Source organism: Molossus molossus, unplaced genomic scaffold (genome assembly GCF_014108415.1).
Source record: "Molossus molossus isolate mMolMol1 unplaced genomic scaffold, mMolMol1.p scaffold_m16_p_17, whole genome shotgun sequence".
NCBI lineage: Eukaryota > Metazoa > Chordata > Mammalia > Chiroptera > Molossidae > Molossus > Molossus molossus.
In genome coordinates, this window is record NW_023425352.1 from 39958147 (window position 1) to 40030235 (window position 72089).

Genomic DNA, 72089 nt, shown 5'->3' on the forward strand with positions numbered 1-72089 from the left:
CATCCTAGAAATGTCTTCCTCAAGGACTTAGGAGCCATCCTTTGATATGTGGGAGGGTAAAAACTAAAACTTTGATAAGCACCAATTAGCAAACATAGATAGTATAATTACATTGACTAACCTCCACCTTAATATTGTCCAGTACTTTTTACTTGCTCTCCACGTGCTTAGAAACTTTCCCAACTTTTGTTTCATTGGAGTCAAATTTAATCTCTCTCTCCTACTGCAATAATCTTGAAAACAAATCTCCCTTGCTTGTTCAGCTCTGTCCAGTACAATTTTTCTTTAAGAGTCAACATAAATCAGAGCTTTCCAACCATGTGGCGAGGCTTGGAGGATGCAATAACTTGAGTCAGAGATAGATTTGCTAAAATATTTATTTATACCCTAGCATTCAGGACAGCTAGAGGGAGCCAATGCACTAACAGCCCCAAGGTAGAAATCTCTGGGTGCAAGGAGCTGATTTCATTTACTTTCAGTCAGTTACATCTGTATCCTTCTCTATGTGAGCTCTTCCAGAGAGAGATCAGATATAATTGACGTGGATGTTAAAAAGCATCAAATTCCTTATTAATTATATATTTATAGAATATTTATTATGCACCAATATTGCATTTAAAGATGTTTTGAAAAAGCAGGGGAGGAGTAGCAAAACTAACATGCCCATAAGGAACTTGAACTATAACATTGAGTAGAAAAATACCAAATGGGGACACTTCAAAGAACATGATAATAAATTACATGACAGTACAAACAAAGATTTTTATTCAAAACCTGAATAAATTTCATCTTCTTAACTTTCTGTCCTATTAATATCCACCAGAAGAGGAGCCGTGGCGTCTTTATAGGACTTGCTTCCTCATCCGTGAAGGGTTGGTCCTGTCTGTAGAAGTGGGTGTCTGGCATGTGACCCTTTTGACTTGCCTGTTCCTGAAAGCTTTCTCTGACATAATTTCCTCCTGCTCTGCTCTGTGGTCTGCTGGTTGAGCTCCTCTAAACATTTCCTCTGTCTCAGCTTGTGAGAAATTGGGGTTAACCTTCTGACCATTGTTATTCATCTCCTAGCTTGAATTCTGAAGATCTCAATGACAGTTTCTAGATGATAAATGAAATCTGCCACTTGCCCTCAACTTCTGGCCACACATCACAATTCCAGTTGCTTTGTGACCGAATACCTCTCCTGGACCCTTGTTCTACAATCATGCTGATTCTTTGAATCTGGGGGCCTCACAAAACAACAAGACCTGAGCGATGATCTTACACAACCAGCCCTTCTGGAGCCCTGACTCTCTCTTGTTTATTCATTCTGCAATTGAGCCCCTGCTGTTAACTAAGACCAAAGCTCAGCCCAGGGTATAGTTATGTATACACTTATTTTCTTAGAGTTGAAAATCAATTGCAGAGACCAAAAATACACAAGAAAGTGAGGAGAAACACAGGCTGCTGTGGAAAGGAGAAGGTGGCCAAACCTGATCTGAAGGATCAGAAAGGCTTCTCAAAAGAAGAGCCAGGTTAGTGGATAAGACTTGAAGGATGAGCAGGAATTAGCCAGGTGACTGTTTTCTCACCCCCAAGGGTCAAGTCCCTGCATATCCCAGGCTCCAAAGGGCCTCCTTACTTTGGTGCCTCACCCTGGATTTCCTTTCCCAGGAAATACTGCATTTCCCCTACTCAGTCCAAGCCCACACCCCACACTGAAATAGTGAGTCCCTGTTTTCCATTGTCTGGGACCTCTGCAAATAGCACTCATACTCACACAATCTGAGATCAACTGCACCACTAACAAATCCTGTGAGCAATGAAAATCACATTTTCTTTTGTGAGATTCATCTTTCTCAACTATAAATGGAATAATGCATGACTGACAGCTTCACAGAGAGAAAGTAAATAAAATAGTACTCCGATTATTGTTACATTTTAAAGGAGAACAAAAGAAAAATATTATCAATTTCTGTTAGTAATGTGCTTTCGAAATACTCATCCCCTCCCATGTTTGCACTTAATGATAATTTTCATCACTGTCACCACCATCATCAAAGCTAGCATATTGCTAACATAGTGAACACAGGTAGAGACACTGTAGAAATACTTATTACAATAATTTAACATTCCCTACAATCTATGATATTAGTATTATTATATTCCAATTTTACAAATAAAGAAATTAGGCAGAAAGAGCTTAAACACCTTGACAAAGTCAAGAGTAGTTGTGCCTGTTAGTATATCATGACTGACCTCCTTTTATTTTCCAATTACTTACTACCTGCTTCTAGGTCCCTCCCTTCATTGTGCCCCTGGTCTCGATTCATGTGGTCCTTAAGATCCAGAAGGAGCCTGTCCTGTCCTTATCTTTCTGGCAACAGAGCAGAGCTGCCGTTTACATGCTGCGATCACAGAAAATTTCAAGGTACTTTTTTAACAGGCAGACGCACAGTGTTACAGAATGTGACAGTGTTCCACACAACACTCACCACTGGGAAATGTATTTCACTGAGTGGTAGCGAAGAAGTAGGTGAAATGAAAACCTCCTGCCAAAAGTGTCAGCTGCTTTTTAAAACAACAACATCGACCTCTATTTGCAGAGAACAGCATGTGCGTCCATCAGGACACCTGACTCATTGCCTCTATTCCAGGATCCGGATTAGTCAGAGAAGTAACTGAAGGGAATATGATGCTTTCAGAGAATCCTGAGTCTTTGTTACCCTGGGGTGCTCTGGCTACTGATTATCACCATTGATGCTCAGGATAATAATGAGATAGTTGTTCATTTTTCTCAGTTGAAATTCATAGGAGACTTTCTTTGGAGCAGTCAGGAAATTGGTAGTCCTAGGTAGTATGTGCTCAAAGCAATCTACTGTAGAACATTTAAAAAAATAAATCTGAATCTGTTACTTTGGGAGAGATACCTAAGGATATTCTACATACAGAGAGGTAATAGAAAAAAAATAAGACTATGAAAGAATCAAAAACATATCAAATAATCAGGAAGCTATATACTTACTAAGAAAAAGTCAAATCATTTATTTGCTGAATGATCCTAGCATTCACCCATTATGTTGTCCAGGAATGAGTTAGCTCAAAAGGAAGATGCTGGATGAGCTGAAGGGCTATGAAGTTACTAGCCCATCTATTTGATGCTAGTAGAGAAACTCTCTAAGTTATTTATATCTGGACTTTGAATAATCAATTTTCCCCAAAGGATTATTTCTCACAAACAGAAAGCTTCTATTGCCACAACTTAGCCAGATGTTTTTCACTCCTTCTGTATTCTCAATAAATGTTCAAGTGGCATCAAAGTGAGGTGCCTCTCTAGGAGAACATTCCGTGGTCCACCTATTTATGCCTAAGCATCTATCTTTATTGGACAGTAAGAGCCCTAGGAGTACTCGGTATCCAAGGGCAGATATAGTTTTCTGTATAGGAAATAAGGATGTAGCAGTGAGTTCAGTTTAGCAGTGAGTTGAATGAATGGGTACATTTTGCTGATTCTTTGCTTTAAAATCTTCTCTAATAAACCTTAATATATGCTTAGCCATTGACTTAACCCTTTGTTGGCATGCCTTATTGATTTGACATGCCCAAGGCAATTTACAAATTTCTCAGATATAAATTGGAATAATAATGCCTTTTGTGTAAGTTCCTACAAGAATTAAATAAGAAAATTTATATAAAGTACTTAGCACCATGACTGGGCCACATCATGAACTCAACTAATATTGGTAGTTGTATATGTAGAGTTTGACAAAAGACTTCGTGCATAGTAGTTACTTAAATAAAAGTTGTTCTCAGTCATTTTCACAACTACCACCCCACAACCTTTAACCTCTTTCATTAATTAGCAGACCCAACCCTGGCTACTTGCAAAAATTACATCAAGTTTCACAGAGCAAAATGTATCAGTTAAAAGTTAAAAGTATAGTCCTGGTCGGTTTGGCTCAGTGGTAGAGCGTTGGCCTGCGGTCCAGGGAGGCCCGGGTTCGGTTCCCGCTAAGGGCATGTACATCGGTTGCAGTTTGGCCCTGGCCCTGGTTGGGTTGTGCGGGTGGCAACCACTCGATATGTCCCTTTCACATCGATGTCTCTCTCTCTCTCTCCCTCCCCACTCTATCTGAACAAAAAATTGAAAAATGTCCTTGGGTGAGGATTAAAAAAAAGTTAAAAGTATAATATCAAAATGGCACTGACACTGAAGACAATTATAAATAATAGCTCTCAAAATGTACTGAGCAGTGGAAGCCTTATTTATTGAGAAAAATGTGAAGACAAGAGGCATTGTGCTGTATGGGTTCTGGCTTGTTTGGATTAAATTAATAAAATATCAGATAATAGTCAATTGTGTCTGGTACTTTAATTCTGCAAACGTGTTAAGTTGCTGTCATCAGAATACAGTGCTGGGTTCTATAAGAAGCACAAGTTAATCAGATTGACTCATACACATACAAATCCACGGGGTTGCTATAAAAATTTAAATAAAAAATATATGTTACAATTTTTGTGACTATCTAAATGAATAAAGTAATGATTATTTGGAAATTTTCTAGCTGCAATGACAAATCCACTAGCTTAAACATGGGAGAGGGGGTAGAATAGGAAAATACACAATGCTTAAAGGACTTGAAGTCAAGGAGTATTTAATTTCAGCCCTGGCTAGATCCAGATCCAGAGGTTTATGTGAAGGTATAGACAGTTTCTCTTTATGTACTAACTCTGCTTTAGCTGGGTTTCCTCTGTGTTGACCTCATTCGCATTGTGATCCCCACTTGCTGTGCTATTCACTGTTAGCAAGGTCCAGATTCACATTCTCACAGTTGAGCAATTATGAAGGAAAGAGAGCATTTTTTTTCCCAAAAGGTTTTACAAAATATCCAGTAATCTGAACCATTGTTCTTATTTAGAGTTTGTAACCATCCATGAAGTTATCACTCAGGCTGGAAGGATGGAATGCTCTGATTGATCAGGCCAGATCGTGTACGCCTACTAGAATATAAAGGCTACATTCAGCCTTACATAAAACCTTTAGATTAATAATAGTGTAATTAGAGTAGAAAAGAAACTGTATGCTGAGCAATTAAAAACAACAACTATAGCATGCATTAGTTAGGATTATGTTAGAAAGTGGTAGCATAATAACTCAAAATAACAGTGCTTTACACACATACAAGTTTGTTGTATTTTTTTTGTTTTTTGTTGTTGTTTTTTTTACCGTCAAATCTCAGAAGTAGTCAGCACTTAACTGATAAGCAAACCATAGTATAGGAAATCTAGGCTCATGTCTTTTGTTGCTCCAACATGGGCTTTATTTCCAAGAGTATAATATGGTCCAAGATAGTTGGTAGAGCTGCAGACATTACATCACATTCTATCTAACAGGTAGTAGGTTGTATGAATTTGCAGAAGCTCTCCTCTTTTAAGGAATGTCTTGAAAGTTGCACATATGACTTCTAGTTGAATCCTATTGGCCATAACTGAGTCTCATGGCCACATCTAACTGTAAAATAGGCTGAGATATGTAGTCTTTATTTGGCCCAGCTAAAACTTGGGATATATATGTTTGGGAAAAAGTGAAGAGTGGGATTTGGTGGTAATAAGAAGTCTTCACCAAACACATGGAAATAAATATAATGCATGCTGAAGGCTATACAGCTATAAAAAGAAAATAATGAGTTTAGATTTTGTCTTTCTGGAAAGCTATGAAACTCTCAAATCAAACCAGCATCTTGAGAACACTGCCAAATTTGGGTAACTCTGATGCTTCTATACACTGAGATAATGCTTACTAATAATAAAAATGAAATTGCGGCAGCTCGATGCTTCAGGCACATCCAAACAGATCTTTGAAGATCCATCAGAGGCAATCTTCTGAGAATGTAATGCTATAATTTCTTAGCCTTGGGATATCATCCTTTTAGATCCTTCAATCATGTAACAAATAGTAACAAGCAGTTAACATAACAATTGAAGAATGAAATGAAGGAAATGATGTCCCTTTTCTATCATCAAGAAATCAAAGTCAAGAGGTCAAGATGATTTAGTCCTGGTAATAGTGAAAACAGAACCCAAACCAAGAAACTGGTCTTTGATGATTTAAGTCTAATACAAGGGCAGCAACTCTTTTCTGTAAAGATCCAGATAGTAACTATTTAGTCTTTAAGGAACATACACAGTCTCTGTTGCATCTATTCACTTCTGCTGTTGTAGCGTGAAAGCAACCAGACACAACATGTAAACAAATGTGGTTCTACTCCAATAAATCTTTATTTATGGATACTGAAATTTTAATTTCATATAAATTTCATGTCACAAAATTTTATTTTTAATATTTTTTCTATATTAATCACTGACACTTTTAATGAACAGTGTGTATGGATTTGAAATTATTTTTTTCTATTGATTATTTGCTTATACTCTTTATTAACATATATCATATATCTGTTTAATCTATCTTTAAAACAGGCTTGTATTTTGTGTATCTTTTTTCTTTCTTCTAGTAATCTATATTTACTGTACTTTTAAAAAGTCCAGAAGAATTTGAAGAAAAATTTTCTTTTAGAAATCCAGTCTAGACTTTCTAATTATTTCTCTATCCTTGGCCTTGAGGAAGGATGGTAATCAGTCTCTGCAATTACCCCCAATGATTTCTATCTCCTGATATCCATACCCTTGTTCTCCACTTTAGTATGGGTTGGATTTACTGATTCTCTTCTAATTAACAGGACATAGCAGAAGGAGCAAACAATCTTGTGAGTCAGCTTGGAAGGAGGTCCTCCCCCAGGTAGATTGTTGAGATGACTGCAGATCTGGGGTGACCTTGACTGTAGGCTTATGAGAGACCCTGAGCCAGAGGCACTCAACTAAATGGCCATTGGGATCTTGACACACAGAAACTTGGAGATAATAAAGGTTTGTTGTTCTAAGTAGCTAACTTTTGGAGGCGATTTGTTCAGCAGTAGATAGAACAGATATAGGGAGTCTAACTAAACGTTACGAGAAGCAAATGCATTAAATGTGTTATAAACTTAGTCAGGATGCAAAATCCGGCAACAGTGAAAAGATTTTTTGCTCTTTATACATGCTGCCTTACTACTCAAGGAAAGATGAGGGTAGAGAGAGCAGAGAGCATTGAAGGGCTCTGGAAAAAGCATCAACAGTATAGATCACATTCAATATTTCTTTAAATAAATGGGTTTCATGAAAGAATGCAAAGACGTCAAAGACTAGAACAGCTGCCTTTGTTTTCTGCCTACAGTGTGCCACCTTGCTGGGGTAAATAACAGTGTCATGCCACACTGGATCCTATGGCAAACAGAAAATCAATAATACCGATTAAGTATTTGTATACACTTTTGGTATTTTGTTTATCATGCTTTTCTGCATTAATTTTGACTGTTTAATGATGCGTTAAAATATTCTTAATCTTGATTACCTCTTTTGGCCTTTATTGTTTGTGCCTGAGGCAGGTGCCCTGCACACCTCACCCTCCTCCTGGCCCTGCACAGTCTATCTTCAGGTTATCTCCTGGGAGGTGTCCTATCTGCCTTCCACACAACTCAACAGCAAGAGCAACGAAGGTTGATGCCTGCGAGTGACTGCCCCTGAAGGCCTCCCAGCCTCCTCAAATATGCACCTCTTTTCTCCATTAAGGGTGTGGGTGCATGCCTCAGAATCCAGGTGCAGCACGGATCACTGGACCCAGGTGGAGACATAGAAGCACTCACGCCTTCAGTGGGAACACAACCTCCAGGGAAAGCACAAGGTGGAAACTCACTTCCTGCCAAAAGACTCAGGGTTCAAGGTGGGCTCAGGAGGTGGGTCTGTGATCAGGTCATCAGGATTAATAGGGTCATTGCAATCATTTGGGCATCGGAGGAAAGCAACATCTTAGCCCCAAGGAGTCTGATCCTTATGAGCCCCAAAAGGGAATCCCATTAGCTGCCTTGGCAGTTGGGCGGAGAAGGCTCCCTTGGTTGAGTGGACCCTGCGCTCACCTGCACATCCAGCCTCCAGGTGAAACTTGTCTACACTGATTCCTTGGGTGATTTTCTAGCCTGCAATATAGGATGGGCCAAAAATAGGCTTACCTTTGTTCGTATGGAAAATAATTCAATAGTTCATAAAAAAAGAGTGCAAGAATAAACTGTTCCGAGTACTCATAACTTCAAACCCACTTTTGCTCCACGTTGTAGTGTCCCCACACCCACCGCACTGCGGTGGCTGACCCCAAACAGCGCAGACGGGCCTCTCCCTCTGCTGTCACTACAAGGGGTCAGGGGGACGGCCCAGCGAGCGCCCACAGCTGCCCTGGGAAGGAGCCCTGGCACCCCAGCCTCTGCGCGCCCGGTGCCCGCAGGGCCTTGGTCACCGTCTCCCTCCCGGGCAGAGACACGCGTGGCCGGAGCCAGCAGCCGGCGGGACCGGGGCTGCGGTCTTGGCGCCCGGAAACAAATACTCACAGCTACTCGGGCGGACTGAACGAGCTGGCGCCCGGCGACCCCAGCCTTCCTTCCCCAAAGGAATGAGCCCAGCGATCCGCCCAAAGGGGCGGCCAGGAGCGGGGCGAGGGCGACCCCCACGTTGCCGGGTGCGCGGAGAACTGCAGCCCCCGCTCCTGCTCAACCTGGTAGCCGCTTTCCCCGGCTTGGGTTGGGTCTGTGGCTCACCCTTGCGCCTCGCCTAGGTGAAGCAAACCTTCCTCTTCTATCTTAAATTTATATGAATTAATCCTTAGGAAGAGTGATGAGGTCTGTTATTGTTACTGCCTTATAGGAGAGCAAGAAGGGTGGTGGAGGGAGAGGGAGGAAGAAAGAGGGAAGCTTGGTATACAAAAAAATGAAAATGTTAATGCTGTCATAGAGTATAAAACAACTTCCTTAGTCCTTCAACAATTAATGACTAGACCACTGTGCCAACTTTGGAATAAGTTAGAGACTGAAGGAAGTTCTAAATAATGTGCTTTTACTCTTCTTAAAAATGTCTCACAATTTTAAAAAATCAACTCAGATATATTAATAGCTTAATTGCAATTAATTGTATTAGAAGATAAACTCAGTATTGGCTTTTGCATTTAAATATATTTTTATTTTGTCACCATGACAAGCCACTTTGGTTATATTTTATGAACTTCTTTTTATGTGACTTTAATTCCCTCAATAGGTCAGCAAAACTGATATATTAGGATTTGACTCTTCTTAGAGCTTATTCATTAAGACTTAATTAGTTCAGTGTTTGCCACTGGAAAAACTATCTCATAATTATTTTATATGTCACAGATACTCAATAAGTATGCAGGAAAGGGAATTATTTCAAGTTGCTATTCATTTCATTTCTGTAGACTTAAATACAGTTCAAGCAAAGGTAGAACTAATGCTGGAAACAGGAACTGAAGATCCCTGTGTGGTTAGGTACAAACTAAGTCTAGGTATCAACTGGTTTCCCTCCTTCTGCTCCATCTGAGGAGTTCCCCATCGTGCATTTTATAGTATAGGAATACAGCCTGAATTATATTATTATTTTTAATCCTCACCTGAGGACATGTTTATTGATTTTTGAAAGAGAGGAAGGTGAGAGAGAGAAACATCTTTGTGAGAAGCATCTATGTGTTGTTTCCGGTCAGCACCTGACCAGTGATTCACTCTCAATATAGATATGTACCTTAACCTTGAATTAAACCTGCAACGCTCCAAACAGCAGGACTGAATTTTTTTTACTTTTAAATATTTCTTCTTTTTCAGGGCCCAATTCAAGTCACTTTAAGAAAAATAAATTTCCCAGTTATTTCAAACTGCACACATCTACATCTATATCTTCTTAAATTGAATAGTTCTAGTCTAAAGACCAACAATTCAAGATGCGGAATGCTGTACTGCCTTCATGTGTTCATTTATGCTTTTCTTAACTAACATTTGTTGAATACTAACCAGTATTCTTAAAATGAGAAACTTATCTCATGAGGAATTCAGAAATGGATAATTCAATGAGAGAGTTGATTCATAAAGTTTAAAGTCTGAGTGAGCCTCCTATGATAGTTTGCTAATCCTGATAAAATATGAACTCGATAGCCAAATATCAGTCACAAATATCTACTATGTAGCTAACAGTGTATTTAATATGAATGATTAAAAAATAAGTTATTGCCCTGCAGGTGTGGTTCAGTAGTTGAGCATTGACCCATGCACCAAGAGGTTGCCGGTTGATTCCCAGTCAGGGCACATGCCCAGGTTATGGGCTAAATCCCCAGTAGGGGGCATGCAGGAGGTAGCCAATCAATGTTTTCTCTCATCAAGGTTTTTCTCTCTCTCCGTCTTCATTCCTCTCTCTCTAAAATCAATAAGAAAAAAAAAGTTATCTACTTGTGAATATTTAGATGATCTTGGTATGAAAAAAAATTAAAATTAATAGAATAAAAATTATATAAGGAATAAGTTCAGGATGTAAACTTTTTTCCCTTTGGCTTTTTTCCCAAGCCAAAACTTTGAGACTTTTTAATTAATCCTCTGTGAAACATCAATATGGCAAGAGATGACAAAACAGAAAATTCAGTAGAAGAGTCAGTTGATGTGTTTTAGAGGTTAGATGGGTCTTTGAAGATTAGATTGCTACTTCTGATAAAAGGTGAACTCTAGAAAGAATTAATACTTTAAAAGCCAGAAAGACCAGGAACTTGATCCTTAGTAGTGATTCAACTACAATAAAATTCATAATGAAAAAAGTTAAGGTAACATGTCCCTGGGTAAAATATTTGAAAGTCACTCAGTGGTAGTATGTATCTCCAGATGCCTGGCTGTTAATTCAAAAGGCTTATTTCTGAAATACACAACTCTGGTGACTTTTCAAATTTTGTTTGGTTCATGATAAAAAAAAAAATACTTATCTTTCCAGTTCTCTGTCAAGGTGTTCTTACATTTCTGTGTGTTTCTATATGTTTGTGTGAATTTGCGTATGTGTTTAAAAGTATGTGTGCAAGTGTATATGCACACATGAGAGAATTAATAAATTCCACTTTTATCTGTTAAACTGATTCTACTTTGCTCCACTCACAGTTTTATGACATAGACAAATTTAGATCATTCTGAATATATTTGATCATTGACTATACAGATATATTCTGAAGTAGAAATTTGGCAAAATAGAAATCTACTAAATATTTGCTTTGGAAAGTATTTAATGCTCTACTTCTATCCTGAATCAATAGTGTCTGGTTTTATTTTAAATGTATTCCGAAGTTTTCATTAGGCATTTTTTGTTTTATTTCTTTTAGTTTGTTTTGATGGAAAGTTCAGAGTTACCACAATCAAGCAATTTGTTCCATATTTAATTTAGTAAATTATTATGTGTAGCATCTGTGATTTAAAAATGAAGAACTACAGAGGAATATGAAAAATTTAATATGCCTTTCCCTTGGCTCCAGACAATTTTCATTCAAGAAAATTGGAAAAATGATGTGATTGACAAGATTAAGGTTTAAACTGGTCTTGCTTTTCCTACTTAGTCCCATAAAAGTTTTCCCAATAAGTGGTTTCAGGACTCCTTGGAGAAATAATAAATTCTGGAACTTGGGTAAGGAATACATAGTAAGATTGAGGAAAGGCCATTGGGGTCATATTAATAGTAAACATGAGAAAATATAAATTAATATTAGAGTGAACATCAAATATAAAAAAAGCAACTAACTGAAACACAGCAAATGAATAAAAAACTATGAGTTTATAATGATACTCTGCATATGTGTTGTGGTTTTTTTTTTTTTTTTTTGGTTGTTGTTGTTTGGTTTTTGTTTTTTACAACTGGAAGCTCTTTCAAAATTTGACAAATAAAAGGAAAGAATCACATATTAATTTTACACTTTCTATAAAAACTGTATTTCAGGGCAACTAAATAGTGGTTGAGAGATGTTTATTCTTTAAAAAAAATTTTTTTTCTTTATTGATTTTAGAGAGGAAGGGAGAGGGAGAAAGAGATAGAAACATCAATAAGAGGAAACATTAGTTAGCTGCCTCCTGCATGCCCCACATTGGGGATTGGACCCACACCTGGGCATGTATCCTTACTGGGAATCAAACTGACGACCTTTTCGTGCATGGGTCAATGCTCAACCACTGAGCAACCCCAGCCGGGCGAGGGATGTTTATTCTTTATAAAAGTATTACAGTTAATAAAAGCAGAAGATATAATGAAGTTAGAAAATTTCTATTTGGCAACTCCTTATGAAATAATGGATTTAGATACTAACTATTGATTATTGCTAAAACCACATGCTATAAGGTTGATGGGAAACGCTATGAGGAAGTTGTCAGTTGGACACCACATGAGCATGGTAAGTGGGACAGCCAGACATCGTGTCCCTCATTCTCCGATGCAAAAAGTCTATTGCCCCAAACTGTGCCTGACTGGATTTATGTCTTTAGTTCTAACTACAAGATTACGAGAAATATAAAGCTATAATAACTAGATAAATATTACCCATTGGCTAAAGATAGAATGTGGAATTTTCTAAATGATTCATTTCTCAAATGAATCATTGCTATACCAAAAAGGAAAGGGATACTTACTGAATTAAAAAGATTTAATGCATACTTAAATCTGTATAAACTGATGGGCTTAATGCAATGAGTACTGATAATTTCTAAATATTAGTTCAGCTGCTCTAAAATAATGTGAATTCTGAGAAAATAACAGCTTGAGTAAAGACTCTTTCTCTCAAATTTCTGCTACACCCCACTCACTCAAATGATTGTGGAAAAGAATAGGTATGCACCCAAAACCTTAAGGATTTAGGGTGGGAGGTGCAGATGCAGAGCATTTTTGTCTTGGGCAAGTCTAAGAACCCAGTTTGGGGGAAAGAACTTCCCTCTCAGGGAGCCAGACTTAGCTCTGCAGATGCTCGGGAGAGGCTCGGGATAGAAGAGCCATGAGGGCAACCCTCTCTTCCAGAAAATCCCCTGCAGAGCAGAAAGGTAGAGGTCAGATTGCTGTGCCCAGGAGTACGATCACTGGAACCTGTGGTTAACTCACATATTTGCACTTGATGAATTGCAGGTCTCTCAGAAAGAGAAAAATCCCCAGCATGCTAACTCAATCACCCATAGTTCACTACTGTATTTTCATCATTGTCCACCCCTGTTCCTAGAGAGAATTCAGCAACTTAATTTGCACAGATGTTCGATCCTGTATCTGTTGATACAGCAGGCAAAGAAAGATCACACATTCCTTAAGGGTGCAACTGAATGAAGACACGGTCAAGCAAATAATTACTCTTGCCAAAGATTTAAATAATGATACCTCCTGGTCAGTTATTGGATAGATAAAGCAAGATTTCACCAAATTTGGGAAGAAAAAACTTGGTCTCAAAAGTAAACATATCAGCAAATATTCAAAATAAGCCTCTAAATATCAAAGCATAGCTAAGTATAAATTTAGGTTAAGATAAGAATAAAGAGAACAGTAATAGTGATTGGTAAATAATACTGTGAAAAGTAAATTAGTTATTTTTCCAATTTAAAGTTTCTATTTTTTTTTCCTTTAAATACACTTAAATTTAGTAAAATACTACCAGTTGTATGATTATTTAATAAGTGAGGCCAACTTTTTGGTAATTCAAAAGAGAAGAAGGTAGCAGAGAAATATTAGTTATCAAAAGCAATTATTAAAATAGAAAAATGTTATTATTTTAGCTATAGTCAATATCACCATAAAATAGATTTGGGCATTTATACCAGATAACTAAATGATATCAATCAGTATAAATAGAATCGAAAGACATAGTTCTTCTCTTCATTAAAGTTGGGTTTGAAAGTGGCAACACTAAAGACCCGAGAATGGGAAGCAAAATCATAGAAGAAAAGTAAAGTCTAATCACATCTTCAAAATTCTCTATTTCCTTCATTAGTTACAATGAATTAAGAGAGATTAAAAAAAAAAAACTATACATATATACATAAAAACATACATATATACAGAAATAGACATCTATATACACATTATACACACACATATATATATAAAATATATATATGCCTTTGAAAATAGCAGTGTTCAGCACACTATATCTACTTGGCTATGAGCAAAGAGATATAAAATAAGCATTAAACAAATATAAAAACAGTTGAACAAACATATCCTTGGTAATTTTAGTTATTTTAATCTTGAAATAACAATAATGATTCATATATTTGGAATAAAAATTTTAATACCTTTATCAAAGATAAAGATTTAAAAGCAGGTCTAGAATTGTTTAAAATAAAGAGTAATTATTTATTAAATCATAATTATATTGAATTCTTATTAATTAACAACATTTATAATAACCTTGTCATCAAGAAAACAACAGAATTGTTTTAAATAGTGAACAATATGAAAGAAAGCATAAAAATTATATTTATAAACATAACCCACTATTAAGCTGATTTGTTAAGAAAATCCTGAAGCTCAGAAGTTAATGGGGAAAAATCAGTGCTTGAAATTGAGTATCTACTTCTCATATCTATTGTTCAGTAGATGAGCTATAATATTTAGTGCATGTTGCTACAAGGATGCAGTTGTTAGAAATTCTATTGAGAGTTTGCTGGGATGAAGGAGAGGCTTTATGCTTTTTCTAGTCAGAGATTGAAAGATGGCCTAAACCCTTTTCTGGGATCTAGAGTTACTGTAATCATTCACATGATCCTGAAGTGTGTGCATAAAAATATTTTCCAACTTTTGAAACAGGAAATGTGGCCAATCTTAGTTGTTATGTAAGTATAATGATAATTAAGAAAGGTATTAAAAATAGAGATGTGATAGTATCTGCTCATATAGCTCAGAATGCTAAATAGATATTCTGCAAAGCAAATTACAAGTAATTAGATGGTCAAAAGATCATTTGCTTCAAATATCCAGTCCAGTCTAAACCTAAATCTAAATCTAAATCCAGTCCAGTCTAAATCTTCAAATATCCAGTCCAGTCTAAATCTAAATCTAAATCTAAATCTAAATCCAGTCCAGTCTAAATCTTCAAATATCCAGTCCAGTCTAAATCTAAATCTAAATCTAAATCCAGTCCAGTCTAAATCTTCAAATATCCAGTCCAGTCTAAATCTAACTCTAAATCTAAATCCAGTCCAGTCTAAATCTTAAAATATCCAGTCCAGTCTATTATTAATGAAAATAATAATTTGCAAAGGCTATCCAAACAATATAGATAGATATAGAGATAAATATAGAGATAGAGATATAGGTATAGATATAACCAATCAAAATATGTGTCATGTTGCACAAGGAAATTATCATTTTTATGAGTGATCAGACCACCACTATATATATAAAATTAATGCATCCTAAAAGAGAAGTTTAAATAAGATATCTAAACATTAACATGTATGATTAAATGGACAGTTTAGAGACAACTACAGAATGAGGAACTGAAGTTGACCAAAGACCATATTACTCTGTGAAATTACACTTACAAGAAGAACAATATTAATAACATTAAAATCAATTTTCACTGTTCAAGATGCAGTGAAAATCCAAGAATTCAGGGTAACAGAAAGCTATGCTCAAGAAATAGGACAAACATTAAAGGACATGGTAGAAGGAAGAATCCAGGGGAAAAAAATAAGTAAGAATCCACAGAAAATAAAGTCACATATTTCACTCCTTCAGGTTAGCTTAAAGTACCCAACACTTTAGTCTTATTATGTGCATTACCCATGAAAACCAATGACAGCAATTCTAAAAATATCTCTCTGAAGTAGTTGTGGTGTGTATGGTGTACTGTATATAGCAAGTTTTGATATGATAGGTTTGCTACACCTCCTACATCAAACATAATCTCTCAGCACATTCCTGAAATCTATGTTATCAAGAAGAAACTTGTTTTTAAATATTCTAACCCCAGGAAATGTTAAAGAAATATTGAAAGCCAATAGAAATAAATACTGTTTATAAAGCTGCCTAGTTACCTAGGGCATTTAATACATTTGAATATGCATAAAGTTAGAAAGTATATTTAATGAAGAGGGGGTACAGAGGGATTTGGCAATGATTTCCTTTTTCTAGTTAATTTCCACAAGTCTATAGGCTTATGAATTATGATATAAAATCTATAATCTATTAAGACATTCTTAGAAAGAGCATGATTTAGGTTTATGAAAATGACCAACTACTTTATTTTAACAAACTCCATGAAAATCTCAATAGCTTCATATCAAAGCAACAACAACAATTTTATATGTTCTATAAGTCAAAGACAAATACAAATTAGTTAGGTCTCCTGGACGTCTCTCTACCCACCCATCCACCCACCAAGCAGCAGCTCGGGAATCCATGACTTCCATCTTGAAGTTATGCTATATGAGACGCATGGATTTCAAAGAGTCCATTATAACGGCAGAGGAAGCTGAAACATATAACATATCGTGGATACAATGCAGTAGCATATTCTTATTTTTCCAACATGGTAATTGAGAGACACTAATAGAAAATATTCTGTCTCTCTCCTTTCCCTTTCCCTAAGTTCTTTCTGTGAAATAAATTTTGTTTAGGAGTGAATACATACAATAAACACTAAATAAATGCAATGAAGCCCTCCTGCTACCCTTCAGAACTACTGTGCCAAACCTGACCAGAGACACAATGGTTCCAAAATGGAACTCTTAAAGACCAGATAGTATTTGTCTTATGTGTTCATATGATTTAATCACATGAAGAAAATGAAGTTAGCCATCTGATTAAACATGGAAGATTAATCATTGAAATTTCTTACTAAAACAATTTAAATTTTTATTTCACAAAATATTAAAATTATAAATGTAAATAAAATGTGTTCAAGCCATTGCACCATCTCACAATAGAAAATTAATAACATTTAAAACAAAATAAAAAGCTAAAATTGCCTCAAAATGATAAAAATGCATTAAAAACACAGAAAAATATATACAAAACAGTTGAAAGAGGGAGAATGTAATTAGCTTTAACTAGATGTTAACAGTTCTATTGACACAGCACACACAGTTAGTTATTTAAAATCAAGAATACAGAGGTTAAAAAAAGAATACAGAGGTAAATATTTATTATTATTATATAACAAGGAATGAGGCTATAGGTACACATAGTCTGGTGTCACAATAATAGGCTTAAGTCAAGGTCACAAATATCAAACCAGTAGTGTGTGTGTGTGTGTGTGTGCATGTGTGTTATATAGTTATATATGTATACATAATCATAGATCAGATTATTTGGTTCATAAGGAAAGACTAAATGATAAACATTTTTGAAATTTTAAATTAAGATAATTTTCATGTGCTTGTTAATGTACAATTTTATTTTTATAACAAAATTATGTACTTTTCTAAAAACACACTTTGTCCCCAGAATTACCATTTAACCACCTGATTATACTCTACTAGTCCCAATATTACTTTATCCCATGATCATTATCCCAGATCCTTCTACCAAACATATCAGTGAATAAAAAAGGGACAAACTTCAGAGAGCACAACATGGGTGAGTTTAAATAACATAAGTTTAATGAAAGGAGCCCAACTTGGACTAGTATATATTGTAAGATTCCAAGACTGGGTAAAGTGGTACAAACAGAACAGTGGTTACCTCTGGAGGAGGAGACACATTGGAAACCAGCACTAGGGAATTTTCTGGAGTAAGAGAAATGCTCTTTATCTTCTTGACAGAGTATTTATCCCAGTTTGCACATTTACCAAAATTCCTCACACAGTATGCTTGAAAATCTATGCATTTTAGTCTATGTAAAATATACCTTAATAAGTAAAAATAAAAAATAACTATGGGGAACAAGGGTCATAAGACAACAATCATACCAAATGTTGCTAACCTGTAGTTCTAAGATTTCAAACAGGATCCATGGATAGGTTTCACTTGATCTACAAAACCCCTTAAATTTAATGCAAAATGTTGTATCTTGGTATAAAGAATGTGCATTTTCCTAGAAGATAAACAGCATTATCATCAGATTATCAAAAAGAAATATGAATCTCCAATGAATATAAAACCCTTGGCTAACCCCCTAAGTTTATAAATGAAGATAAATTTGCTCAAGGATACATGATTTATTAGCTTGTGTTCTAATTTTTCTACTTAACGCCATTTCATACAGCATCAAGCTAATTACTCTTCTGGAACATTTTCTATGTGTGTGTGTAGTATGTTTACCTAAATAAAAAATAAAGAAGGTGCCCATTTTAAAAGTTAATAGCATTTAAAGGGATAAGAGTATCATGAGATGTCCTTGTGATGTGTTTGATTTAAAAGAAAGAGATACTTCTGAAGTTCCCACAATAGTTAGTCAGACGAACCCAGTGGCTCAAGGTACATTCAATCTCTAGGTTATTAAATGTTTGCTTTAGTGCAGGGGAATAGTTCTTTTGTTAGAAAATCTGCAAAGAATCTTCTGAGTGACATATAAAATTATTGTGACCTTTACACAAGAAGGTTTTATTCTGAGTTCTGATAGATCTTGATGTAACAGCAATCAGTAAGCAGCAGTCAGAAAGTGATCACTCAAATTGGCCTTTACCAGGGGATTACATAGAACAATAAAGGCAGAAATTTTATTTTATGTAGAAAGAGACTTTAATCTTTACCATGGTTATGATTATAAAGACAAGCAAAGAAAGTACTGACAGGTAAATGGTATAAAAAGGTTGAGAAATAAAAAGTTATTAGATGAAGGGATGATGGGTACAATGAGATATTTCTGTCACTTATTACAGTAAATGTAAAATCGTAATTTCCCAAATTTGCTATAGCAGTTTTACATTATATTTATGTATTGTTCTCCATTCTAGATTCGTGTTGCCCAATTGAACTTACTGCAATAATGAGAATGTTCTATAACTGCCACTAGCCTTATGGAACTACTGAGCACTTGCAATATTGCTCATGAGTGTGACCAAGGAAATACATTTGTAATTTTATTTAATTCTAATGTAAATAGCAACAGGTGGCCACAGACTACTATATTGGACAGATAAAGATTGTTGTTTGCTCAGAAAACATAATCAGATTTGTTCTATAAATTATGTAATTCTTAAAGAGAAGCTGTCATAGATTTGAACGTCTTTGTACAATATGGTTGACATGTCCAGTATAATGGTTCAGTAAATTAAAAACTTCTAACTGATTGAGATAATCAAAATAAGTAAATCATATAATATTGTAGTCATAATACGATAATGCTTATTTATAATATGACTGGGTTGATGAAAACTTGGAATTGCTTTCATATATTTCAAGAGCAGTGAGCAGTAAGCAGCATCTGAGAGTGAATGAATAACTCATTAATTCAACACACAATTATTTTTTATTTTTTATTTTTTTTATCCTCACCCGAGGACATTTTTCCATTTTTTGTACAGATAGAGTGGGAGGGAGAGAGAGAGAGAGAAACATCGACGTGAAAGGGACACATCAAGTGGCTGCCACCCGCACGACCAACCAGGGCCGGGGACAAACTGCAACCAAAGTACGTGCCCTTAGCGGGAACCGAACCCGGGTCTCTCCGGACCGCAGGCCGACGCTCTAACCGCTGAGCCAAACCGGCCAGGGCTCAACACACAATTATTAAGTGCCTAACTAGTTACACACTCCTCGAACTGTACTAGTACAAAAATAAATAAAATACTGCCTCTTCCACTAGTGAGAGGCATTCAGGCAAATTGGTACAAATAATATGATAAGTACTATGATACAGCTGTCTTATACACTATTAGAATGAAATTGTCTTTCTTTATTGGGACATTACTGAGAAACCAGGAAGGAGTTAGCATAATGGCAGAAAAATAGATTTACATTATATTATTAAGGTCATTTTGCACATGGTATAAAATATCTAGTATTAATGAACTTTCCTTATGGAGTACATGACGTAATCGCCTTTCCACTGTATTATGAGCTATTTGGGGTTAGTCATGAATGTTGTATCTGCTTAGGGAGCAAAGAGGCTAGCTATAATGTGACTACACAATCCAGGCAATAGACTACCAGGATCTGAAAGAAAAAATATATTGGCAAATGCAAGCCAAAGGGAAAGAAAAATGCTAAAAGTAGAATCTAGATAATTTGTTTATGTGTTTGTTTTGAAAAAAAAGATGTTTAGTGGAGATTCATAGGTTGGAAGATTATATAACAGTCTGGAGCTTTCTGTCTTAAGTGAATGGCAATGGTATAGAGATAAGGAATAAGGCTGTAAGAATATGCTGAAAGGGAGGTATGTTCAATTGTACATATTATATCCGGGAACTTTAATAAACAAATGTCCAGATGGAAGCTATATTAAACATTCCAGAATGTACACCTATTTCTTTTTTACCATGTGCAATTTGGTAACTTTTAGGGGATATCCTTCCCTATCATCTCACTTTTCTAAAATATTAATCAGGGAAGGGTATGCTATGTTTCAGTGCCATAGAACAATAAAATTTTAATTTTTATTTGCCTAAAGTCTTATATTGACCAGGCAGCCCTTTTCCATTTTGTAGCTGTGCTATCAGAACACATAATCTCCAAAGTTATTTCTGAATAGATGCATAGGACCAAACTTTTTAATATTATTTCTGCGCTATCACACTGGTCACACCTGATGATCTGCATATAATTCATTGGCCAATGATTAGGTCAGAAGAAACAGCAATACTGGGGAATATATGTTTATATATATTAATAATATACATATTTCATATATTATATATGTATATATATTTCAATCACAGAACTGTAATACACACAAACACACACAGTGTTAGTTAAATTTCTTGCTAGCATGTAATAATCTGAAGTTTCCACATAGAAACCTGAAATATAGTTTTTCTTGAAAAGTCATCAGCTTGCCCTGGCCTGTTTGGCTCAGCGGTTGGAGTGTTGGCCTGCGGTCCAGAGAGACCCAGGTTCAGTTCCCGCTAAGGGCACGTACCTCGGTTGCAGTTTGTCCCCGGCCCTGGTTGGTTGTGCGGGTGGCAGCCACTCAATGTGTCCCTTCACATCGATGTTTCTCTCTCTCTCTTCCTCTCTCTCTCCCTCCCACTCTATCTGAACAAAAAAAAATGGAAAAATGTCCTCGGGTGAGGATAATAAAAAAAAGAAAAAAAGAAAAGTCATCGGCTTGTATTTTTGCAATGCAACTTACTACATTGAAAGGTGGATTTTTCCAACTTGCTTTACTCATTTACATTGCCTTTCTGACTACAAAGGCCACTGGAGTTTGTAAGCAACCATTAAAAAAGACTAAGAAATTTAAATGATTAAGAAATGAACTTGAAGGTTTACATAAAACCTTTTAGAATTACTGCATGCTTCTTTAAAGAAAGATTCATGCAAATTAAATTTAAGATATAATGGAGCTTGTACAGTTTTCGAACATTATTCTTGTGGTTAACTACTCTTGAAAAATGATTTAGGAATTTCAAGTTTCTGTGGGAAAAGAAGAAAAAGGGTGTATTTATTTATTATCAGCAAAGCCATATAATTTGTATACACACAAAGAAACAAAAATATACATATGATAGAATTATAATATACATACATTTCAAGGGGATAAACAAATGATATAGGCAACAGTATAGATTTAATCTCAAAATTATGCTGAGTGAAAGTCCATATTTTATAATTGCATTTTTTACAAAATTCTAGAATTTTGTATTTTCTAGAATGTATTATAAAATTGTACACTTGAAACCATTATCATTTTATAAACAAAACCACAATACATTTAAGAAAAAAAAGAATCAACAAAAAGAAAAATTCTAAAAGCTGGAGGCTGGTGGAAGTGCTTGTAGGGGCAGAATAAAAAGACAAAGATGCACTGGAAGAACTTTTATTTCCACAGTGTTGTGGGGTAGTTGCATATTTTTAAAAAGATGATACTCCAAGGAAGGTTTTGAGCTTGGTTAATCTTGGTAAAAATATACACAATTCAAAACAAAACAAAAGTTTATCCAAGAGAGCCACTGGGAATGACAGGAGTCAGTTAGAAAGAGTTGTTAGAAGATTGGAGAGGTAAATTATGAGCAGTCAGACAGAAATTTGTAAGCAGCCTAGGAAATTGCAAGTCTGAAGAACCTACAAAAGTATCTGACTCTTGAAGCTATTGGAACACCCAAAATCATGAGAGAGCAACAGGATAGTTACCACTACACCAAACAAGTGATATTTACTGTACTACACCTCTTCCACTCCTACCTACCTTGAAAATGCTGGAATCAACACAATGAGTGCAAAATGAGGAGTAAAAAATCAAGAGAAGAAGTAGTAAAGAAAGTGAATTACCTACTATCATACCCTTAGTTTTCCCACACTGAGGAAGATTGAGTTTTATTTTTCAAATTTATTTCTAATATGCATACGAATTATATATTATGCACACTAAATATATATATATATATATGGAAATATATATATATATAAATATATATATAAATATATATATATTTATATATATATAAATATATACAGTCTGATAAACTTTCACAAACTGAAAACACTCATGTACCCACCATACACCCAGTACCCAGGACAGGAAATTACAACAGCCTCATATCTCCATTCTCCCTAAATCAAATGAATATATATTTTTTTAGGTATTGTAGTTTTCTCTGTTTTCTAAACCCCACAAGACTTTGTAAGCACTTTTTTTTAAGTCAATATTAAATTACTGATCCACATATTTAGCCTGTCTGTTACTTTCCTGCCCTCCTACATTTCCTTGTTTCTATTTTCCTTCTCCTAATGACCCCATTTTAATATGTCCTTTTTGAAGCTTGAAGATGATAAATCTTTTCAAATTTTATTTCTAATAAACCATCGTCATTTCACCTATACCTTTAAAGGCTATTTTCCCTGGGCATGTAATTCTGGATAGTCAGTTATTTTCTTTAGCACTTCAAAGAAGTCATTAAATTTTGTTCTGTCTTCACTGCTTTTATTGTGACATCAGCTATAATTTTTATTGCTACGTTTAACTGAAGGTAATATATCTTCTTTCTTTGGGTATTTCCATAATCATCTTCTTGTAGTTTATTTTCAGCTGTTTGGCTAACATATGTTTAGTCTGATTTTGTTTATATTTGTCCTGTTTAGGATTTGCTGATCATGAATTCATGTACTAATATCTTTCATAAATATCCAAAAATTCTCTGTCATATATCTCCAAATATGGTTTATGTCAGTCTTCCTTTCCTGTATATCTATAAATCAAATTGTCACAGAACTAGAATTCGTATTTCTCTATTGGTCTCTTTTAAAATATTTACAGGAATTGTAATAACTTATTTTAATTTGTATTTTAGTATTGTCTACTACAGAGAAACTTATAAATAAAGGTTAGAACTATTATTATTATTATTATTATAGTATTATTACCCAAATTACAAAACAACATGGTAAAATTAACATTATAAAAATGTCAGAAACCTAAATTCATCAGTATTGTTAATTATAACAAGTTAAGGAGTGGCTATGATCATTATTAGATAACGTGCTTCAAGGTGTCATAGGCCAGGAAATGATATATTAAACACAAAACTCCAAGAAAATTATAGAAAAATTAATATAAACTACATTACCATTAAATGGATGTCTACATGGATGTGGAATATATTAATATCAATTGCTTCCCAAATCCAAGAGTACAAATGAGTTAACATCCTTAACATACAAAGAGCTTTTATAACACATTCTAAAAATTAACAAAGAAAATGGATAATTTACAAACTAAGAAAGGCAAATGAATGAAAGACTAATGATCAAAGGAATGCAAATATATTCACACAAAACTAAAGACAAATTATTAGCAGGAAGATTTACAAACTGATGTAAGACAAACCACTAAATAAAAGACAAATCCTTTGATTTAAAAGTGGAACAAGAACATTCATCACAATTCACACAAGTAAATGTGAGAACAGTTTATATAGATTCAAACAATGAGATTTTATTTTTGCTCTAATAGTTAGCAATGAATGTGTTTTATTTTAATGAGATAAGTCATGCAGGTGAAAGTAGAGAGAAAGATCCACTCTCTTCCAGCTTCCAGTGAGAGTTTAAATCTATGCAAATTTTTACAGAAATATTTCACAAAATTTACATAGAGGTTTTAAGTGTGAGGGGCTTTTAGTAAAGCAGTAACATTCAATTCTGAAAATTTATGCAAAATAATAGTAATAGATGCTTAAAAAACAAAGAAAAGAGTGCAAGGGATTTTTCTGTATTATTTCTTACATATGCACGTGGATCTACAATTATCTCAATAAATTTTCAATTAAAATTATTTTTAGCTATTAAATTTGTATGAATTAATTTCAGATCAGTATAAATTAGTTTAAGTGAATTTATAAATAATTTTAAGATTACTTGAATGCAAAGCACTTGAAGTTAATTTTTTTAGAATATTACACCTAGAGTTTATAATATTTGGGTTATAGATCGGACGCCTAGTGGCAGTTTAAATAAATAAAGATGGTTATGCCTGCTCTGAATCGTGAATGTTCAAATCAATGAGGAAATAGCAACTTCAAATATCAGTCAGTTCTAATTATTTTAAATAACATTTCTACTGTACATAATTATTTATTTTTAAAAGTAACAAATTTGATATTCTATGCTATTAGTTTATCCATGTTTATGATAAACAAAATGCAAAATTCAGGACTAAACACATCATTTACATAATTTATTTTGTACTTTCATTATAGACTACAGAAGAGCATTCACGACCAATTATAAATACATGCATTACCAATGGACACAGAAAAGAGTGTAGGGAAGGCAGGACCATAAATACAAATGCTACAGGTTTCTTTTTTACCAAATTTTATAAGTAACTATAAAAAAATAATCTTCAGGGAAAAGGAATAGCATTGCTTAAGGTTTAGAAGCTCTTCAGTTTGTTAAAATAAAATATTAAAAGAGAATAAAAAATGTCAAAATCTTTTAAGAATCAGTAGTGTTTATGTTTTTAGATAACTTAAAATGTGTACTCATGAAATTCTTATAATTGGTTGTTTTGGATTTTCTGTTTTACTTGCACTTATTTATATATGTCTCTTTAATTAGAAGTAAATTTATTTATGCGTAGGTTCATGTATCCACTACTACCATCAAGATACAAAATCAAGACACAGAATAATTCCATCAGCACATGTGTTCATGTATCCCTCAGGCTGACCTTTATAACACTGTTTCTACCCTTCTATTCTACCATTTCACTGCACCTTTATTCTTAATCTGTTCTCTACTTCTAAATGTTTTTTTCTTGATATTCTAATTTTGATGAAGTATTGTTCAATATAGACACCTTATATAAAACTAGCATCTCTCTTTACTTAATCAATATAGAATATAAATATAACCCTCTATGAATGATCATTATAACAAAAAGAAATGCTTCCTGTGTGGAATCTCATGTGTGTGCAGAGCCAGATGCAATTTTAAAGTAATATGCCATCAAAAATTCTTTCAGGTAGCTTATTGTTTTTGCAACTCAACTCAGAAGTGATAGAAGATAATCTGACAAATAAAATATCCTCCCTACCAAAACATTGCCTACCACCAGCTCTATGACAGCTTTCTCATACTTCTAGGATAAATACTGTTAGCCACAATGTCTATCTTCATACACTTTCAAACAAGGTGAGACAATAAATAAATCAGGCTCTGAAGCTCCCACAGATCTTGAAAAGGTAATACTTTTACAAAACTAAGAGTAATTTATGAGTTAAAGTTTTAGATTGAGGGAACTACCTACATCTTTTTCACAAGTATATTAAATTTAACAATGGCAGCACATTAACTGTAGGAAATAAACAGAAGACAAATGTATTCTTTGGTAAGTTGGAACAACTACTTGATGACATTATCTACAAGCTTATTGAAAACTTAGGAAATTTTGTTTTGACAAAAACAATAAGACAATAATAATTAGGCCACTAAAGCTCTAAATCATTGAAAGTTAAAATTGCCAGAAAATTCCCAGTGTTCTGGGTTTCACTGACACATATATTTTTTTTGTAGTGCAGGGAGGAGAGAGGTAGCAGGAATAAAAGTGCTGTAAGCAAACAGACAGAAAAGCCATCTTTGTTCAAGGTTAACAGTAATAATGAGTTCTACTAAAAATTTAGGAAAAAATAAAAGTAAGATCTCTCCTATTCATATACTCATATTTGGTGAAGGTGGGCATGGAGAATGAAAGGAAAGGGGGCCAAAGATCTTAGGGCTCGTGGAACCACACTGTTTTACATCTCATGCATCAGATTTCACTCTTCCATGTTCATTGCCTGGATTGCTTCTGACTTCCTAAGGCATTAGAATCCTTCTCTGAGGAGGAGTTGTAAAACCTAGATCTAATAATATGTTGATATCAATTATCAAAGATAATTGGAAGGTTTTTATCTATTTTGGGTAATAGAAGATTTCAGAGAGGACAGACTACTTATGTAGTGGTTAGGGTACACAAATAATTAGGTTACATATTTTTTTAAAAAAGTGTTTTGTTTTTGTTTTTTCCATTGACTTTAGAGAAACAGGAAGGGAGAGGGAGAGAGAGATAGAAACATCAATGAGAGAGAACATCTATTGGCTGCCTCCTGGATGGCCCCCACTGGGGATCTGGCCCACAGCCTGGGCATGTGCCCTAACTGGGAATCAAACTGGTGACCTCTTGGTGCATGGGTCAACGCTTAACAACTGAGCCACACCGGCTGGGCAGGTCACATCTTTTTTTTTTTTTTTTTGGTTCCCATCTTTGGCTCTTGGTGATCAAATTTGTTTTCTATTTTATCAGTGATCACTAAGCTGCCCATTTTCACTGAAAATAATTATGTAAGTCACATGGGTAACAGATGCATTGTTGAGAAAGTCATTAAGGTATAATCTTTTCATTTTTTAATCTGAGTCATGACAAAATATATCATTAATTTGAAAACATTGCTTATTATGGGCTAGATGTTCAATAGTCATCTTCCTTGCTGAATAAATAATCTATTTATATACAAACCTATGTATCAAAATCTATATTCTATACCAATTTCATTGCTATTTTTTATTTAATTTTTTTTCTTCATTGATGTTAGAGAGAGAGAAAGGGAGAAGGAGAGAAAGATAGAAACATCAATCAGAGAGAACATTGATTGGCCACCTCCTGCATGCCCCCTACTGGGGATCAGGCCTACAACCTGGGCATGTGCCCTGACCAGGAATTGAACCAGTGATCTCTTGGTGCATGGGTCGACACTCAACCACTGAGCCACACCAGGCAGGCTCATTGCCATTTTTTACAGTCTGCATATGCTCGTAAATGTTTGTTGTTTTTTTTTTAATTGCAAAGCACATTTAGAGTTGTAAGTAAAAAGATAAGCTTTATATTCTGGTCAGCTTGTTTGGAAAAATTACATTGGCTAATATTATAGGTTAAATTTTGTCTCCCAAAATATATGTGTTAAAGTCCTAACTTCCAGTACCACAGAGGGTGACCTTATTTAGAAATTGGCTAGTTGTAGATATAATTTGTTAAGATGAGGCTATATCAGAGTAGGGTGGGCCCCTAATCCAGTATGACTGGTTTCCTAATATCAAGATGGCCATGTGAAGACAGAGAGAAAGAGGGAGAACTCCACTTGAAGACTGAAGCAGCAGCTGGGGTGATACTTTTACAAGCCAAAGATTGCCGGGTGTCACCAGAAAGCAGAAGGGAGCTTGGAATAGATTCCCCCAGAGCTCTCAGGAGGAAACAACTTTACCAACACTTTCATTTCAGACTTCTAACCACAACTGTGAGAGAATGCATTTTTTTGTTATGAGCCAGAGGGTTTGTGGTACTCTGTTATGGCAGCCCTAGAAAACTAACCCAGTTAATCTAAAAATTTACCTTTCTTCAGCAAATTTCTTTTAAATCAATTTTTCTAAAAAAACAAAATATAAAAAAACATTTCTAAATATGTAGAATATTACAGATGAACTACAGACTGAAACAGTAAATCTTTTTGTCTGTTTTGTTTATTATTGCTGCTGTTATTTTTCTATTTTGGAGGAGTAATTTGAGGATAGTAGAGGCTGGAATTTATAAGGATTTTTACATTCATTTCCCAGTACTAGTGGGTGACCAGAAAATCTAAAAACATATAATAAATATTTTTGTACTTCATTTGAACATGACTTTGTTTTTTATTTGTTGTATAACAAATGAATGGTTATTTTTACTTTGTGCATAGGTGACTTCTTTGTCTATAATAACTTTTTCTTTTTTTGTAAACCATCTGAAACTCATGACACCTTACTCTAGGTATTTTTACAATATCCCCTAAAAATCAGGGCATTGTCCTCCATAATCTCAACACTAATATCACACTTAATACAATTAAGATATTTTATGGTATTATTTAATATAGTCTAATTTCAGATTTCCCTAATTGTCTCTAAAGTGTCCATAATTTATGTATTTTTGTTGCTATTATTATTTTTTATTTTTTAATCCTCACCCAAGGGTATTTTTCCATTAATTTTTTTAGATAGAGTGGAATGGAAGGGAGGGGAGAAAGAGAGGAATATTGATGTGAGAGAGATACATCGATTGGTTGCTTCACTCATGACCCAGGGTGGGCCCAGGGATTGAACCTGCAACCCAGGTATGTGTCCTTGACAGGGAATCAAACTCTCAACCTGTTGATCCAGGGGTTGATGCTCTAACAGTTGAGCCAAACCAGCCAGGGCACTATTGTTTATTTTTAATTCCACTACCTGATCAAATACTGCACTATAATTGTCCATTATGTTTTTAGTCTTTCTGTCTTAAATCTCACACAGTTCTCTTCTTTTCATATTATTAGATTTTATTTTGTTTTGAAGGTTGCCCTGCAGAATGTTCCATGTTTTAAATTTATCTGAATGTTTTCTTATAATTACATTCAGGTTAAATATTTTTCACAAGAATATTAAATAGGTAATGTGTAGATTTTATATTTTACAGCATCAGAAAGCATGAAATAACAAGTCATCTCACTGTTGGTGATGCTGATTTTGATTATTTTGCTAAGATAATAACCTCAGATCTCTCCATTTTAAAAGTGCAATTTCCATGATAATTAATCTGTAATGCAATATACTTGGGATCATGTGAATACATCATTTATTTATCTTCCTCAATGTTGTTTTTTTCATTAATTATGCAGGAGACTGTCGAATTCAGTCTTTTATCCTTCTATTCTGAGACATTTCCTTGTAATAGGTCTTTGTTAATTCTTTTCTTTCTACTTTCTTTTTTCTCTTTTTTGGAAGTCCTTATTTATCAAATGTTTGGTATCTCTACTCTCATTCTTTTCTTATTTTTATCTCTTGACTTTTCTCTCCTTTTGAAAAATTTCTATATTTATCTTCTAAACATCATCATCATCATCATCATCATTATTTCACATTTAACTGGTATATTTTTAATGTCCAAATTTTCTTGTTTTCTTAGTTTCTTTTCTGGCATCATTTTCTCATGCTAAAGATGCAGCTTCTCCTGCTATCTCTCAGAGGATTATAATAATAGGTATATTGTGAAGTGATGTTTGTTCCTTTTACTATTGTTGTTCTTCTGGATTCCTACAGGAGAGTGCACTACTCAATTCTATTTAAGAACAAGATATCATAGTACTTAGTTGAAATTGTTATATATAGTTTAAGCTTGTAGAATGAATTGGTAGGTAATGACTATTTCATTGTCAGACACCTACACATCAGCATCTACAGATCTTTTCTCTGGAGCTATTCACTTTCTTCATGTATGGATAAGTGGTTCTCCTGAGCTGGGACATGTGACTGGCTTTGGGCAATGTAAGAATAAGATAATAAATGGAGGCTGGAAAAGGGGTTTCATTGTTCCATATGTTACTCCATGTATCACCTTTGTTTTCAGCCCAGCATTTCATAACCTGATGTCTGTGGGTCCTGAGGCTCTCAACTGGCAGTCTTGCGTGAAGATTGTTTCTCATGGTTTTACAAATATGTATGTGCTCCAAAAAAATGAAAGTTAGCTAGTACCTAAAAGATGGCAGGGTTCAAAAAGACATGTGAATCAACCATCTTCATAACTATTCTGTTCTTGTCTGTAAATTGCTTTGCATATACATAATCCTGTAATCCAAAGACTGTGATTGCATATATAATGGAGTAATATTTTGAACACTTGTAAATAAGGGAAACGAAGTGAGTGTGAATTGGACCTAAGAATGAGGCAGGATTAAGCTCAAAGGTTTAATACAATATTCTACCTAAATGGGGAATGACATGATCAAAAAGTAACACTTGATATTAGATTTAAACCTGTAATTCAAGTCCAGGCTAGCTTTTTTAACAGGATACCCTCTGATTCTAAGTGGATTGACAAAATGGATATTTATTTCATTAACCATTCAGAGACTCAGACGCTTTTGTCGGCAGATTCCACCCTTTTTATACACCCTCAGAGGCATTTCAGACTGAGAGGGAGGAGGAAAAGCACATCAGATTCATAACAGTTCAGCCAGAACGTGACACAGATCACTTAAACAGGACTCTTTCATGATTTCTTTTAAAAGCCTACTAGATAAGGATTATGCAGCTGTCCTTTATGAGTTATGTCATACTTCACGGAAAAGACATGATCACACTCTGGAGTAATTACTTATTTTCACCTATTTGAACCTGGTTACAGTATTTCCTTTCTTACTATGGTACTTATATTGCCATATCATACTTCTCTAATTTGGTTTTTACTAACAGGATTTTGATCGTGATTTGTAATACATGGGATAAGATAAAAAATATATAAAATAAATAATAAACTTAATATATTTACTAAAATAAATAGCAATTTCTATTATCTGTACCCTGAATGTAAATTATTGTTTTTATTTCTATTTTTATTCTTTATAGACTCCATTTTCCTGTTTTTCCCCTTTCTTAAAATATATTTTTACTGATTTTAGAGAGAAAGGAGAGGAGAGAAAGAGAAACTTTAATCAGAGAGAAACATCAATCGACTGTCCCCTTATGCCCCCACTGGGTATCAAGCCCACAACCCAGGCATGTGCCCCAACCAGGAACTGAACTGGTGACTTCTTAGTACATGGGATGACACTCAGCCAAATTAGCCACACCAGCCAGGGCATAGCCTCCATTTTCTGAAACTAAATTCTGTTTCTCTCAGTGCCCCTATGTTTTTCTGTCTCTCTCTGATTTAATTTCTTCTTTTGTATAATGAAGTGATGAGATGTTTCATCTTGGTTCTCATCTCAGCTATGGGCCCTTTACTTGTGTGGCCCAGATCAAATTCCCCAGCTTCTCTTGGCCTCAGCTTTCTCGTCAGTAAACTAAAATGTAAGCTTCTAAATAGCTCTTTAAAGTCCTCCCAGAGCTAAAGTTCTACAATTCCAAGAATGCTGAAGTTAAAGAATACTCAAGGATTGCATATTTAGACATCCAGCCAACTGTAAATCATTAGGTCTTTTTTAGGGCGTTTGGGAAAATTTATTCTTCAATAATCTTCTACCTTAGTCTCTGAAATAAAAGCAATTATAGTCAGACATTTGTAATCACTGAGCTTTCAAGATTCATTTGCAGCAAGCTAAAACTCATTACTTTCTCTAATAAGCCAACTACTCTAGTGTTACCTGCAAATCTAAAGAGAAATAATAAATAACTTTAAAACTGCTAGATCAAAATTAATAAATAAATCATTAAGGGAAACCTGATAAACTAAAAAACTCAACTATAAGAGAATTTCTAGGGACTAGAGAATTCTAATTTAAAATCACTTTTAGTAATGTAAGTGTGCCTAAGAGAATCAAATGTGACAATACTTTGGTTTTCTGTACCAAATTATATAATGCACGGCATTTATAAAGTGTCTGCAGATTTTAATGCATTTTTCTATACCTTTTCATTAATTCCCTGCTCTCAACCCAAACAAGGTAAATAATCATAATAGCATATATTTTTGAGCACTTGAAACATGCTGTTTTCTTATTTATTTTATCTAATCCTTGCAAATCTTTTTAAAAGGCCACTAGAGGAAAATGACACCTAGAAATATTGTCACTTGTTTAGGACAGTTCAACTAGTAGGAAGCAGTGCCAAGGAGCTCACCAGGCCTTGCCATGTGATTAGCAACACCACTGAACTGTCTGCCTTTGAGGGAGGGAATTGGATGTTGACATAATTTGCAAACTGTAAGTGCTGTACAATGTTATAACAATACTTAAATTGTGGGGAATGATTCTCAAAGAGGTCTCAAGAAAACACATATCTTTCCTATTTGGTACCCAGGCTAAACTTTGTTCTTCTGATTCTAAGCACCATGTAATTTCTGATGCAATAAATTTTGTTTTCAACATAGCTCAAATCATGGCATAAAATAGAGACATCCAGTGCAAGCTTTCTTAAATGACTCCCGCTTCATTGACCTATTTAATAACCCAATACTCATCATTATTTCTGGAAAGCATACAGGCCAATGCTTTTAACGAGCTGAAGACTTGTAACTGAAAGTTTCTCTCTAGAATCCTCACAATACTGTTGTTCCACTTACCAAAACATGTCTAGCCCAGCTCGTGTCACAAACTGGGGCATCTACTGAACTCATAATGAATAAATGCACATAGATTCAGGCTTAGTAAAGGAATCTATTTCAATTACAAAGTGTTTCTTTCCATCCTAGCACTACCTCTAATAGAATTGACTGTTATAAGATAAAAATAAAAAAGACCTTTGGGAGAGTACCTGCAGTGGATTTCAGGATAGCAATGTGGTGCTCACAACTGCCCAAGAGCTCACTCTCCCATTTTCAGGCATGGCTATTTATACCTTGCGCATTTCCAGAAGTCATATTTCAAACCAGAATATAAATTCTATGAGAATAGGATTTTTGTCTAGTTTAAGTTCACTGCTTTATCTCCAGCACCCCAAACATGGTCTACCATAAAAAGGGTGTGCAATGAATATTTACTAAATGAATTAATACATGAATAAACAAAATCCAAAAAGTCTTCACTAAATTCATGAAATTTTCTGGTGATAAAAGTAGAATTTTCTCCAAAATAAGATGTAGATTTCTTGAATTCTATACGAAGCTCTGTTACAAGTTCTCAAAGTTAAAACTTAAGCATGATATCACATCCACAAAACAAGTAATAAATAAGATGGAAGATATTATAAATAATCAAATACTACACAGCTTCTTACTCCATTAACTTTTTAGCTTTGAAAGTATATATACATGTATATATAATATAATATAATATAATATAATATAATTCAGATGTAAATGACTGAGAAAGGTTATGTCTGTTCAACTCAGTATATCCCTTCAGTTTCAAACAAATATTTTGGATGACTGTTTTTTTATTAAGAAATTAAGAGCCCAGCTGGAGTGGGTCAGTGGTTGAGCATCAACCCATTCACCAAGAGGTCATCGGTTCAATTCCCCATCAGGGCATATGCCCAGGTTGTGGGCCTGATCCCCAGTGAGGGGCATGCAGGAGGTGGTCAATTAATGTTCTTTCCCATCAATGTTTCTATCTCTCTTTCCCTCTCTTTCTAATGTTTCTGTATCTCGCTCTAAAAAATAATCAATAAAGAAAAAAATTTTTTTTTAAAAAGAATGCAAGAAAGTGGAAGGAATAGTGACTCTTGCTGATTGCTAGTTTGTTTTCTATGATTTTAGGAGAAACTAAGATATTTTCCCTTCAAATATGTCAGCAGATGCTATTTCCTGATCAGTTTTATACTAACCTAAAGAAAAGAGATTTTAATCTTGCCAGGAATATTGAAAGACAGTTATAGAATAAAAAGTATTTTACAGCATTTTTAATTATCCTTTCTCATATAGACTTTTTGCCTCGTTTTTATTCAGGTTGTCAATAAGGTCACCATGGTCATTTACAGGCTCACATGGTTATTCACAGGCTGCATAAAAGGATGCAGATGTTTCTTTGGGCTAGAGATGGTCAAGGAAGGTTTCCAGCAAAGGCGAAAACTGTGGGTAAATGTGAAATACATGAATGTTCAAAGTGAGTTTGGGAGACATCGTAATCTAAAATATTTTGGTTATGAACGACGCAACACCCAATCCAAACTAACTTAAGCAAAGAAGAATGTATTAGCTTCCATAACTCTGACTCTGAAGGCATTGCCAAATGCAGAGGCATAAACGGTATGGTTAGGACTCTGTCTCTTCATTTCCGGGATCCAATTCATTGGCTTCATTTTCAGATATGCTCTACCTAAGTAGCAAGGAAGAAGCCAGCTATATACATGTATACAACATTCATATATTAAACATTTGGAAAATCTGTCATCCGACTGTCACTGAACTAATTAATGTAATCTAACTAATTTAAGATTGTGGGTTAGACTGGGTTATAGGTTGAGAAATGGTCTCAAGTAATGATAAGAAAGATCTCACCTAAATTTTAGGTAATGGGTTATCTATGCAATGACAGTTTTGTTCACCTGAATAAAAGGGGAAGGCATTTTGGAAAAGCACAAAACAACCTATCTCCATTACAAGGATATGAAGTGCACTAAAACTGCCAAAGTCAATGAGGTTTTCCAGAGAATACCCAGCAATAAATGAGAAAAGTTAATTGGTGTCAGATTGTGGGAGATTTTAAGAATAAACAAGTTTTCTTTTATCTTCTAAATAATCAAGGCAATTTATTTGAATGAGCAGTGATAGTCTGAAGTCCATATATTAGGAAGATTAACCTAGCAGTGAAGCAGAATAGATTGCAATAAGGAAATAAGCAATAGCAAGAAGCTGGATTTTGGGACCACTACTAAAGTATAAGAGTGATGTGACAAATCCTTGATGTGTGTGTGTGTGTGTGTGTGTGTGTGTGTGTGTGTGTGTGTGTTAGCAAAAGTAGATTTATAGTTGTTAGTATGGAAAAAGACATGCAGGTTCTGAATATTACAATAGCTTTATTAACTCATAAGTATGTCACAATGCAACAATGTAAACCTACTTTTGCCCACCCCTGTATAAATGAGTTTTCTAAAAAAACATTGACACAAGTTCTTAAATGATAGGTGGAAAAAATGGGGAGGTAGAAAACATTTTAAAGAAACTTCTAGAAGATACTTGATCAGAACTAAAGTGAACTGGCAGTTAAAGGGTAACATTTTTTGAAAATTCTTTCTTTCTATTTTCCTAAGACCGAATATTCTATTTAAAAACTAAACAGCTATGTGCTTACATAAAAGAATTGTATTTTCATTATGATTCACTGAATTGCTCTAGGCTATGTCTCCTATATCCAGTTTTTTCTCCTATAAGAGATTTAAACTCCCACTTTTTTATATCAAGAATTTTTGCTTAGAATCCTGCTATAAGCATTATGTTAGTCTTGTATGGAAGTAGACTGAAAAACATTGTAATTTGAATGATATCTAAAAGAAATTAAGACTCTGAATGGCAAATAGTCAAACCCTTGTCTCTTGTGTTATGTGCCTTGCCATTTTGAGAAAAGAGAGTAGAATTGAGGTCTCATGGACAAAATAATAGGAAAACCAACTTCTCCCATCTCTTAGGATTATTTAGGGGATCAGATGGGTCTAACATGGGTGCATATCTTCAAGGCTTAAATATGAGGTGTTTTTATTTAATTCTTCCATTTTATTCTGAGCTTTACTTCAAGTAACACATGCATATGTACTGGTGAATTAATAACTGAGATGGAAAGACTGGTTCAAGAGTTCAATCTTTAGTACCTTATCCTAATAATAACCAAACAGACTGCTGACTCTCTTTTCTACCCATGATAAATAGGTTAAGACATTGCATATTCTTAGCTATCTTTTCAAATAACAGGAATGAAATGGATGCAGGAATTTTGACAGGAATTTATTTGGGCTAAAAAGAGTGTCAAGAGCTACCAATCAGTTGTATATATCAAATATAATCACTGAATTTATTACTGTCTATATTTTAGACAGTTATATATGTAAAGCATTTGTCAACCCTCTGAATGGATGATGGTTACATTCACTGCTACCTTTTACTGTGCAATAATTTGGACAGTAATAGACAGACTGATTTGTGGCCTCTACTTCTCTGGTAGTACAATATGTATGAGTGTGTTCTCGAGTGGAAATCACGAATTACTTGGAAAGGGCAATACAAAACTAGCTACAGATTTCAATAATAGCAGTCCATTTGACATTTAGAATAACTGAGGGTGTTGTTGGCTTATCTGTATGCTTTCTGATTATTTCAAATGCTGAAGAAGTAAGAAGAATCACATTCCAGCCACTAAAATTCCTGGTTTGAATGAAGATGATTGTTTATATTCTCATTATTTCAGGGATTATTTGATAGATGCTTAAATTAAATGGACATGTAAGAAAATACACATAGTAACAATACATTTTAGAAAATAAAGTCAGTAGATGTAAAAATATAAATATATTTGTGGTGTATTTTCAATAAATCACACCAATACAGAAAATCATGTCTTCAATATTGGAACTTGAAAATGTACACTTTGTAGCAGGTCATCTCTCTCTCAGGTACTTGTTTGCTCTCCTTACTTCCTTCTATTTCCCAGGTATCCTCAGACCCTATGTTAGGCTTTAATATTTTTCTGGTCTGTGCATAGTGTTCCCATCACCTGGTATGTGGTACTGATATTGATCAACTTCATAACTTCTTTGGATTATCCTAATCCCTTTCTATTTCAGTGGTTGATTAATTGAGAGATCTACATTAAAGTAAGATCAGCTTTGTTTGATGTCTTACATTGTCCAGTGGAAAATGTATCCCAATAAGTAGGTTTCGAAAAACAATCCCATTACCTCAGGGTCACAATAATATGAGTTCAACAAAACCAAGGATTTACTATCAGTATATGCTGTCACTACAAAAACACAAAAATGAAGATAGAGAATCAACTAACCATATAATTAAATGAGAGTTTCATAGGTTTCTGGGTGACACTCATTTGCTAAAGGCTTGTTTTATCCATCTCCCTGCTGCCCAGAACAGAGAAGAGATTTGAGCAGAAGACAACCTATCACTAATTGTCATGTCTAACTTGCATTATCATGCTTACTATATTTGCAAGCCTGTGACAATGCATACTTACTGCTGATCCAAAACTAGGGGTTGAAATCAAACAAACCACAAAAGGAAGGTTGTGTCAAGGTCATACCATGCCATGCTATGGAGATGAGAAGTCATAAAGCCTAAACAAGGCTAACCTATTGACTTTTATCACAGACAATCTATATTAGTATAATATGTCAATACCTATAAACTAAAGGGAATAGTAACAGTGGTAGGGACAAAAATATAAGTAGTCAAGAACTGATTTCTAGTCCCTACTGTTAGTAACCACATACAATTAAATTCCTTTATTATTCCAGCAATTAATATTGCATACATGATATTATATATATATATACATATATGCATGTAAATATGTCAATAGATAAATATAGAGATGTAGATTTATATACTAAGAGAGAAAGAGAGAGTATGAGTACTGTATGCATGTGCGTGTGTGCATGTGTGTGTGTGTGCATGTGTGTGTGTGTAATAGAAGGTTGGAATAATAATTTTTACAGCCTGAAAAAAAATTTTTTGGGGAAAAAAAACAAAAGCAAATATTCTCATTAAAGATGACTATTGATAAAACCAGAATCTCTCAAGTTTCTAAGCATTCAAAGGTAGAAAATAAAGGCCTTATAATAATAACATTACCTCTTTGATGCACAGTGATTCATAATGTGATTAGCACTGGAGCCAAGCTCTTCTTTTCTCAAGTGGGGGCTTATTTTGTGAGGTGGGATTGAAGGATGTAAAAGTAGGGGGATGACAGAAGGGAAATACCAGCCAATGACAAGAAGCAACCCCAATACCGAAAACAAAGAGGTTGAGGCTAGACCTTCACATGCCCTTGATCTTCTGGATCAGTCTCTGCAGAATAGTCTCATAACCACCAACTAATTGGAAAGCTCTTGAAACGTTAGCCACTGTTCTGAAAATCCCAACCAGTCACAGGATCCAGAATTATGCCCATTGATATTTAAGGAGCACTTAGATGATCATCAGCTATTTGCAGTATGTCCCAGGGAAGAATTTGATCTTACAACTGCATCCCCAAACCCTGGGTAGGTTAGTTATAAATGCAGGTCATCCATGATTTCATTAACTTTAAAAATAATGAAACCTTCCATTTTACACTATTGGAATTATGGTTTCATTTATCACATTATGTTAAAATTGTATTTATTTGTTTTAAGATGTATAAGTGCTGAAATATTTCAATAGTTTAATATCTGATAGTTACACAGGTATATACATATGTAAACATTGTGTTGTACACTTAAGATTAGCACATTGCACTATGTATTTTATACATTAATTTTTTTAAAACCATAACCTTTTGGCTAGAGAAATTTGGTGATGCAACAATAATAAAGGATAGTGCAGAAGAAAATAAGAAATAGGATTAGGCATGTGTGATGTCTTTTTTATAAGACTCTGATTTTCATAAAGTCCCTTTATCTCTCTCGACCTTGTTTCCAAATCTTGAAATAAATGAACTCTAAGTTCCTTTGAGTCCTGCCCCTTATACGATTCACTCAAAATGAAGTGCAAATAAAGCAATTATCAAATCAATTTTATTAATGACCAATGTAGTCATAATTATATTTCAACAAAAATTTTAAAGTTTTGAATTATTCTCTGTGGTTAATATGTTCCAGTATTTCATAATTTCATTAAATTACTAAAATACTTCTTATAGACTGCAGTCTATACTTACGTATAAAACAAACCAGTTTATGTTCTTTCAAAGTCTAGGATTATATACTGGAGAATTCTTTAAAATTTATCAGCAATTGGAAATAACATATGTCTTAGGATACATTGATTTCTACATTAGCCTTTTCTTTTATTTTTAACAATGAAATTACATTATTGATTAACAGAAGCTAACTATTATGTCTTTTTTGATATCCAAAGCAATGAGTGAAGCAGATAAGAGAGAGACTTCAGTAAGATTTACATTTTATACTCAATTGATTTGTTTGTATATTCAGTAAGAAAATGTTTAAGGAGCACCATAATTAGCCTTAGACAATGAGAAAGAACCTGGAGAGTCAAAGAATAATATCTGTAAGTTGCACTCAAGTAGCTCATAGTCTAAGTGAAGAAATAGAAACATGGGGGGGGAAAAAAAACACACAAAACAGCTACAATAATGTGTGATGTAACCTCTGTAGTAAATAGGCAAAGGATTATAGGAAAACAATAAAGGACAGGAATAGCCCTGGCCAGTTTGGCTCAGCAGTTAGAGCGTCGGTCTGTGGTCCCAAGAGACCAGGGTTTGGTTACTGCTAAGTGCATGTACCTTGGCTACAGTTTGTCCCTGGCCCTGGTTGGGTCATATGGGTGGCAGCCACTGGATGTGTCTCTTTCACGTCAATGTTTCTCTCTCTTTCTCTCCCTCCCACTCTATCTGAACAAAATATGGAAAAATGTCCTCAGATGAGGATTTAAAAAAAAGAGGGAGACAGGAATATAGTTATACTGATGCACTTTAGTTTTAGAAATAAATCTATTTTTTGTTATTTTAAGAGCTTTTTGTCAAATTATAATAATCACAATGAATAAATTATACACATTCTAATGTAACTGATTAGCTGGTAAAACAAGCTAATCATGCAGATTGTAAGTCATGTTGAGAATAAATATGCCTAAAAATCACATTAGCATCATCAAAGTCACTTAATTCAAATTATTATAAAAAGTATAAACACTTGCTAGTTCCAAATTTCATTACTAACTTCATTAGTTGACATCTCACTTTTAATGAGAAATAGCTTTAACTTTACATCCCAGAATGAAGAATTATGTGTGCACTCAAGAGAACCCCTTCAAAAGAGGTAAATAGTAGGTCAGAGGCTGGTAAGTTACGAAGATTTTGTTGTTAGGAATTTGATAAGATACTATGTTAGGATGTCATATTATTACATAAAGGGACTGCAAGACTATAGTCCACAGTGAAAGTGTGTGGGAAAACGTCCTAGTTATTGCACAAGATGGGATGTTTGATAGCCAGGTTTTTAGAGTCGAAGAGAACTGTCAGCTCACTGTGTGGTGCGTATTTATCACTTCAGGACACTGTCAAACCTGCCTTAATGGGGTCCAGTCTTAAGATGGAGCCATAGCAGAAGGGTCATAGAACTATAATGATCATCTACAAATGAAATTATGATCTTTAATGTAGAATCAATTGCGAATTAAGGAAAGTGGTACATGACTAACGAAGAAAATGAATAAAAGTAATATTTCTATAGTGTATATTTGGGGTTGATGATTGGGCTACACTTAATAACACAATAGTAAATACCATGGAAACAGTCTCTGTCTTCACCAATTTTGCAGTCTACTGTACTGGTTGGTCACTTCTTACTTCCTGAACCTTTTTTTTTTTCCCAGTAGCTTATATTCATTCTCTATTTGCATTCTACATTTTGGTGTCTTTCCCCCCCCCCCTTTTTTTTTGTTTATGTTGGCACATTGTTTAACTAAACTTTTTATTTAAAGGCAATTATACATCTGGTCAGCGTGGCTCAGTGGTTGAGCGTCGACCCATGCACCAAGAGGTCGCACCAGTCTGATTCTCGGTCAGGGCACATGCCCAGGTTGTGGGCCAAATCCCCAGTGGGGGGCATGCAGGAGGTGGCCAATGGATGTTCTCTCTCATCGATGTTTTTATTTCTCTCTCCCTCTCCCTTCCTTTCTCTCTAAAATCAATAAACAAAAAAATTTTTTATAAAAAGGCAATTATACGTTCACATGACATTTTAAGAAAAAGAAAAGAGATACCTTAAATACCCTTTTTTCCATTTTCCAATAGTAATAATACCTTGCAATAGGGAAGTACAATATCATAACCAGGTTGTTGACATTGATACAGTCAAAATACAGAATATTTTTTATCATTGCAGGAATCCCTCATGGTTTTCTTTTATAGCCACACCCACTTACCTCCCACCCTCAAACTTTCCTTAACCCCTAGCAACCACTAATATCTACTTCACTATAATTTGATTATGTCAAACATATTATGTAGATGGAACAATGCACTATATGATCCTTTATGATTAGATTTTTCTTTGAGTACAATTCTAGTTCTCAGAAAATTCATCTAGTTTGCTGTGTGCATCAATAGTTCACATGGGTTGTTTGTTTATGCTTAATTGCTCAGCTGTAGTCCACTGTAGTTTGTTTAATGTTAATTCCAAATTTTTAACTTTTATGAATAAAGCTGCTATAAACATGCATGTACAGGTTATTATAGGAACATAAATCTTCTTTCTGGGTGATAAATTCTCAGGAATACAATTGTAGGTTGTGCGGGAGTTGCGTGTTTAATTTTCTTAAGAAATTGGCAAGTGATTTTCTACAGTGGCTACACAATTCTACCCTCCCACCAGCCATTAATTAGTAATCCAGTTTCTCTGAATTCTTGCCAACACAGGATATTTTCACATTGTTAAATTTTAGCTATGTATAAGTGTGTACTGAAATATTTTTATGTAAAAATCAGAAAACAGAGACAGGAGATAGATGCTGAAAACTACACAACACTGGAGGAAAAAAAAATCAAAGTTATATGGTTTTCATGGATTAGAGACATGAACACAGTAAGGATGCCAACCCCCCCACACAAATGGATATACAGATTAAATGTGGTTCCTATAAAAAACATAGCACATTTTGTTGTAACTACAGAAAACGTTATTCTACTATTTACACTGAAATACAAAGGAACTAGAATTAGTAAACCAATTTTGAAAGAGAAGAATAAGGAGAACAGATTATTCTACCAAATTTCAGGATCATACAACTATGTTAACAAAGACTGTGTCTTTCTCAGATGATAAACCCAAAGATCAATGGAACAGAGAACCCAGAAATAGACCCATACAAATCTGTCCAGCTGATATTTGATAAATGTGCAAAAGCACCTTAATGGAGGAAAGATAGTCTTTTCATTAAATTATGCTGGAGCTATTGGACATCATAGCCAAAAAAAAGTCTCACAATTTGTTTAACTCAAAATGTATCACAGACTTAAATGTAGTATAGGAGAAAATCTTTAGACTTGATACCAAAAGCACAATCTATAAAAGTAAAAATTGAAAATTGGACTTTATAAAAATTAAAATGTTTTCTCTTTGAAAGACACCATTAATAATATAAACAAACAAGTTACTGAATATAAGAAAATTATTTTTAACCACATATTTGATAAAGGTCTATGACCCAGAATATATAAAGTACTCTTAACACTAAAAATATAAAAGTCAATTGAACATGAAAAAAAGTTCACCAAAAAAGATATATGAATGTCAAATAATCACATAAACATATATTTGGCAACATTAACCATTTAGGGAAATACAAATTTAAACAACTTTATTTAAATAATTTTGGAAACATAACATATATACAGAAAAGTATACAGATTGTAAGAATGCAGCTGCACACATTTCTCAAGCCAGAGAACTACAACAAAAATCAGGCCATAAAGCATTACTAGCACCTGAGAATTCACTCTCTTGCCTCTCAGTTATTGTCCCCAAGGTACTCATGAAGCTGACATCTGTCACTATCAATCAGTGTTGCATGTTTTTGACCTTTATAAAAAGAAAAGTATATAGTATTCATATTTTTTTTTATGTTTTCTTTCTTTTGCTTAATATTACATATCTAGTCCTGGCCAGTTTGGCTCAGCGGTTAGAGCAATGGCCTGTGGTCCAGAGAAGCCTGGGTTCAGTTCCCACTAAGGGCACGTACCTCGGTTGCAGTTTGTCCCCGGCCCTGGTTGGGTCGTGCAGGAGGCAACCACTCAATGTGTCCCTTTCACGTCGGTGTTTCTCTCTCTCTCTCTCTTCCTCTTTCTCCCTCCCACTCTGTCTGAACAAAAATGGAAAAATGTCCTCGGGTGAGGATTAAAAAAAAAAATTACATATCTAAGAATCACTCACATTGTTGTACTGTATTAATATTTCACTCTTATTTTTGTCAAGTGTTGCAGTTTCTAAATATACCACTATTATACATTTTAGGCCTGTATCTAATTTAGGACTATTATGTACAATGCTGTTAGGAGCGTTTTTGTTTATGTCTTCTAGTATATATAATAGACACATAATATATAATGTGTAATGTATATACATTGAAGAATTGAAGGGTTTTAAAGATTTTTGCATATACTTATAAGCATATATATGTGAAAACAAATTACTATCCAACAAATCTTTGTATCTATCTATCTATCTATCTATCTATCCATTTATCTATCATCTATTCATCCTGTTTTGTGAGTATACCCTGAGAAGCAGAATAATTTCTTGAAGTTTATTAAATCATATAATAACACATATTTAAGAAGTGTTATACATAAATTCTTAAAATGTAACTATATATTTTTAATATTTATTCATATTTTAAACAACTATTTCTTTTGATCCTCATCCAAAGATAGTTTCAATTAATTTTCAGACAGAGTAGGGAGGAAGAGAGAGGGAAGGAGGGGAGAGAGAGAGAGAGAGAGAGAGAGAGAGAGAGATCAATTGGTTGCCTCCCGCACAACCCTGACCAGGGTCAGAGACCGTACTGCAACTGAGGTATGTGTCCTTGACCAGAATCGAACTTGGGACCCTTTGGTCCACAGGCCTACGCTTCAACCGCTGAGCCAAACCAGCTAGGGCTCAACAACTATTTCTTATTTGACTCTTAATTATATAGCATTATTCTGGGTTCTGTGGTAAATGGAAAAACAACCACGTATATTCTCTCAGATGTACACATTATTTTTGTCTTTAGAATGGCCTCTCTAGTTTTTCTCCATGCTCAATAATACTCTAGGTAATGGGGAGAATAAAGTAGTGAAATTGTTTTCAGGGTAACCATGTTTCTAGTTTCTTTTTCTTGAATTTATTTCTCCTGATTTTATATCTGAATCAATCGAATTGGTTTACACTGAAATATCAGCGGGCTTATTAGTTTCATATTAAATCTTTTTTTTACTTTGGCAGTATATAGATATAAATCTATAGTAATATAAAAGAAGAATATAACTATGTGTTAATAAATCATATATATATATATATATAAATTTTCTGTACTCAGATAGTTGAGTGTATACATACTGCATACTGTGAAATTTAACATATGCCTTTATTATACTGGAAATGAAATGTGGCCATGCTGTGTGGGTCATTTGTAATGGGAAATATGTTTGTTTCTCTGGGCAAATTTCATTGGCAAGTATACTAACTTTAATATTCTTGAGTGATTAAGGCTTCGTTTTATAACTCTAAGAGATTTCTATTAATATATCATTTTCAAGTGTACTTAAATCTATTAGCATGGTTTATACATTCCACAAGATAGAAAAAGGATAAGAGAGAAAAAAATCACCTTCTCCCAAGAGTTGTGATCCTATTTTTTTTTATTTTTGTAACACAACCATCTTTCAAACAAAATATTATGAGAAAGTCTTACAAAATGAATAAAAGTGATAGATATCTTTGATTGAAATAAAGTTGAATATCTGGGAGAGCAATTGCTTTATGCTACCTGCTATTCCCTATTGGCTCTGAAGTAATTTCGATAACATCCCTAATACTCTATGGAAGGCACTACTGTTTCCATGTATGAAAATTTAAAAAATGCTTTGGAAGGCAGAGAACTCACTCACAAACATCTTCGATGAGGTCTGTCTATACTGTGTGATTTAAGACTTCTTGATCACAGCTTCCTGGACCAAAATGGATATCTGACTCAAAAGGAATCAGATAATAAGCTACAGATCCAATTGCATTTCTTGTTCTTGGATTTCAAGGCATCTCCATCCAAATAACAGATAATACCTTCATATAAGTTAATTTGACAGGATTTCTATTACTTGCAACAAAAGTATCAGTAGAGCTAAAATAAAACAAAACAAAAAAATGTGCTCTAGGCTATGTTGCCTAGGAGATTTGGAAAAATAGAAGTTAAATTATTGGGGATTTCCCTCTCTGGACATTCTTACAGATCTACTGAGGACACCTGTAGTGAAATCGACCTGTGATTGTGGTGCTGGGATCAAGCTCAGTATCAGAAACATTCAGGTAAAAGATTAAACCAAAGCTGAGAGTAGAATTGAGGATATATGAGCTTTCTATAAAGCTCCAAAGCTGTGGGTATAGATAAGGTTCAGCTCATCTAAGCACAAATTCTGCTTCTTTTCCCCTGGATTCGGCTGTGCCATCACTGACACTGTGGTTGAAAAGCCAGGAGAATCTAATGGGTTTAAATATTCCAATTAAATGTCAGATCATAGGTACCATTCTGTCAAAATATTCTTAGTACTTCAAGCACTGAGTAAGAAGTGGACTAATCTAACAAAATCTGTTTCCCCATCCTGTGAGAGCCAGCCCTGCCCTCCCCTGGCATAGCAACAGAAATGTTTGACTCCCCTTATGGACTCTAGACGCCCAAGAGGACTACACAGTAGTTTTACGTCTATTTCTATATCCTGGATACTTCATTGATGAAAATATTTATACCTTTAGTTAATTAGCCCAGATGTGGCTAGTTAAAAAGATATGCTTAATGACTAGCCTGAAACTGGTTTAGAATTCAGAGTTTTATGTTGCCTGAAGTATGAAGGAAATGTGATTTTAACTGCTTCTTTTTTTTTTATGTTGCTGCCCTACTTTCTACCCTCATTCAAATTACAGCTGTAGGAGCAAGAGGAAATAAAGTGAAAGCAAAGAAATGAAAACATCTTGAATAGGGAATTTTTTTTTTTTTGCACTTTTGCTTGAAATGGTTTTGTATGACCTTTTCTATGCAGAGATTTCACAAAAGATCTGCTTTGTAACCAGAAACTGGAATTCTAATTCTGGATTTGTCACTTCGTGTGTGTGTATGTGTGTGTGTGTGTGTGCTTTTTGCACAGAGAAATTTATATCTTCAATTTAATTATCTGCTAATAAAGTCTAATATGAGTACCCCACAAGTTTTTTGCAAGAAGCATATGAATTAGACATAAAAACTTTAACACCATGTCTGGTATCTTGTAAATAAATACTCAAGTTGGTATATATAACTATTATAGAAAACAGCTATAAATTTTTCCATTATATTCATAGTGCACTGAGAACCTTAAGATACCACAGGGATGCCAGAATTATGTTTGATGTGTAGAGAATAGAATAGAATGATAACTTTTGCCAGACATAAATGGCTTTTATGAGTTCTCCCTTACATTGCTTGGTTCTAGTTACATGGCAAGCATTCAATTTTATTCTTTCACTTCAAAAATCAGTTTAAAAATGCTGGCTATCATATTTCTAATGGGACAAGGGGCTGATGGAGTATACAAGAGAAGCAGTATTTAAAATGATGCATAGCCAACACAGTCACTTGGAACACTGACAGCAACTGTCAAGACAAATAAAAAAAGAATAGATAATACTTACCTGGCAGCGAAGATACCATGATCATACAGGTGGTTCTCCAAGGGCGAGGCTTATCTATTACACTCCGGATGTGCTGACACCTGCAATTTCCCCAAATGTGGGAAACTTGACTGCACAATTTGTAGTAGTGGGGGACTGTGTTCACGCTGTCCCCTGAAGAAAAAAAAAAAAGAATAAAAAACACTTTGAAATGAGTATTTTTGTATACATGTGTAATTCCACTATTGTGTAATAAAACATTTGACTAACTTTTATCCCTGGCTCCTAGGATGTAACCTTGAAAATCCTTGGAATTTTCTAAGTGGTAGGAGCCTATAGTGGGTCCCTTGGACTATACCTGATATATGTGAAAGAAATGACTCATGTTTCTGGCCATGTCAAAAAGATGAACCAGATAATTACAGTTAGATATAGCGACAGCAATAGCGATAGCGATAGCGAGAGAGAGAGAGATAGAGAGACATAGATATAGATATAGACATAGACAAACATATACATATACATAGATAGATATGGCAAGAGGATGATGTCTCTTCAGGACCTGAAAGCTTCATGTTTGGCACTCTTCCAAACTTAACCCAATATTTCTCTTCATTTGGCTGGTCCTGATTTGTATCCTTTATAATAAAACTCCAATCATAAGCATAAACTTTGCTAAGTTCTGTGAATCATTCTAGCAAATTGTCTAACTTGAAGGTGTTAATGGGAACCCTCTGAGTTCATAGCCTGTTGGTCAGAAGTGTAGGTTGTATGGGGATCCTAGAACTTGCAGCTGGTATCTGAAGGGATGGCAGTCCTGTGTGACATGTGTCTTTAAGCTGTGAAGTCTGTGCTAATTTTGGGTAATTACTGTAAGAATTATGATGAACCCCTTTGGGAAAAAAATGTTTCTAAGTATAAGACTTTCAAAAAACATAAATAGAATATATAACATAATTTATCCATTTTTCAGAATAATTTGTAATAAATAAATAATAAAAAATAAAAAGACTTTATTTTATAGATATAAAATTATATATCTGAAATGCCACCCCTGATGTTATTCAAATTTGCTGAGAATTTAGTGGAATAAGTTTTTCTCATTCTTTTTCTTAGAATAGTTGGAGAAATTCAAATCAGACTGAATCTTAAAAAAAAAAAAAAAAGTAAATCCTCAGTTGAGTTGAGAAATGGCTTTGGTAGAAACTGGATAACTGTACAGATATTGTGCAAGGACTTGCGTGTATGTATTTGTATGAATGTGTGGTAACTTACTCTACAAGGTTGTATATCCCTATTAAGACTATAAATTTCAAGGAGGTTTAAGTATTCCAGATGCTGCTCTAGGTAAAGATTACAAGCATATATTAGAAGTTCATTTATGTCCTCAAGTTGAAACTCACCAGTAATCAACCTATAACTGAGTTTACCGACTCATTATAATGATGAAGACAATTCAATTCAAGAAGCCCCAGGGTGCATCATTAAGAGGCTATTAGAAAGTACTTATTTTAGAATTTGGATTTATGTTAAATAATCTCTAGGTAGGGATCAAGGAAACGGGTCTTTGATTTGGATTGGATGTTTTGGGATGTAGAAATAAATTCATGATTGGTTCTTGACTAACTCTCATCTCAATGGCTGGTAGAATGAAGCTGGGCTAAAGCTACACTAGGTAAAGGAGACATCACACAGAAATTCTCTCACTTTTATGCTTTAAACAATGTTCTTGATTTTATGATTAGAGAGTGCTCCTATTTTTTTCTTGATCCATCACAGTCACAGAGTGGCCTTGTCTGAATTGGTGTTCTGTGAAATGGTTTATGTTAAAGAGCACCATGGCGTAGCTGCAGGCCAGCTCCTGGAACCACCAAGGTGTAACTGATAGTGCCAAGACATGTCAGGTATCAGGACTTCTGTTTTGTTTATCAAACTAAAAAAGGAGAACGAGAGTATAAAAGGACAACATGAATTTTAGGAATTGAGTGAGGCCCACCATGGACAAAGGGGTAGGAATGTGTGTGCTTGCTAGGTGTAACTGAACGTCAAGAACAGTAGTTTGAGAAGAATCAGACATTTTACTGGTTTTGAGGTCAGAAAATATACTCTGCCACCAAAATGCTAAGGTGGCAGTTTATGGACTAAGAAACCTGGGAAAGCATGACTCACTCGTTTTTTACATTGCCAGAGTTCATAATATCTGACAGTTGAATTTATATGTCTTTAATGTGCACCTCAGTATAGTACAGAATAATACTGATGTCTAAGAAATAAATTTTAGTGTCAGATTTCCTGGGTTCAAATTATGCCTCTCCAACATACTACCTGTGTAATCTATAACAAGTTTAATTTTATACCTGTGTTATATATTTATAATCTTGTAATGGTAATATCAATACTAACCACTTCACAGGGTTGATTTCAGGAATAATATAGCATTAAAGGCACTTAAAATTAATTAATGTCAGTTTATATTATTATTTCTTTGATTATGTTCACATTAACCAATAAATAAGCAACTTCAATATCCATTATTCCTTTTAACTAATACTTCATACAAAGAAAAGATAGTATATTCAAATCATATAGAAAGAATGAAAAGCAAAACAGAAAAGTTAACATAAACCTCCAACAACATCCAAATGATCTTCACACTGACCAGTTTCCTCACTATGGAAAATGACAATGAGGTCTGTGGCCTCTTTAGAAATACAGCCAGTTGGCTTCCATTCACCTGCCCAGAGAGCAGCTGGGCTACATGCAAGTGGGGGAATATGTTCTTTTCCTTCACCATGAAGGGAATTATAACTTGAGTTTTTAGAAAATCTTAAACCTGAAATAATCATTCAAAGTTGTATCTAATTAAAGTGCATAACTATAGATAATAATCTTGGCTCTTGCCCTGGCCAGTTTTGCTCAGTGGTTAGAGCATCAGCCTGCGGTGCAGAGAGACCTGGGTTTGGTTCCCGCTAAGGGCACGTACCTCGGTTGCAGTTTGTCCCCAGCCCTGGTTGGTCGTGTGGGTGGCAGCCACTCGATGTGTCCCTTTCATGTCAATGTTTCTCTCTCGCTCTCTTTTCCTCTCTCTCCCTTCCACTCTATCTGAACAAAAAAAAAAAAAGGAAAAATGTCCTCGGGTGAGGAAAAAAAATAAATAAATAATATTGGCTCTGTCTATCATATCCAAATGTGACAGACTAAAACAAAGACTGAGAATATCCCCAGAAGTGTCTGGGCAAATAAGCAGACAATTTATAATGGTCAAGTAAGTTGCTTGATTCTCAAAACATCAAAAATGGTTGGTGATTTGTGAAGGAGAAAAGAATACAGTGATTCCTCGGTTCTCGAACGCCTCGGTTTTCGACCAAATCGGTATTCGACCAGGAGATTCGAGAAACTTTTGTCTCGGAATCCGAACAAATATTTGGAACTCGAACTTCCGAGATGAGCCGAGTTGAGCCAAATGGCGTTCATTCGGCCCAGCGCGCCTTGCTTGCATCATCAGTGTGAGTGCAGAGAGAGAGTCACGCTTTGTGGAGTCACGCTTTCCTATTGGGTTTCATTGCTTCGGTTCTCGAACAATTCGGTTCTCGACCATCCTCCTGGAACGAATTATGTTCGAGAACCGAGGTATCACTGTATATGTTTTGACATGAGCAATAACTGTAGGTAATATTTTGCCCATTAAAACACTGAATTAATAAAATGTTTCCCTATACAAAGTTTTTAAAAAATTTATAAATTAAATTTAGGTGAGTGAAATAAATATATCATGACACCTGGAAGAAAAAAAAAATAATGAAAGTTATTTTGAGGAGGATCATGGAAAACATACTAGTCATTGCCAAAACTAGATTTCAGGCTTGGCTGCATCCTTTCACAGGGTGACTGATTCTGCATATTTATTCAGGGATATATTTGAAATAGTCTATTTTCCTAATTGAATAGCTTCAGAGACACTAAATTTCCAAGCTTATTGGTTTCATTTTTTTTCTTCCTTTTTTTGTGAAGGTCACTGTAGGAAATTGTCTTAAATATACTGTATACAAGTCTTCCCCTTGCACAGATATTCAACATCTTTCTAGTTTATATTCTGACCACAATATTTTGCTCAAACAAAAGTAGACCAATATATATGAATAAAATATATCAACATGTCTAGTTTTCTACGTCTGCACAATCATCAGAGCCTAGTGTGACAGTCACAAAGAACTGAGCTTGTGAATGTCCTACACTTCTGCCCTGCAAACCCTGCTCTTCCTCCAGTGTTTATTGCTCAAGAAATTATCCTTATCTTCCCATTGCTGGATCCAGAAACAAGGCATCATCCTATAAAGGGACCCAGAGAAACTTCAGGGGTGCTGGAAACTTTTAACTGAATTATGATGACGTGATGGTCTCACAATGCATACATAGGTTTAAACGTATCAAAATTGTATATGTTAAATATATGCGGTTTATTATATGCTAATCATACCTCAATAAAGCTTGTTTTAAAAATAAATAAATAAATAAAAGGACAGCTGTTAATGTCTCTGCCAAAATTTGAAGTCATGTGATGTAATTTACCTTCTCAAACTTGTCAAACAAATCTTCATTTCACTCTGCCTTATGGCAGAGTTCTTACTTGGACATACAAAGCCCAACATGACCTGGCTCTTGGCTAATTCTCTGACCTCATCTCTTGTCATTCTCAAAGTAATTCTCTCCCCTCTAACTACACCGCCTGCATACTCTTTCTCACATGTTCCTTAGAGCCTTTGCCTTGCTGTTTTCACTTTGTCACAGGGTTTGCATCCTTATTTTATTTAAATTATGTCCCTTTCAGAGAATACTTCCCTATTCACCCTATCTAAAACAGGACCTCCAGAACTGTCTCTTCTTACTTTGAATCATTCAGATTCTAGTTGAAAGTATTTAAATGCCAGTTTGTGAATCTCAGTGTTCTTATCTTGTAAGGATGCTCATGATAGTGCTTATTAACTAAAAGTGTGCCGGTAAGTTACTGATCCTCTGGAACAAGGAGTAAAAGTCCTAGTAGCACTTGCTGATTTTCGAGGTGTAAGTGACTCCCGATTATCGACATGGGGCCACTGAACTTGATATTGGGAAAAGATGCTAACAACTGGTTGGAGACACAGTATGAGCTACCTCCAGTACAAATGAGAACCATAACATCAGTGCAGCTTGAAATGTTGGAACAACTGGTGACTTACAGCTTTTATAGAGTCTGCAGTGTTCATTGCAGGGCCAAGTGATAAACTGTTGTCTCGTTAAACGACGGAAATGATCTTTTTTCTACTGTAAAATAACTTCGCCTATTTTGATTTGTACAAATATATTTTGAGGGTTAGGGTATCAGCTTGACTCGGATCTCTGATAGTCAGGCAAACACATCATTACAAATTTGCAGGCCTTGTGATAAAAAGATGCAGACTGCTCAGGAGAACAATTTCTGTGTATGGTACTAAAACCAGTGGAAATTCTTCGGAAAATCTTTAAGAGGATAATATATAATATAATGCAAATAATAATCATTAACCATTATTTGTTGCTTTCTTTGTTCCAGAAACTGTTCTAAGCACTTTTTTTTTTTTAAATCTCTGGGCATATTTCACCTTATTTACCAAAAAAATTACACAGGAATATGCTGTTACTATCTCCAATTTATAGTTATTTATCAAGAGATTCAAAATAATTAAGACTCTTTCCCAGTGCAGATAGTTGTGCATTGTGGAATTTTTTTTAATGTCTTTCTCTTTGCAGAAAACAAAAAAGTGCAAAACTTCTCTCTTTGCTCAAGAAAAGATAACATAAAATCAGAATTACGAGTCTCCTTTTCAGCAAGGATTCACTGTTATTTAAAGAAAATATAGAACAAATCACTAAGATCTAAAATACATCATTGTTCATACTATGTTTTAAAAGCACTTCTCTCTCCTGATAAGTTAATAATACTAATATTTATGACTCAGTTTGCTAAATAATAAATATACCTGCTAACTAATCAGAATAGACAAAATTAATTTGATTTTCTAGGTGTGGCAAATTTCTTTAGTCGATTTATTTATTTATTTATTTATTTATTTATTTATTTATTTATTTATTTATTGCAAAAGACTCCCAGCAAAAATATAAAGACTTTGTTTATCATTAAATACCTATAGTTATATCTGAAATGGATCCTTTAACCTTTAAATTTAAGAGAATTACTTTGATCACACAAAACATGTTTTTAGAGAAGATAGTGTTATTTCACATGTTTTACTTAAGTTGTAAATAATAATTTTTTGTCTCATCTTTTTTTTCCAAATTGCTATTAAACAGCAACAACAAAAAATATTTTAGTGTCTCTTCTGGTATCTGCTCTGATTTATTATCTCCTTGTATAAAAGCTTGGTGAATTCGATTATTTAAAGAAATATAAAAAAACAAAAGTACTTTTGACAGTTTTAAGCGTAAATACTGCAAAGTTTTAAATGTAAATAGGAGAAATTTAAATGTTAGTTTCTGATTCTGGAGCACATGGTCTAGACCTAAGAATTACCATAGATAGTCATGCTTCTAAATATCATCTGTGGGTAAATAACATGCAATACAAAGATGAGTAAAACATTGCTTTGAATATTGTTTGTTCTAGGGGTTCAGATATTTCTGTGGGACCAAGATTAATGGTGTGTGCTAGCCGATTCAGTCTCTGAGCTCCCTTATAGCCAGTGAGGGAGCTGGTTAAGGGTAGGGACCAACTTAGAGTAACACGTGGGCCTCAATTTCATCAAGTGAAGTAAACTCACTAAAAGTATAGGAATTCAGGTGTTTTTTGCCCTCATTAATAATAAACTAAAACCAACCTGCCAGAAAACTTTCCTGCTCAGTATTTGCTGTTTAGTGATAGGGAAGCACATGGCTATTTTCTTCTGATGAAATTAAGAAAAAAATTATGAAGTAAAATCATCCGTCTCTAAACTGCGTTTACACATTACGTGAAATTAACTTGCCCTGCATTATACAGGGTTACTCTCAATCTTACCAGTTTGTGCTGCAGTTGTCATTTTTCACGGGAACAATTCCAGGATACGCAAAAGAAAGGCCAGCGTCAGACAGTCTCTTCCTGTCTGACCTTTACCTCCAACACCATCAGGAAGGGCTCCAAAGACACCAGTTCCAAGTGAATCATATGGCAGAAAGTCCTTTGTGATCATTTGTAGTAAGCTGTTTCCACACATAATATAATGTTTCAGCTTCTGCTTACTCGAGGGTATGCATCAGCTCCTTGAAGAGTAGCTTTGATTGTCATTTATTCAATAAATAATTTTTTTTTAAATAGCATTTTTCTTTTTTGATGGCTATTTGCTTTCAATTAAAAATGTTTTGGCAAACCGGAAATGAATAAAAAAGGATTTTAAAATAACAAACAAAAAACAAGATGGTATCTTAGTACTTAATGCTAAATACGTGTCAGAAAAATATACAGTTAAAAACATATTATGTTCACCATGCATGACAAACACAAATAACTAGCATAAACATTCTCTATCTTGAAACTAGGATAGATTTGTAGCCAGGCAAAGTAGTAAAATTATAAAAAAGTGAGTTCTATCTTACTCAATTTATTCGTTCTCTAAAAAGGGGGAGTTGCATTCTCTAAGTCTCTATTCCATCAATACAATACCTTTCTATAACGGCTGTTGCTTAATGGCATTTTATACTTTAATTAAAGATCCTGTAATATATTGACACCTTGCATCCAGCTTAGGACACTGAAAAAGTGGTAGAGTTTCACCGCAGATATGTTTCCCAGTATCCATTCCAGAGATTAAATAAATCAATCATAGTAATGTATCCTACCTTACCAGTAATTGTCAAGAAAGGGTCAGGAAACCCATCTCTCTGCCCTTGAACTCAAAATAGTCAATAATCTAAATTGGTAAAAACTAATGCTACAACAATGCTATCAATTTAGTTCTATTATGATCTTTCTCTTACTGAGGGAAGCTTAGAAGATTAATACCAATTTTTGCTACTAAATGATGGAGGCAGGTATCAGTTTCATTGAAGTTCATGTTTTGAATGACTTTTTGCACACTTACCATGTAGGAAGCCAATGCTCTCATGTGGATGGAAAGAAAGTGGGGAGGCAGCTGGTACCCCAGGGTTTGGGAAACATTAAGGTAGTCTACACTTCCTAAAGGCATGGAAAACCTTCGGCTTAGAATGACAGAAATGACCTTTGCCTAATCTTCTTCAGGGGGAGCAACTGACATACGTTTATTTTCAGAGTATATCCTACACATGTGTAAAATATCCTCTTGCTCTATAAAAGATAACACTTTCTGATTATTCAGGAGATGTGCTGCCAGGCAGCGATACTACGGATGGTAAAGTCAGTGCTGAATGATTGAATGCAGAAGAGTTTTGCTGTCTGATGGGGCTGGATTTGAACTCCAGCTCTTCTATTGATTAATAGCATGGCTGTGAGCAAGCTATTTTATTTTAATTTGAGCCTTAATATTTTTATCTATTAAAAATAGTTATGTGTAGATTTCAATGATTTGCATGAAATGAGAAAATATGTAAACATAGCATGTTGCTGGGCACACATTTGGCATCCTTCTGAAAACTGGTCCCGCATTCTTTGCAGAATTGGTTTGAATTTTGATTCTTATGAACTCTCTATAAACTCTACTGAAACTCAGCTATGGTCATGAGATGTCATAGATTAAAAATGGCCATAATTCTTATAGACAGATCTTACTGAGAGTTTGGATTTATGTCACTCCTCCTGGGTCTGCTTCCATCTGCTTTGAGAGCTGGAACAGGGCAGGGATGGTGCTGCTCTAGATTTGAGTCCAGACCTTAAAAAAATTGATGAGCACCCAGCTGGTATGGCTCAGTGGTTGAGCTTTGACCCATGCACTAAGAGGTCACTGCACAGTCAAAGCACATGCCCAGTCAAAGTTGTATGCCCAATCCCCAGTGGGGGGCATGCAGAATTGACCAATCAATGATCTTTCTCATCGATGTTTCTATCTCTCCCTCTTCCTTCCTCTCTCTCTAAAATCAATAAAGAAAAATTATTTTTAAAAAAATAGATGATGGCCATTTATAAAGACTCAAGTAGCAGATGGAAATAACCCTGAGGGATCTAAATATACAAAAAGAAGAAAGGTTGCATGACCAGGCCCCAGCTATTCCAGGCCCTAGACATTTGAGTTATTCTGATTGAGGGTCCACATATTTTTGTGGAGCAAAGATGAGTTGTTCCAATGAAATCTGTCTAAATTTCAAATGTTTAAACAAAGAAATAATGGTTGTTCTTTCAGAACTGAGAGTCTTGGTATCCGTATGTAGTAACTGATACCTGGAATTTGGAATAATAGATTTTGTTATAGGACTTAGACTTTAAACAACTATGAAAGACGATGTTCAAGCAAAGGTCTAGAAAGTGCAAGTTAGAAGATAAGGGGAGACACTGACCAGCATTAAACCAATTGTTTGGGTGGACACGAGCTGATGTTTGCAAGAAAATCAGCACCACACACGTCTAGTAGCTCAGGTAGAATCCTGAAGGGAACGGTTTTAGAGAAATGTATTGGAAGCTATTCTCTCTGTGTTGCAACTCTTTCTGCATCTCTAAGGATCTTTAGGCTTAGTACCTGGCAGTAGGACTAACAAGGCAAGCCTTTAGGAAGAAGGGGTGGATGTGGAAAAAAAGCTAGCGCACACTGAAATCTGCTGGGCCGATTTGCATCGTCTTGGTCTTCTGCTTTCTGAAGGCATTCACATCATAATAATTGCTGCTAATTTCCTCTTAAAAATCTTGTACAAGTTTCTCTTTTGACTAGCTTTTACCTGGAACAATATTGAAAAGAGAATTTTGAAAAATATATTTACCACTCTAACAAAGTTGCTGACGTAAAATCTAGCATATGTACCATATACAACATAGTGTGAAGCATAGCAAAAATATACACTTTTTTTCTTAATTTAAGTAGGTTATTATTTGTCTATATTAATAATTGTACTTGATTTTGTATTCTTTGTTTAAGATTTAGAATTTCCTTCTTTTCCCTTTGAGATTGTCACAAATGAAATTATAGATATAAAGAACTAAAGTCAAATAAGAAAATAAATGTCTGCTTTATAAAGAACTATAAAGTACCTAATAAATTTAAATGAGATTTTTTTTTTCTAGTAAAAACTGCATTGGTGGACATGAGTCAGATAATAAAGCCCAAATTGTACCATTTACTCTTTTATCTTGAATTGGGGCAAAACCTGCAGTGGAAGCTAACTTGACCTTTTGCTTATAAGAAGAGGAGAGACATAGAGGAAGGAGGGGGAGAAGAGGGGAGAGGAAGAGAGAGAGAGAGAGAGAGAGAGGATCATCCATGGTAGGTCCTTTCCTGATGACAGAAACCAGAAGAGCGTGACACACCAAAATAACAGAACAAAGAGGAGTCAGAAACAAAGTTTTATAACATCAAGAAACAACTAAATACATTAATATAAGATGCCTTCATCAATGTAAATATCTGAAAAATCTGATTCATTTCAAAACCCTGAAGAAAAAATGAAAACCGAGTGTTGGTCTACTGCAATTCTCTATGCCCCATTCAACTGGCACAGGAGTAAACCTGATCTTAGAGAGCCTGCTTTTTAATAATAAGAATATAAATCAATTGCATATTTTTCCTTTAACTCATAATACTACATAATAATATTTATCCAAAACATAGGAGAGTAACATTTAAAATAATCTTTAGAGAACCTTTTTTTTTTTTTTTTTTTTGTAATGTGTTTAGGCAAAGTACATATTCAAATAATTATTTTAATGCAAATAACAAATTATTAGACTTTGTTCACAGGGGAAGATTACACTCAAATACAATATGGGTGTGTTAAATTTATCCATGAAAAACTATAAAGAAAATGTAATAAATAATTTGGAGAAAACATTGAATTAAAACAACTCTAAGAATTGCTTTTACTACATCCCACAATGTGGTAAGTTTATTTTTACTTTTCTCTAGTTCAAAATATATTTTACTTTTTCTTGACATTTCTTGTTTGTCCCATGTGTCATTTAGAAGTATTTTGTTTAAAGTCCATGTATTTGGGGATTTTTGCTTTCTACTGTTGATTACTAGTTTAATTCCATTGTAGTCTGAGATCAAATATTGCATGATTTCTATTCTTTTAAATTTGTTAAGGTATGTTTTATGGCCCCAAATGCGGTATATCTTGGTGAATGTTGCATGTGAGCTTGAGAAGAATGTGTATTCTGCTGTTGTTGGATAAAGTAGTCTATAGATGTCTATTACATCCAGTTGATTGGTGTGTTTGTTTGCTGGATCTGTCCATTTCTGAGATGGGTGCTGAAGCCTTCATTCAAGGTAATGCATTCATCTATTTCTTCTTGCATTTCTGTAAGTTTTTGCCTCAGGTAGTTTCACGCATGAGGTTAGGTGCATACATGGTAATAACTGTTATCTTTTCTTGAAGAATTGACCCACTTATTATGTAAATGCACTTCTTTATCCCTGATAACTTTCTTTGGTTTGTAGTCTACTTTGCCTAAAATTAATATAGCTATTCCTGCTTTCTTTTGATTAGCATTAGCACGGTATATTGTTCTCCATATGTTTACTTTTCATGTATATGTATCTTTATATGTAAAGGGAGTTTCTTGCTGTCTTTATTGACTAAAGATTTCCCCATGGGACATCCATTCTCCATATTCCAGGTTGCTCATATGTCAGTGCTATGTAGGTTCCTATGGGTGCCTCAAGACAGGCGTCAGGAAGTCCTAGAGCCTGAGGGGGCAAGCACAGACAAAGAACAGTTAGGCTGTATCTACACAACACTGGTAAAAACCTATGTGAAAATGTGTGCCAGAGCATTGGCTGAAATGTGAAATTTTGACAAAAGGTGGCCAATGAAGAGGACTTTTTTTCCTTGCTATTAAAATTTACATTATTTAGAACCTTTAATTATTCTCATTGCAGGAAGATTTCCTTGCCCTTTCCTATTATAACATTTTCCTTCCTTATTCAGCTTTTTCTGTATTTTTAAATGTTTTGTTTCACTGTACCTATTACTGTAGTTCCTCTGTTGGTATCTGTATGTCCTTCTTCTATTTCATTCCTTTTTTTTCCTCGAAAAGAAATTCTGGTTGATTAAGGGTTCATAAGGTTATATTAGCATATTAGGAACTGTTTATTTGGAAAACAAAATGTAAAGAAACTCTTCTGTAAGGAAAATGTTTTTAAAAAATTGATTTAGAAATTAATGTCTTCCTGTACAGATTAAAAAGTAATAGGTGGTGGTGAGGGTGGCAGCCATTCGATGTTTCTCTCTTTCTTCCTCCCACTCTATCTGAAGATAAATGTAAAACTGTCCTTGGGTGAGGATAAAATAATAATAATAATAATAATAATAATAATAATAAGTGGCACATCTGGTTTCTGTTCCCTTTCCATTCATTGGAAGAGGTGTTTCTTTGTTTTCTGCTTTTCCTTTTTGGTTATTATTGAAAGGGAATTACAAGTCCTGTCACAGCAGTTTAACTGGTATTTGTGAGTAGAGAGATTGGGTCATTGATATTCCAAACTATTAACTATTTGCATAAACATTTTTTCTTATCAATATCTCCATAGTAGATTTATTTTACAAAATAAATTTTGATCAAGCTGGTGTGTGTGTGTGTGTGTGTGTGTGTGTGTGTGTGTGTGTGTGTAGAATGTAAATAATGTTGAAAGAAGAACAAACGCCAAACTCTCCTCTACTCTCAAAGATTCTCTGGCTGGGCTCTAGCCTGTTTAGATCAATGGGTGGAGCGTCGGTCGGTGGACCAGAGGGTTCCGGGTTCAGTTCTCGCTAGGGACACATACAAAACAAAACAAAACAAAACAAAACAAAACAAAAAGATTCTCTGGCTGGTCTAATAATCAAATAGACATGAAATAGATCAGCAAGATAAAATAACCAAATTTAACATATATTTATGTATGGGAACCCACGAGACCCCACATGCAGGAGAGGTTCAGAATAGAAAAAGGGATTGAGCTATATAAGATATCCTGAGCTAGGGATGAGGTAAGGTACCTTGAGGGATTCAAAGGGCCATTTCAGGATGATAAGAAAAGCAGATGTTTAATAAATAAAACATTTTCCTGCCCTATAGAGAGGTCAAAAGAAATTATCTCTTTTAATACCTAATTGTGGGCAAGGCCCCTAATTCAAGTTCTTCTAGGTAGTTAAAGGAGGAGCAGAGGTGTCTCGAACCTGTGGCTAAAATATCTTTCCCACAAAGTAATCTGCATACTGCTGAGTCATATCAAGGGGCGGCTCATTCAGGACCCCTATAGTACAAATCAGCCAATGTTAATAAAGACGATTGAGGCTATTCAGGGAAAACCATTTGAAAAGAACAAAAACCTCATTAAGCATTTTACAACTTAAATTGCCACACACTTTCTAGTACTATTTCTGTACGACACACAGTACAATTCTTGTGATTCTTTACCAATTATGCACACTGAAGAAGCAAAACACACAAAACCCAGACTATGCCACTTTTAAAAAAAATGATATTATTCTTCTCATTGTTAAAGGCAACTCAATTTATATCATGTTTCCAAATAAGTGACTCATCAATCCTGTGGGAAAAATAAACAAAATAATGTGTATCGTGCTCTATGAAAGCCCCACATTACATTAAAAACATAAATACAAAAGCAAAGATCAATTAGGAAATGAAAACGTTTTAAATAGTGTCAGTTCATGGGGGAAAAAAATCAATGAAAATAAATTTTGACATAGACCTTCCCTTGGTGTCTAATGCAAACAAACACACACAACTTTTTTCTTCAGAGGACATGGCATCTTATCAACACTATTCTGTTTCTTCTAAACCCACTTCCCTCAAAGCATCTGATTTTTTTCCCTCATATCTTGAAGCATCCTTCAAACTATTATTATTTGCTTTGCTTTATGCTGTGTCTTTGGCCCAATTTCAGTTAAACACAATAAATAAATGCTGATGTAGAGTAATAAGTCAATAAACTATAATCATAGTTCCTTTCTTTTTAGGGTTTGGTGTCAGATCAAGGTTCTAATGGAAAATCAATAATTTGGTAAAGCAAATATCATGAATAATTTCTAGAAGAATAACCTTCTTATTTTCAGTGTCATTAACATTTGGCATTTCCTGTACAAAGTAAATATAAAACTTTCAGAAACAAAAAAAAAAAAAAAGAAAAAGAAATAGTTTGAGTTGCTCTGAAGGGGAGCATAAGCATATTGTTAATGAACATGACTTCTCTTGGCAAAATAGGACATTCATAAGCTTGCCAGAATGCAGAACCGAAGAGGCTAGAATGTGAGACTTGATTTGAAGAGCTGTTGTATTACCTTTGTAGTAATCTCTGTCACTTGGTTCAAAACCAACAAAACCACCTGGCTGGTGTGGCTCAGGGATTGAGTGTTGACCCATGCACCAAGAGGCCACCGGTTCAATGCCCCGGCAGGGCACATGCCCAGGTTGTGGGCCAAGACCCCAGTAGGGGTCATGCATGAGGCAGCCAATTGATGTTCTCTCTCATTGATGTTTCTTTCTCTCTAACTTCCTCCCTCCCCCTTCCTCTCTCTCTAAAATCGATGAAGGACAAAAACAAAAACAAAAAAGCAACCAAAAAATAAGTTTACTGTTATGAAACTTATTTCAGTCATTTTTCACTAACACTATATATATCAAGGTGGCTTCAGTGTTTTTTACTCTTTCTCTGGAGGTCCTCATTGTTGACACACTTTAGAAAATAAATATGCACTTTAAAATTAGAGAATATTACACAGCAAAGGAAACTAACATAAAAACAAAAAGACAACTTACTCAGTGGGAGAAGATATTTGCAAATCTTACATCTTATGAGAGTTTAATATCCAAAATATATTGAAAAACTCATACAACTTAGTAACTAAAAAAATAACAACAATCTAATTTAAGATGAGCAAAGAATCTAAATAGACATTTTTCAAAGAAGACATGCAGATGGCCATTGGGCACATAAAAAAATGTTCAACATCATTAATTATTAGGGATATGCAAATCAAATCTTAATGAAATATTACCTCATATCTGTTAAAACGTCTATTATAAAAAAGACAAGAAACGAGTATTAGAGAGGATGTGGAGGAAAGGGAACCTCCTACACTGTTTGTGGGTATACAAACTGGTACTACAGCCACTATGAAAAACATAGAGAGGCCTGAAAAATTTAGAACTACCATATGATCCAGATCTTCTACTTGTGTGTATTTATCCAACAAATATTAAAACACTAATTTGAAAAGATATGTGCACCTCTCTGTTCATTGACTTATACCCAAGATATGGAAACAACCTAAGTGTCCATTAATAGATGGATGAATGAATAAAGAAGATGTACTAGTAATATACAGTGAAATACTTGCCATAAAAATGAATGCAATCTTGCCATTTATGACAACATGAATGAACCTTAAGGGTATTATACTAAGTGAAATAAGCAAGATGGAAAAAGACAAATTACCGTATTCTTTCATTCATATGTGTAATCAAAAGCAAAACAAATGAACAAATTAAAACAGAGCAAACTAATACACAGAATAAAGTGGTGGTTACCCAATGTGAAAGAGATTGGGCAGGGAGGAAATAGGGGAATGGGGACAACTGTATAGTGGAACATGGCAAGGAGACTTGGTGGTAATCACTTTGTAGTGCATACTGATCTTGAATTACAATGTTGTACATCTAAAAATTATAAAGTTGTCTACCAATTTACCTCAATAAAGAAAGTACAGGGTACTAACTTTGGCTTATAACCTATGGAAAATATCAGCTGCTTTAGAAGGTGACCAGCTATTGCAACCATACAAGGCATATAGTTGTATTGGCACTATATAATTTATTTAAGTTCCAATTAAAGTTGTTGGTTTAAGCTAAGGTCCCCAGGGCTCATATGCTCAGTAAATCTGTTTAATGTGCTTATTAAACTACACAAATTCCTGGCCAGATCCAATAATGCAATTTACTTTCTTAGGTTGAACACTAAGCCCAAATATTTATTCATGGCCATTTTGCATGTTTTCATAACATAAGTTTTTATATTACATGTGAACTCTTTTTAATGCTACAATCAGGGAATAGGGGGTATATTTCCCTTAGAATAAACCTATTGTATTGAGTTTTTATTACTATCATTTATCATAAATTCAGCAGGCATAATTTACTTGCAAATTATGCAAATAGAGTTATAATGTTTCATTTTGCATAGCAAACATACATAGAAACTATGGGTGCACCCATGTGTGAATGTGCTTCTGTTATTTTTATATAATGAATACACTATTGTAGTATGGTTGAAAAATACACTGTGACTTAGAATTCAAAGTCCTTTCAAGAGCCCTGTGACGGCCTCCATTATTTAGTCCAGGCTTCATTTCTTAAAACTTTCCCGCTTTTGTATCATGCTTCAGCCTATTGGTTTCCAGTTGTTCTTCAAATTTAGTATTTGTCAAATATTAGTAAAGATCATGATCACCATGGCTACAGATTGCTGGGCCCCAATTCCAGAGTTTCTGATTTAGCAGGTTTGAGGTAGAGGCCAAAATGTTGCCTAACAGGTTCCCAGATACTGGTGATACTGCTAGTTCAAGAACCCCACTTTGACAAACCCCACCCAAACTAAAGAAGCTGCTTTTCATTTCAGAACTTTTTTTCATTTCAGTTTTCTCCACCTGGAAAGCTCTTTCCCCAGGTGCATTTCCTTGATACTGTTCAGGTTTGAACTCAACTGTCCCATCCTCAGAGAGAACTTTCCTAACAAAAGGCCTATCTAAATGAGCACTCCAGTGATTCTATTCTGCTTTATTTATTCCTATACAACTTGTCTTTTGTCTGTCTGTCTCTCTCTTTTGAACACACATTCATGTCACACATTATAAAAACATATGTGTTTATATAATAAGTACTACATAGTATACTTATAAATAAGTAAATATAAAACTATTTTTGTTTATTCATTTATTTGCATATAATCTACCTTCTGTACAAATATGTAATACCCTTGATAAAGAGGTTTTTTTTGTTTATTTATTGCTATGTCCTCAACAAGCAGAACATACCTGTCACATAATAGACTTACAATAAATATGTGTTAAATGAGTGTATAAATTGTAAATTTGCATACTCCCTTTCCAAAAAACAAATGAGCAAAGCTGAAACAGTTATGGAGACTGAAACTTGAGGCCATATGACAATGTTATATAAAAAGTAAAGTAAATTGGTCTTTATGAAACAGTGGAATGGAATAAGAAAATAAAAACATTAGACATAGAATAATAGTTTCTGGATGTAAGCTCTGACCACATCACTTGCCAGCTGTGAGAATATGGACAAATCTCACTTTTTTCACCCATGCAGTGGAAATTATAGTGACCACATGGTTATGATAATTAAATGAGATAAAGTCTTTTTAAAACAACTGTCACTCAGATGATTAGTGATGTTGAGCATTTCTTCATATGTCTCTTGGTCATTTGTATATCCTGTTTGGAGAGGTGTCTATTCAGCTCCTCTGCCCATTTTTTAATTGGGTTCTTTGTCTTCCTTTTGTTGAGTTGTATGAGTATATATTTTGGAAATTAATCCCTTGTCTGATGTATCATTGGCAATGATGTTCTCCCATACAGTGGGTTGCCTTTCCATATTGATGATTGTTTCTTTTGCTGTGCAGAAGCTTTTTAGTTTGAGAAGCTTTTTAGTTTGATGTAGTCCCATGTGTTCATTTTTTCCTTTCTTTCTGTTGCCTTAGGTGATGTATCAGTGAAAATTCTGCTGCGTATGATGTCCAAAATTTTGATGCCTACATTTTCTTCTAGAATTTTTATGGATTCACAGGTCACATTTAAGTCTTTTATCCATTTTGAGTTTATTCTCGTGTAGGGTGTAAGTTGATGGTCTAGTTTAATTGTTTTTGCATGTAGCTGTCCAATTTTCTCAACACCGTTTATTAAAGAGGCTGTCTTTACTCCGCTGTATGCTCTTGCCACCTTTGTCAAATATTAATTGAGCATATTACCTTGGGTCCATTTCTGGGTTCTCCGTTCTGTTCCACTGGTCTATATGCCTGTTCTTGTGCCAGTACCAGGCTGTTTTGATTACAGTTGCTTTGTAGTATAACCTGATATTTGGTATTGTGATCCAACCTACTTTGTCCTTCTTTTTCAAAATTGCTGTGGCTATTCGGGGACTTTTTTGGTTCCATATGAACTTTTGAAGTATTTGTCCTAGTTCTGTGAAATATGTCATTGGTATTTTGATGGGGATTGCATTAAATCTATAGATTACTTTGGGTAGTATGGACATTTTAATGATGTTAATTCTTCCAATCCCTGAACAAGGTATATGCTTTCACTCTATTTCTTTTTTCAATATCCTGTAGTTTTCTGCAAATAGGTCCTTTACTTCTTTTGTTACTAATCATCAGAGAGATGCAAATTAAAACAACAGTGAGGTATCACCTCACACCTGTCTGAATGACCGCCATCAACAAATCATCAAACAACAAGTGTTGACGAGGATGTGGAGATAAGGGGACTCTAGTATACTGCTGATGGGAATGCAGACTGGTGCAGTCACTAAAGAAAACAATATGGTGCTACCTCAAAAAATTAAATTGAACTTCTATTTGACCCAGTGATCCCACTTCTAGGAATATACCCTAAAAGGCCTAAAACACCAATCAGGAAGAATATATGTACCCCCATGTTCATAGCAGCACTATTTACGATAGCTAAGATCTGGAAATAGCCCAAGTGTCCATCAATAGATGAATGGATAAAAAAGCAGTGGTACATATACACAATGGAGTACTATGCAGCTGTGAGAAAGATCTCTTATCCTTTGAGACAACATGGAGGGACCCGGAAAGTATTATCCTAAGTGAAATAAGCCAAGCAGAAAAAGACAAATACCACATGATCTCCCTTTTATAAGGAATATAATGAACATAACAGTCTGAGGAATACAGTAGACTCAGAAACATGGAAGTAGGGCACAGACTGGCATCCCTCAGAAGAGGGGGTGGGGGGGTGGGAAGGGATAAACCACAGAACTTATATGCATGTATGCATAATTAATGGACATGGATAACAAAGCAAGGGATGGGGTGGAGGGGATGGAGAGGAGGGTGCCAATGGGGTAAAAAAGGAGAAACATCTGTAACAAAAAAAAATAAACAATTAGAAAAAAATAAATTAAAAAAAGAAAAATAAAAAAAGAAAACTGTCACTCCGCCCAGCTGGTGTGGCTCAGTGGTTGAGCATCGACCCATGCATGAAGAGATCACAGGTTCAATTCCCGGTCAGGGCACATGCCTAGGTTGTGGGCCCGATCCCCATTGGGGGTGGGGGGCATGCACGAGGCAGCCAACTGATGTCTCTCTCATCAATGTTTCTATCTCTCCCTCTCTCCTTTCCTCTCTTTCTAAAATCAATAAAGAATAAAAATAAAAAATAAACTGTTATTTAGTACGTGTATAGTACACATTGGCTGGCTCTGAAAAGACTAATCTTCTCGGGAACAATTGTTTAAGTAACAGAGCTTAACATTTTTTTACCTCAAATGGTCATGTGCATCTACAAAGCCCCATTGGGTCCAGTAGACTCAGAGAATTCACTAGCACAGATGGAAGCCTTTTCCTTCTGATCACATTGTATACCTTAACATAGATGTCAAGAGGCTCCTACTTGTTTAACAGTTTACATTTTGTGGCATGGAAAACTAGAGGTTCTCTTTACTGAAGATTCTTCCACTTCAAACCTCTTATTCTCCTTCTTTCACAAATCCAGGCTTTCTTTAAGCGAATCATCCTTTTATAGGATATATTTCATCATCACTTCTATATTAGATTTATATATATATGAGTATTGAGAGGGAATAAATACTACTTGAAAGAAAATTTCTGGGTGAAATATATACTCCACTTTTTATCTTACTTGAACTAAACCAAGGCTTATTTTCAATTTCTTAGCTCTTAATATAAGTGGATATTCTACCATTATGCCAGGAGGTAGAACAACTGAGCAGTGAAGATTTGGGAACATTAGGGATGAAGAAGATAGCATTTCTTCTTGCCAGAGGTTATTTTCATTGCAAATGTTTTGTTTTTGGCTTTCAGTTGATTTTACTTTATTGGAATATGACCTATTTCTTTTAAAATCATACAGACTAATAATTATTGAGAGGCAAAATGACTTAATTGTTATGAGAATGCATCCTGGAACCAATAAGATCTTCACCCTATCTATCTGGGTACCATTGAGCAAGTTATTCAGCAACTCTCATCTCCATTTTCTCTTACACAAAATGGAGATAATAAAAGCATCTACCTTATGTGTTTGTTGTGAGGGTTAAATGAAATGGTAGACATATAAATTCACATAACATGCATTTAATAAGAACTATTAATATTATCACAGAAAATTTTATTCTTATTTTAATTATTCATGGAAAATATATGGCTCAAGTTCAGTCCAACCCTGTCCATGATTATCAATGAACTTTAATCCTTTGTTAACCAAAAAATAAAAAGCCAAAGTGAGAAACAACAAACACTCATTTAAGATAAAGGATTTGCAAAACAGGAACACAGATTTCAGGCTGAAACCCAAATTGTGTCCTGATTCCAGGGTGCAAACAGGGAGTTTTTATGAATAATAGGAAGGGGAATAATTACATAAGTAGGAAACATTTCCACTGGTGCTAACAAGCTACTTAGTTATACTTGCTGGTTACTGATTCTAAAGAATGTCTACAATCATCTGCCCATGTGGTCAGGATATCTGCTTTTCTATTAGATTTACAAATAGTTGTTTGTAAGACAGTGTTGGTTTAGCCCAGCCCAAAAGTTGTTTTGCCCCATTCAGATATTTCAAAGGCTCAAGGAGTAAGCCATGCAAGGCAGTTCCTCTGGAATGACTACTTTGGCTTTATTTGGAAATGGCTTCACTTATGTCAACGTCTCATGCCTTCAAGTGGCTCTGCAAGCCAGTGGGACTCATTGGCCTCAACAAAACCAACTCATTGCTTTTCTCTTGCTTTTGGGACACATCGAGTGGCTGCCACCCACACGACTGACCAGAGCCGGGGACAAACTGCAACCGAGGTACATGCCCTTAGCGGGAACCGAACCCGGGTCTCTCCGGACCGCAGGCCGACGCTCTAACCGCTGAGCCAAACCGGCCAGGGCTTTCTCTTGCTTTTTCAAATTGCTTTGACTTTATTCTAAAATCCCCTTTTCTCCCTCATCATGTACAGTACTCTTATTAGTCTTTTAAAATAATCTCCTTCCCAAGAAAGCCTTTCCCGTGTATTCTTCTGATCCAGTTCCTTTGAACATTTGAACTGTATATATTTATAAATTTGATTGGTTTCCTACACTAAATTTTTATGTCACTGAAATAGCAGATTTATTTATTTTATATTTACTTCATCCTTTTAAGCAATTCTTACGGATGATAAGTGCATAGAAATACATGGTAAGACCTTATTGATTTTTCATAAAAGATACCATTGTATTACATGTATGAAAATGTTATCCATAATGTTTAAATTTTCCTTATTGATATGACAATTGCTTTTGAAAATAGTGTCTTTTTGTTAACTTCTTTCATTGATTTTCTCTAGTAATAGGGCCAATAAATCATTGAATTTTGAAAAGTACACAGAAATGTTATATATTTAATATTATAGTTAGGATTGAAAACCACAAAGAGGCCCTTTGTCCTAACAATCTGGGAGTTTATGGTTCAGAATTCAACTCAGAATTATAAGATGAACTTTGTTTTTATCATTTTCAGGTCTATGTTCTCCATCACCAATCAATTTATACTCTACAAATAAATAGATGTCCTGTCAGAGATGAAAACAAATTAAATATGGCTTAGTGAACTGCTTCTGTTGGGTTTCACATGTCCTGAAGATTGCTAGAAAACATCATTTACATTTCAGGATGCTTCTCGATAAATTGTCCCCTTGGTGAAACCTGAATGGCTGTCCAGTTGATACTTGATTCCCCTAATATTTCATTCTCATTGTTAACACAGTTGCGTGCCTATAACCAGACTTATTTCTAATATGTTGCCTCAAAAATGTTTATGAGAGCACTGAAGGATAAAGTACCTGCAGTCCAAAATAGAAAATTGTCTATATTTTACCTACAGTTCATCTCTAGAAAATGTTAATGGTAACTCATTAAATATGTTCTGAGATAAGTTAATCAACTTTATTTTGTTGATTTAATTAATATAAAATTACAGTGATGTTAGAGAGTTTTATTTACCCGTGTCCTCCAATAAAAGTAGACAGATAGCAATAATAATTGAAAAACCATGTTATCATTGTAATTAGGTAGTTATTAATAATAAGAAAGGAGCAAAAGGAAGGCCGGAGATTATGAGCGTGGTCAACTGGGCAGTTTCACCAGGAAGCCAAAATTTTACACTCCTCAGGGAACCTCTGGTCTATTCCCCACTGGGGGAAGGGGTCCAACAAAGGTGAGATGAACACATGCACAGTAAAATCAGGTGCTCTAAGGAAGATGCCTGTCAGTCAAACCCAGGAACAGAGATTATTTGCTAGGGAGAGCCACTGCAAGCTGTGAAAATTTGGGGATATATATCCCAAGACAAAGGAATTCTCGCTCTCTCTCGGCACTTGTGGGTGTCTTGTTCCTCTGGCTTTGCTCTTGCCTGTGTTCCCTACATTACCAGTGGCCCTGTGGACCCCACATGCAATGGGCTGATAGATTGCAGTTGGAAACACAAACTAAGCTATTCTGATGCTGGATTGGACTGTGCAAGCACAAAGTGAAAACTTGGGACAATGGCTTTAATCGTAGATCTGCTAAAAGCAAAATGGGACGTATTCCTCGGCAGGACAGAAGGAATTGGGACGTTGGAAACTCAGGGGTCTAATCCCATGCAAACAAATATTACTCATTCTCTCATGCAAGTCTCAGAAAATTCCTTTTTTTGTGACATTGCAAGAAGCCCACTTCCACCGGGAAATGGAGAACTCCTCATGGCCAACAATTCTGAAAAATTACAATCAAAGGTTTTGGAAGATTTGACGTTTCTCAGCAAATCATGACAGTATAGTAGCTGGGTTTTCACATTCATATATATTATATTCAATAGTACATATTTTTTAACACTATATGCTAAATTCTATGCCAGGAAATGAGGAAACTAGTAAATTATTTTATCCTTCAAAAATCTTATAGTCTAGAAGGGAGGTCAATGAATAGAAGTAAGTGCTATTAAAATGATCAGGTCATGGTTAAAACAGGAAGAACAAATTTCAATAAAGGAACTGAGGAAATATTTCTCAAAGACTAGCTTAAATTAGAAGAAAAATTACCCAAGTTATATTTATGAATATGTTTCTGTTCCCTTCACGGGGTCTATTAATTCCAAAAGTCAAAGATTATATAGACTTTTGCTTAATAAATATTTCCCAACATAAATTGCTGTCAGTATTCTTCTTTTACCATAGTAGCTCTTAGGAATCAAGAGAAGTTGTCTAACTTAATCAAATAAAGCATCATGGGTGTTCACTTGCTTTCTAGGAAAATTTTCATAACGATTTTATTTGTATATCTTTCCCCATAATTATTTGTATTTCATCCTTTTCAGTGACTATTTTGTTGTTAATATACAAAAGTATTTAGTACAATGGTATTAATGAAAATTTTGCAAATAAATAAAGTCATACAGGTTGGTCTGTGCTGATTTTTTCTAACTCAAAAGATGTGAGATAATACCAGGTTAGAATAAAAAAAATTTACTTCTCAAACCTCTGAGATTCCCTTTGTTAATAATATGTCAATTTCCTAAATGTCCTTCAATGACCAGCATTTAGAATAATAATGCAGTGCTAACCTGACTTGTGTTTTAAAAGTCCTGTGGTCCAGGCACAGTGCTATAATAAGCTCTATTGGGAAATCATTCCCCCTTTACAACAATTTTATGAAGCATGTGGTATTATTAGACCATTTTTATTTATTATTTATTTATTTATCCTTTATTGATTTTAGAGAGAGAGGAAGTGAAATAGAGAGAGAGATAAAAATATTGATGAGAAAGAACATCGACTGGCCACCTCCTACATGCCTCCAACTGGGGATTTGGCCCACAACCTGGGCATGTGTCCTGACCTGGAATTGAACCAGCAATCTCTTGGTGCATGGGTTGATGCTCAACCACTGAGCCACACTGGCTGGTCCAGACCAATTTTAGAGATTAAAAATGTAAGTTTTAACTTGTCTAATATTAAACAGACTGTAGGTTAATCAGTTTTGAGATCCAGCTCTTAAAAAAACAGGCTTCACAAGCCTAGACTTCCATTGAAAATCTTAAACTGGCCATGATGTATATGAGACGTGAGACATGTTTACTCTTAACCTGTTCCTTTTCTGTTCTGTGGCTGTAAGATTAAGATATTCTACCAGTCAAAAGCATTTAGCTACAAATTTTAAATGAATGACTTTGTATATAATACTGGAAAACATGTGAATTTCTGATGGGTATTGAAAAAAAAAATAGAGAGACATATATAAACATAAAAGCCTTCCCTCTAGCAGAATTCATTCCAATTTCATTTCAATACTAGACCTCAATAGATTTACAATTAGAATATATAAAACGAGGACTCTGAAACATCAAAAATGTATCCTTTTATAGAATGAATAATGAAAGAATACATGAAACCTGACTTATACAAATGCTCAGTGCTCCCAATTATTCCAGTTCTTTTACTCCCTTAGAACTTTCTCGAGGTGGTGCCACACACATATGGCTCCCGAAAGGTCTTTTCCTAGCCCCTCTTGTAACAGTTCCCTAACACTTCTCCTCTCACATTTCCATTTTAGGAGTCATCCATGCCTTTATTTCCATACTCCTTGTACCATTTGTATCTCTGCCTCTTCCCTGGCCTACAACTGAACTCTTATTTCTATCAAGTACAATCTTGTTTCTCAAGCGTATTTAATGTGGATGATCTAAAGAATGCATTATCCATCCTATATGAAAAAGATAACACACAGATTAGCACTTTTCCATTCCATCCCCACTTACTGTTAGATTTTGGGTGGAAAATGGATCACTCCTTTTGGACTAAATTATAGTTCTTATGGTAGGTACATATCTACTCATGAAGTGTTGCCTAATGTCTATCATTATGTTTCCTTCAATTAATTTTTTCTATAGCCATAAAACAAAACAAACTTTTATTTGCATTATGCTTTCTTTAGACTCCCTGGACCAGATAGTCTTCAGAGGGTCTTAATTATAATAGTTCACCTTTAGCAAAGTCTTTATTAATAGTTTAAAGGAAGGAAAAATACTTTCCCTTCTACTCTTCTAAGATCTTGACTAAGACACCACTGTAACAAATGACAGAAGAACAGAAGAAAAACAAACAGAAGTTTCATAATATGTGTACCTGTGTACGTGGAAGATACACAGGAAAATTGAGTAATTCTCTGAATAGGCCCCAGCCA

General features: G+C 34.7%; 1 non-coding gene across 1 annotated transcript; it reads left to right on the forward strand.

Moving 5' to 3' along the window:
* The first annotated feature begins 46498 nt into the window (after positions 1–46498).
* LOC118632860 lies at positions 46499–46662 on the forward strand. The gene has a single exon (XR_004960108.1). It is a non-coding gene; the product is annotated as a U1 spliceosomal RNA (small nuclear RNA).
* The last annotated feature ends 25427 nt before the right edge of the window (positions 46663–72089 follow it).